The sequence below is a fragment of the Glossina fuscipes genome, unplaced genomic scaffold (genome assembly GCF_014805625.2).
Source record: "Glossina fuscipes isolate IAEA_lab_2018 unplaced genomic scaffold, Yale_Gfus_2 0, whole genome shotgun sequence".
Classification (NCBI taxonomy): domain Eukaryota; kingdom Metazoa; phylum Arthropoda; class Insecta; order Diptera; family Glossinidae; genus Glossina; species Glossina fuscipes.
The window spans coordinates 28,744,562-28,816,650 of record NW_023998414.1 but is presented as its reverse complement, the minus strand read 5'-3'; the positions used below and the strand labels follow the sequence as shown (position 1 = coordinate 28,816,650).

Genomic DNA, 72,089 nt, shown 5'->3' with positions numbered 1-72,089 from the left:
TAATATGACGATATAGAAATTAGATATAGAATAATTTGTGAAAAGGCTTACCAAGACATGCCAGAATTAAAACGATATGATTCGTAATCGGCAGCGATTTGCTTATTATCCATGAAAACGATTCTCTAAGGTTTATATCTAAACTCAAGAGATGAGTGGCACATTCAATTCGTTTGCGTTTACCCAGAAGAAAGCTTTAGGAATCCATAAGCCATGTATTCAATTTATTCGATCAGCATCGAATTCAAGCCCGTCCATCTGTCCGTCTGTGTAATTTCTATTGTAAACATTCTACTGGCCGCAAGACGAGAGATATCGACTTCAAAATTGGCAGAAATATTGGAAGTACTTTCATGCAAGTCGATATTGAAATTGGGCCAAATTTTAGTTGAAACATACGCCTGTAGTACCACATAAACTGCGAATACTTCTGCTTTCTGGAGGGGGGGGGGGGATTGCTTTTTTTCTCGTCATTCACAAACTACGGCCGATAAACTTATAAAAGTTTGATCGTATATTTTATGGGCAATGCTGATCCTATAGGTACCTATATAAAAGTCTATCAAATTTTAGTTTTCTTATCAAAACTGGCCAGAGACAAGTTTCAAAAACCTGAAAAGTAACCGCAACTTGATCAGTGTCAGATCCAGAATGCACATAAGCATTTCCTATGATACCTCTGTCCATCTCCTCATCTGCCCAACTGTGTGGCATTACGCAGTTCGCAAAAGGGAAAAAATTTAAAAATGAGTCAAAGCAGTGAAGGGACACGCCCGCAATGCAACAAAGGCTGGGAGCACCTTTGCTTGCTTCCGTGCCACAAGCTACAATGAGTCCTCATTGTCAAGTCATAACACTTACCCATCGGGCATACACTCATTAGGTTACGACCACCACTACCCTATTTCTTTCTTTCTTTCTGCCGCGTTACGCGATCGATGCGAGTCCCCCGATTGATTGGCCATATTAAAAAATCAAGTTCGCTTACTTAAACGAAGTTTAATCGTATACTCAATGAGCAAAAAAAAAAAAAATGCATACACTTTGGACTCATTTCCGGGTTTCGTTTCCAAAAGAATGTAAGTGCGTTACATGCTATATTTAGTGCATAGGGAATTGATGGAAAGCTCTAGAGTTTCGCAAAATTTCATTCCTCGCTCTTTTTGGCAGCTCTGCGGAGAATTTCTCCTTCACTTTACATATTTTACGATATCTATGGAGCTTTAAACAAACACTGAACCTTTAAATACCTTACGTACTGATCAAGAAAGTGAACTTGCGAAGATCTCACTGCCCAATCATGTTGAGATGGATAACTATCGGTGGAAAAGTTTACAACTGTCTTAGGATATCATAGTTGAACATTGCAAATGCTGTTCAGATATGTGGAGTAAGGGTCACAGTTTCACTAACTTGGAGAAAACAAACAAACTAACTATAAGAAGGCGGCGGAGACAATACTTAAACATACGTTTCTATGACGATCCAGCAGGAGCTATTTGCTATTTGTTGTGAGATGAATGATCTTTCTTTGTTTAATTGTACTGCGACTTCCAATGAAAAGAAGTAAGACTTTGAGTTTTTTTATTATCAGGTTTAAAGAGAGCATTGCCAACAGAAATAAATTTTAACAATGTTTTTTTTTTGCCTTGCATAAGCAATCGACTAAGTCAAGAAGTTAAGAGAACTATAAGCAGAAATACTGCTGAGATAAGAATGCATTGTTTAGAAAAAAACGTTTCAATATATTTTCAATCAGGAATCTCAATAGATTTTAAAAGTTTTTAAAATGTTCGAGAATGTTCATTTAAAAATTTCATCCAACGATGATACTAACTGAAAAAAAAAAATTAATTGCGGTTAATCGCTGAGGAAAGCACAATATCACAATTGCGCAACAACAAAATGACCGCAACTTTATTTGTAATATTGTAAAGCCAGAACGAGCCAAGAGAAAACTGTTCTAATACATACGTAGTCGTACGTAGTACGCATAGTCATGCGCATATTCATTTGCGGTTTCGTATAGCATATGGCGCATACATTAATCCAATCTTCGCAAGGCATATAACTAGAATTTCACTTTTTCCATAGATACAAATAAATGTAAAGAAATAAATGATGGAATAAATTGCGCTTAATTGAAATGAACGACTTTTTACTTTTTACTAAATAGTTTTCATAAAAATCGTATACACACATTACAAATTCAAATAATCTATGCGTAGATTTATTAAACTCTTTTTTTTTTTTTTTTTTTTTTTTTTTTTTTTTTTTTTATTTAAAAATTTTTTTTTTTTTTTCCAATTTTTATTTAAATTTGGGGGAAAAAAAAAAAAAAAAAAAAATGAATAGAAAAAATAAAACATTTTGCACAATAAGTAAAGCCAAATATGGTTAGAAATTCTTTCACGTTCTTTTCCATTGTTTCACTTAACACAATAGTAACAGAGACATTGTTTTTTTTTTTTTTTTTCTCTCCTTTTCTTAATTCGTTCAAATGACATTATACGCGAATTAGTCATATGTATATAGTTGCGTATAAGTAAACAGAGGGCAGTAATAGATTTTATTTTGCAATAATAACGTGCAGTAAAGTTTGCTTAGATGCAACTTTTTTGCGCTCACTGTTGTTGAAAATATTTTATTTTATTTTTTTTGCTTAATTTTGCAATTTTTTTCGCCAATTTTGTGTTAATGCTTTAATGTTTTTGCCTCGGTTTGTTTCGGTAATTGAGTAGATGCTTAAGTACATACAGGATATGTCAGAGGCAAAGCGAGGTTTATTTATTATTCAACTTTGCACCTAATATGCGATAAGTTTTTTCTGCCGACATATCGACTTCAAGGAAGGGCAAGCGTTCGGCATTTTATATACCTATGAATGGCAATTAGGGGTTTGTCATATGTTGCGTACGCCACGTATCCACCGATTATTCCATAAAATCATTCATCGATCAGCGTGACAGTCCGTCTGTCCGTTCGCAAAGACAAGACGTTGCTGTTAAATTTCTTCTCTGAATCTTTAATTGGGATTAAGTGCAAACCTCAATTACGTGGATTGAACATAAATTTTTTTAAAATTTGGAAAGCAATAAAAATAGCTTCTAGAAGAACTTTCCTCTTATGTGTCCACCATGCGATGTACTCTTGGAATATGCTACGATAACTATGTCATTCTTGCGACTATGTAAGATAGATTATTTATTCTTCATCTGTCATTTACTACGCATGCCACGCGTTAGGTCAAAATCTTGCTATCACATTATTAAGTCAGTTTTTAAGGCCGTCTGTCATGTTTTTCTTCGACTATTCTATGTCTCTTACTATTTGAGTAATTTGCAATAAGTATGCGTGTGTATGTAACATTTTTACTCGTCCAATCTGTATAGGTAGCAATTTTGCTATTACATTACATTATTATGTGTGATCTAAATTTATCTAGACATTAAAGATGAAATTTGTTCGCCTGCATTGCTTTCCACCCATGCCTACATCATATTTATGCCAGACACTCGTTACGCTTACTTGTCATCTCATTATTGCAGAAATTCAATATATTTCCTATAATTCCTATATTTCCCTTCGTTAGATTCTTGTTTAATTATTTAAAAGCGGTAAAAATAAATCAGCAGTGGGCGCGGGTATGCTATGTTGCGATATTTTTACAGAAGCAACATATTTTTCTTAAGAAGCAAATATTGTTTGAGTTTCGCACCTCACTGATTGCACAGCAAATAAATAATGAGTGGAAGATGGTAACTCAGTTAGATCAGGTAATGAAATTTAATATGCTGAGGTTTTTTGGACCAAGGCAAACCTCTTTTTTTTATATAACGGAAAGATCCAATTGTCGATATTTTGGGATGAAAATTTGTCTGTGATAATAATTTATCCGTCCTATGCAAGGTTTTCCAGAAGAACTCTTCATATAGTAAAAAAAAAAAAAAAAATTATGTAATTTCCAGTAGTGCCCGTATTAAGCTTCGTCTGTCTTTCGATTCCCTCCTCCTATATTCGTTTTTATAAAAACTAAGACCTTATGTGGGATAAGATCTTATTTTTGTTGAAATCTTTGGCAAGAAAATTAGGCCACTCCCTCTCCAATATAAAAAATCCTATGAATAATATGCCTTTACATGGACGTAAAGTAAAAATTTTTGATATTTCGTCATGAATTTTATTAGGCGAAATGGTGTCAAATATTTTATGATCGGCTTTGTCCAACTACAAGGTTTTTACTTATTTAAATAAAAATATAAATTTTAATTAGGCAAAAAAAGTTGTTTATGCGCAAAGTGCTCATGTATTCAAACATGGAAAATAGTTTTTATACCTTTTACATAAAAAGTTTTGTTGTCATAACATTCGCGGAAACCGAATCCCAGTAACACCAAATCTACCTCAAGTTCTCTCTACCTCTCATTATCAACAAGGAATAATTCCGTTGTTATTGCTTGACCTATAAATTTTTCTCGCTAATATCTCAAAATTATTGTCTATGCGTCCATGCGTTGATCTTATTTAAAAGTGTATTTCGTATCAAATATTAGGAAGTAATGGTCGCCTGGAGATGAACGAACCTTCAATAAATTGATAATTTACAAAAATAACATTTGGCCTTGGATCTTGATCTCTTGAGTTCCTCTCGCAACTATTTCATTCAATCTTATTAAAATATCCAATTGGAGAGCTTGAAAACACTTAACTTAACACTTGTAGGTTTCAAGAAGTGAGCAAAAGCAATTAATGTACCGCTTGCAGTGATTAGTTTAAAAATAACTGAACGATTTGACTGCATTTTCCAAAACTCTTCGCAGAGACAAAGGGAAAGACAATTAGATCAAATCAGATACTTTCGAGACAATGTGGGTTCGCCCCTCACGTGTAAAAGGAAGGAAAACACTTAAGCCTCGCTGCAAGACTCAAAGTTAAGAAATGATGGAAAATATCTTGATTCATGAACATTGAGCCAATGTTTCTCAAATAAAAAAATGTTCAGAATACATGCAAGCACCTATTAGATAATCTATATGGCCTCTTGCATGCACGACGCAATAAAAACTTATATCATATGTCTTCCTATGATTATCATTATGAGAATGGGGAACAAAGCCATCAAATTAATTGAGTTTTCATTTTCTTTTCCCTTATTATCATCATTCCCAAAGCGGATGGAAAATTGGCAACTTTTTCAACTAAAACATGAAAAATACTTAAAAAACGTTAAATCTGGTTAAAAAAAAGAAAAAAAAAAGAAAAGAAATTAAAAATCATATCTTTCCTCCTAACAACTCCTTGAGATGTCGGCATTTCTTCGAATTTTATGAAAATTTCTTTGGAAAATGATTTCGCGGTCAGCGCATCGTTTTTCTGATGCGTTACCTAAAAGAAAGAAATCTTTTTTTTTTTTTTTTTTTTTTTTTTAAATTTTCTGGACACCACGCCCTATTTTGGAATACAAAACTTTTATACTTTGCGTTTTTTTTTTGTTTTTTTTGCTTTATGCATTCATTTAGCGTTCATAGATCGTTAAAAGCGGCACTGAAGCATGAATAACTGAATGCAAACACGTGTGTATTACTTAGTACACATGTTGTCATGACAATAAATTGCATTTGAAGTTTTTTTCTTTTTGTTTTCTTTTAACTTTTCACTTATTCGATATTATCAAAATAAAAGCAATTTAATGAAATAGCAAAGCTGATGACTAAGCATTAAACTATGACGGCCAGCATAAAGCTGAGAAAATAAAAGAAGCAAGCGAGTGTTAGTAGGGGGAATAGAAGGCAATTGATGTCCTTTCGACTCTAAAATGAATTCGCTGATAGAAAACGGATTTGATTATCATTCAGTCGAAATGTGCGATAGGTTTTTATATAACATTTTTTGCGGTTATTTTTTTTTTTTAGAATTACAAACAACGTTGCTAAGCAATATCGTTACAAAACAAAACAAAACAAAACAAAACAAAACAAAATTCTATTTGTATTTCTGTTTTTTTTGTTTTTTTTATTATTGAATTTTCAATATTTTCTTTCTCGCATAGTTTAGGTGGTTGTTGACAATCTATTTTCTCTCTCTTTCTTTCTGCTGTAATTGATAATATATTGTTGTTTTGTTTTTTTTGTTTTTTTATTATTTTTTTTTTTTTTTTGAATATGGTTAAAAAACGAGTAGACAGATGTATTGTAGTTTTGGTAAATATGAGTAATTACTGTGCCTGTCAAAGCATAATTCCTGTTGCAATATTTCTGCCATCATCACTGGCATGCTAAATTGAACATATCGTTTGCAATATTTATTTAAAATGCATAAATCAAGCAATGTCCGTCCGTCCATTTGCGTAATATTTATTTTCAAAGTCCTCGTTCACTGACAAAAGTTGAGATAACAACGTGTAGTACCCTCGCTGAATCCTACATAACAGATCGGATGCAATCTTCTCTTCCCCTATGTAGGTAATAATATTTGAACACATTATTGCTAATTATTTACGCCGTATAGTAAACATCGATTTAAAATGTGAATTTTTTACCATTACTTGATACAGATGTGATATAACGATAATTTCGCGTATTTGTTAACACTAACGCAGGGCGTAGATAGCAACCACACGAAACTCTGCAAAAGCATTTTCTGAATTGATTTAAGTTGTCGTTGCGTAAGTCTATCCGTCTGTAGGCCTGACATATGTCTGCGTTTGTTTTGTTATGCTTCACATACAAGTCGATACTTTGACGAAATTTTATCTCTCAGCCCACGGTTCGGTAATAAATTGGATTGGACTCCCCATGTACTGTGGTTTTTTGAAAGAAAAAAGTCCTCCTCAGCAAACGTGATTGTTCGTGTTTATAACAGCAGTTTTCCACAAACATCAACTGAACCAACCTTGGATTATGTAGGCTTATTTTTCTCAACCTATCAGCTTATAGAGTCTCATAAGATTTCTAATAAAATCTTGAACCTTTTTCCATGAAATAGCAGTATAGGTCCAATCTTTTACCGGTAGCATGTAAAGGAAAGTCTTCCTATGGCAATAAGGTATGAATTTTAAAATATTTTGACGAGGTTAAGTGAATAATAACAACCCCTTTCGAAAAATTTAGGCGATATCCATCGTTTAGGTCGTCTTCGACATAAGTGCTCTGTTCGGAAAAAAGGTGTAATGGTAGGTACACTATCGCCAAAAATGAATGAAAAATTGTGATAGACAAAGTGCTGTAGGGTATCTAATGATCGATCTTGCCCGACTATAATGCGTTAACTTAAGCATTATGTTATGTTAAGTTTGAGAACAAAATCAAACCCGCTTTAAACTAAGCTCTTTATAGATAGAAAGTATCTCTATGCTGGTGAGAATCGTTACAGGTAGTAGGTTGGTTCAGGTGACAACTTCCCCGTGATGCTTAGATGAATTTATTTAATTTCCTAAAAAATTGTTCTAAAACTCCTCCTCCAAACGGGAGGTCAAACACTTGCCAAAGGCATTTAATCGCTTTCTACTACGTGTACATAGGTACGCGATCGCATTTGGTTGTTGGCTGCTTGTTGATAAGTGTGAGAAAGACTCTAATTAGCAAACGAAGTGTACAAGTTTGATCAATTCATTTCTCACGCCTCACAATAGATTCTGAAAACCTCCTCTCTATTCAACGCCGTGGTTTCGATATAAACCACAAAAAAAAAATCCTTGGTCTACAAACAAATCGTTGCTTTGCACAGTTGTTGTTTTTGTATCCAAAATAAGTGGTTGCCAGGCAACTAATAAGCACCAAGGGTCGTTAATAAATTTGCATAAGCAATTTACTGGAAAAAAAGGCGCATTTGTTCTGATCACAAATTTTGAAAATTGAATTGCGGTAAATCAATTCCATGTTTTAAAACAATCAACACTTCTTTCTTACTCAACACTTGAAAGTGGACTCTTAAAATTATGGGACTGCAATGAAACTAAGAAATTCTAGTATAGTCCCTACTAATATGAGGCTAACGAAACAATCTCGACTTAAGCATATTCTTATTGAATTAAAATATTTCGTATTAAGCGTCGAAGGATGAGTTGCGGCATCCAGAAGATAGCTTCAGATATCCCATGAAGTATATATAATTCTAATCATTTTCGAATTCTGAATCAATTCAAGCGTCCCTCCGATCGGTCCCTTTATCCGCGTTGTCGTGTAAAAATTGAAGTCTCATCTTCAAGTTTGGGAAATTCTTGCAAACAGTTTTGTTGAAAAGGGTTGAATCCATCTAAGAGCACATCCTACACACATCTACCGTACGGCACAATAAGTTGAGAATATTTCTGTTTTCTGACTTTTCGACCTTTTTCGACGCCGTGTGCTATAACGAAGACGACGATAAAGTTTTGCACCTGTGGTCTGCGTACAATTCTACCGTACTTGTGCGAAAGTGAAACAAATCGGCCACGCACACGCACACGCACACGCACACACAATATACTATAATTTATTATTCTTCTTACTTGTCATGTTTCGCTTTGTTTTGTTAGTTCGTGAATGAACTCAAATGGTACACATATATCTACCTATCATATGTATACCGTCGTTATCGATTGCCAAACTTTTGCATGTTTGCGATAGTTTATTGCTATACTCTTAGCTTGGATTCGCATCCCTTATGAGTGGCACTCTGTACTTGCTTTTTTTTTTTCCTTTATTTTAATCGATTCGAAACTTCAAATCGTAATATTTCGAATCGAATTTAGTTTTAAGAGTCAATCGATACTAAACTCGGCAGTTGCTTTATGGTGGCTGAATTCCATGAGCCAAATCAAAATGTAAATAATATTTATTAACCTATGTCTACAACGGATTCTGATTCCGAAAAGCAATCTGCCTAAGAGGAACATGTTCGCAATCGCTGATAGGATAGTAAAACAGTCTCGAGAGAAAGTTGAAAAATTCAAAATAGTATACGTGCGTACCCATACATTATATTATAATGTACAGAATTAGATTAAGAATGTGGAAGTCCAGATAGGCTCACCTGTCGATTCATTTAAAAGTATCTGTCTATGGATTTTTCTGCTCAACCGATCTATCAATTGCAGTTTTTAGGATATTTTCACAGGAAATCGAACACGCTATCGCCTAGTATTAATCAAAAATTTGGATAGGTCGATGCTTGTTTTAAATCCCCTCCCGTATAAGATTTTCGTGAGAAGTAAACCTTTGTTTGGCAAAATGTCTGAAATTAATCCATGATAGTTGTGGTAAATTTGGACCTCATCTAATGCAAAATTGCACCCCTTGATATGGTAACATAGGCTAATTGCGGAGGCTTTGTGACGAAAATAAGGGAAAACAAAAAGACTCGCAAGAACAACGTAACCCTTTCCGTCCAACTTGAATATTTTAACCTTTCGAACCGGGCCATATTCAATTGTCTTCATTCATATCGCCTTGCAAAACAAGGTTCAAACATTTCTATGCTTACTCTCGCTATTATTCCGTTCATAGCAACCACTGACATGCATATCATAGGAATCTCATTGTAAAGTAACTCATCTGAAAGAGAATAAGATTTAGCTTAAGGAACTGTGAAATGGATGAACAAATGTTTGCGATCGGTCAGCCGGTGAGCGCTTAGTTAACAGCAGACGAAGCTAAGAAATAAATTGGCTTAATATGGGGAATTATCGCAGACTTGCCTCCCGATATATGTAACTTTCTTATCTGTTTTCCTGTTTGCTGCTTATTTGATTTAGTTGTTTTTTTTTTTTTTTTTTTTTTTTTTTTTTTTTTTTTTTTTTTTTTTTGCTTTTATCAGCTACCGAATTAATTACCGGATTATAATATAATTTTAAATATTAATATTAAGAGCATGTGCAATATATTTGAGATTTTTTCTCGAAATTAAGTTACGAAATTAAGTCAAGCTTGGCAGAATGGATGGAGGAATACGTAAGTTAAACACAAAATACATTTAAAATATATTTCAAATAATCACGTCTCCGTTATAAAGTCAACGTTTCGTAAATTTCGCAAAGGACAGTCAACTATAAATGATAACATTATTATAAGAATTTATGACGAAACATGACGCAATGGCGTAATATTAAACACGTCTGAGTTGTAAAAATTTTTTTTTCCCCTAACTACAAATGAGTTAAACTTTTATTTATTTGAATTGAAGCGACGATCTATGAAAGAGAGAAATAAAAATAAATCAAGCTTTTCCTTCTGCTAATAAAATAACATTTTTGCGATGAAAGCATAATGAAAAGAAATAAGAAAAGAACAAATGATGTAAAGCTTAGAACAATTCATTTAATATGCAATATTTTTACTTGCTCGCAGATGTGTTTGGTCAGCAGGTTTGCAAGTCTCAGAAGGGAGTTTAAGAGACCCTATCCCGTTCTTGATTTTCTTCTTTCGTTCTTGACATTCTTGATTACCATCAAAATCTTGAGTGAGTCCATCGGTCCGTCTAGGTAATGCCTGCGGTAAACGTTTCTCTGCCTCTTTAAGTGAAGATATAGACTTGAAATTTGATAAATTTGTTGCGCATACATTGGCCTTGAAAATGGTCCAAATTGGTCAAAAGATACGCCGACAAAGGAACGAGCTATTCTGCTAGGATACTAATTCTAAGATAAAGACGATGGATATAGAAGAACCGTCAAAAGGTGAATGTAACTTTTTTATTGGTTATATATATGTTTTTAAAATTTGAATATTTCGTTAAAAATATTCATACTACTGGACATAAAATGCTCTTTAAGCATGGATATATATCAATATATATGTCAGCACTCGCTCACGGAATTGTAGGCTGCAAGATGTAAACATTATTCTCGCAAACATGCATATCAGCGAATTTTTTACGATCACATGCAGCAACTTATTAAGCTATCGGTATAAAAATTGTGAACATAACATGCTTAGTAAGCATCATTTTCCATAACTGTAATTTAATAAATATCTGCTGTTCTGATACTTCTGATACTGGCATATGTCCATCATTGACTTAGTCGAAGATACTCGAAGCGTGACACACTCGCGGATTCAAAATATGGTACAATATGTTTACATGTGTTTGGTTAAAGGATAACAAACTGTGCAAACTATATATGAAAAATGTACCATAAATGCTATTTAAGAAGATCAAGAAACTCTGAGCGTAAGATTCCCAGTCTTACGATTGATATGAAATGGAAAACTACAAGAAGAGATTGCACTATTAAGGATAGAGTTATCAAGACGTAATTATGCCTTCAATTTAAAAAAGGTGAGCCGAAATGATTGAATCGGTTGCCGTATTTATTGTATATAATAGTATATATATACATATGCAATCTATGCTTGTAAAAATTATGAAATCTACGAATACGTATTTCTCGAGAGACTTAATATAGTTCCGGTGGTGAGCATGTTATTGTTAATTATGGTTAATGTAAAGCATCATTGCATCTTTTTCTCTCTCCCACCCTCACTCCCTCACCATTTCTCTCTCTGTCTCTCTCTCTCTCTCTGCATAATAATAATATAGAAGTGTCAGGGAAGATTCGTTGGCGGGTTTTCAATAAAACATTCCCTATCTACAACACGAACTTTTTCTTTGTTGTTGTTGTTCCCTACCTACAACTCGAACTTCTCCTTTGTTATATAAAGTACGTTTTAAAGAAATTAAAAAAAGTTATTTTTAAATTAATTTATTGTTTACTTATTAGATTCATTAGTAAATTCTAATACGACGAGGAGCGGATGATTTAACGGAGGGGGGGTATAGTGCGTTCATGTTTATGTTTTTATGCAAGTTTTGTTAGTTTACAATAGAACCACCGGAAGGGAAGTAAATGAAATATTTTCCATTTTTTTCATCGCTATCTTAGTGCATCAACTTGTTCTTTTGAGCAAGTAAGATATGTAATATGATTTAATTTGAAGAGGAGTCGTCGACATTTATTTATCCACTTGAAGTCAGTGCATAAGAATTTCAATTTATGTATATTACATTATTTAAGATGATCTGTCAGTTACATGTGTTGAAAGAACGTTTTCATGGCCCTAATGCGTAGATCTAACAAATCTTTATACCTTCCTATATAGGGTTGCTATTGTATGAGAGAAGGGGAAATTATTGCGACAAATGTATTGAAATTTTTATTTTCTTGTCGATTGTTTTGCTAAGTTTGTGAATGAATGAAATTTGTTTTCAAATGCGATGAACTTAAGTGAACTTTAAGTTTTTATTCCAGTTGAAGAATGAAAACCGAACTGATTGCGGCATATAAGCGAATTGATTGAAAATCTTTAACTTAAGTGACAAGGGGTGGGAACAAGAGGGGGATGGGCAGAAGCGTAGATAGATTTACATTCTAGAATGTTGCAAAAGAAATAAAAAAACAGGCATATCCTCATGCTTCGGTGATGAACACAATAACATCGTATTTGTATATAAATATTTTTCCTTACACTATTTACAAAATAATAATTAAATTATTTAATTTCACAACGTGTTAAATTAGCAAACTGGCAACGTAATGTTAAATAATTAGCATAAAAGTATATTGTACATATATATATATATATATACATATATATACATATAGTACAATATATAATATACATATAGTAATACCCGCGTAGCCCAGATAGCTTACCATATAATTTTTCTTTTCAATATTATTATTTTCTTTTCTTCTTTTTTTTCTTATTTCCCTTTTCTTCTCTATAATTGTTTCGTGCGTTTACATTCTCTATTAAATGATTTATATATATATTACAATTACATGAATGCGAAATCTTTACACATCTACAAATTTTTATACTCGATTTTACACATCTACAAATTTTTATACTCGATTTATAAAATGTTTGCAAAACATTACAACACTCCGCCGATATCTGGAGATGAAGTCTACATTATTCTTCATCATTCACGAATAGCGGTATACACTTACACGGGTCTGTGTTGTATCTATTATCCGTTTATCCGTTGAAGTCACACAAAATCACAAGACTTTCGCTAAAAAAAGCTTACTCTGCGGAATTTTTCCTTATGACTCACCTCTTCGAATGTCCGAATGACCATCTGGCCGCACGGTTTAAACAAAGCAATAGCCTCTGTGTACGTCTTGAAAGCAACGATGCGTTCTATTGCGCGTTTATTTTGCTTGAATTTTCAAGTTGAACTTTGAAAGTAATTTGACCCATAATATCAAAAGCATTATAACACTTAAGTACCGTACACCAGTTCTTCTAATACGAATTTTCAAAATAATGCATTATATGGGAAACGGTCGAAGAAGAGACCCGATCCGAAACATTTTCAATAGCGTTCGTGCTTGGGCGAAAATACGTCAGTGCGTATCTCATCAAAATATTTCAAAAATTTGCAATAAAAAACGGAGCGACGGACGGATAAATAGACAAGCAGAAAGTGATTCGGAGCCGAGTGGTATAGTAAAAGTTGAGTCTAGTTTTCTACGTCATATAAAAATTCTAGGTAAGCTTCACTTCGGTGCCGTTGATGCACACAAAATTGTTTAGACGATACATCATTTGAAAATAGCGACAGCAAGAGCAAGCATGCATCAGTTAGGATAAGTTATCGCTAAGGCGTATATGTTCAAACTGATTCGATTCCACCTTGTATTAATGTGTCACGAGTATTTTAAAAATAACCAAATGAAACAAAGTGAAAAGGGCAGGGAGGATAAGGTTGACAACGGCCATAAATCAATAAGGAATCGATTTAATTGCTATTTGAACTTAAGTTAAAGAATTTTACTTCAAATCAAACTTGTTTTCGTAAACATGTCATGGTATTGAGGTCACAATAACTTTTTCAATCGACAAATAGACAAACATAAAATTGAAGAATTCTTCATTTTATCAATTACAAAGAAACGGATATAAAAATACGAAATACGAAGCGTTTTAATGAACTTCAACTTTCTTATCAATTCGCATGTATAACAAACACATATACTTGACGTTCTAATATCAAAGATAATAAGTTACCTGCATAGTTAGATAATTCCTTTATGTGTGTGTGTCTATCGCCGGCAGACAATAATAGTCGCGATAATCAATCGGTTTTTTACACCGGTACAAGCTATTTAAAAAAGCGTAAATAAAAATAAAGATACGGATAGACGTAGAGGAATGCGATCAGCAAAGCTAAAAACATCCTAAATACTCGAACGTAAAAAGTTTTAACTTATCTAACGGCAGAAGCTTTATCTTGCTTATCATACTTTTTGATGACATTTTTTATATAAACTTTACTGCGAACTCTTCCTAGCAAACGCAAATAAACTGATGACACAATTGAATTCAAACCTATCTTTTGATCAATCTCTCATCAACGTCCGGGCGACTTTTCATCGAAAATAGGGAACGGAAGCGACTAATGAGAGCGGCACGTCCCCCCAAGTCCACCGACCTCTTGGTATCCTTTATTTGCTTAGCTCTTTTTACTACAAATCCAGAATAATCGAAAACGAGCCTTTCAAGGCATACTAATACACTAATGCGATTAATAGTGAAGGAATTTAGACTTTGATTTTTCCAATTCCTATCTGGACACCGTGAAAAACATTGATCTTAAAATTAGTTGCTTTCTCGGTTAAGGGTTGTCGGCTCCTTTATAGGAAAGGAAAATCCGTTCGTCCAATACCTCACAGAGTCGTATTCTTCCTATACAAAATCTTACCAATGGATTTCTTTCCTAATTTTAAACGTGGCCTCCACAATAATTATAGAAAATCTTCTTTCCTATAGAGAAATACTATCTCTATCGGTATATCCCATGACTAAAGTTTAGGGTGATATTGATTTTGTCAAAATGTTTGTAATGCCCACAATGCCTATAAGATATATATGTATGTATGTTATGTAAAAACATCGTAAATTCTTGCACTTGGCCTCGTGTTGAAAATGAACAAAATCGTAAACACTACTAACACCATTGTTTTCGAAAGTAAAAAAATTGGCATTTTTACTTATTCGTTTCGAAACTACAAACCATACAAAAATGAAAATTTTCACACACATTCGTACAGAATCTGTGCAGATATAGAAAAACTTGCCACACTTATCCAATATCATAGCATATGAAAATCGCATTCTTTTAAAGGTTTTCTAAGACAAAGTTTTGTGTGTGTGTGTGTGTGTGTGTGTGTGTGTGTGTGTGTGTGTGTGGTGGATGGGAAAAAAAAGACTCGACCACCACAATCGAATGCAATTTACTTACTCATTTGCTTTTATTTAGTTATTTCACCCCAACTTTTTCCAAGGTCTGCCGATTTATTCCTTGCTTGCGCGAAAGGTTGACTGCACGAAACATACGGAAAATCGAAGAACTAAACAAAATGAGAAAACAAGTACACAAAAAAGAGAATTTCTTCAAAATTAAACATGATAAGCGATTGAAACAAATCACTTTTCCTTGCAGGAAGTAAATCTCAAAAAGGAAAGAAAGTGCCCATGGTGGTGCCAGCCCGGGTACTTCAATGTTAAAGTTACTGAAACATAACAACAAATCTACGAGATGCAAAAGGGATTTTATTAATTGATTTGCAAAGGAGGACAATATTTATTCACATCTGTAGAATAACTTTGTTCTAAAATTTGTTTTAGACAAGAAACATATATTACATATATATATATATATATATATATATATATATATATACAAATATTTTTGTTTTTCGAGACATTGTATAGGCGCATGATGCATTCATTGTAATCACTTGGTTAGAGCCTTTTTAGTTCCCATCTTTTTCTAAATCTGCAAAGTTTTAGTATTTGAAGCACTTTTCGCCAGATAAACAAATTCTTCACAATGGATGAGTTCAAAAATCGATGGGAAAGACAGACCTATTAAACGTACGAGAGCCTATATTGAAAAATAAATGCATTTTGACTTATTCACCTGAAAGCCTAATAACATGCTCGTATATGCAGCAGAGGGGTCACGCAAGCCTTTGTTCAAGGAAAGTTGATAGTTGATATCAACTTTTCCAATACAATTATGCTGCATAAATAAATAAAATTTTTGCTCTGATTTTTTCAAGTTTTTCCTTATTTTCTTCATTTTAATCTTTTCCTTTTTTTTTTTTTTTGTTATTATTTATAAGATGCTTGACATCGGGTTGCGCATGCGCACATAACATAAATTTATAAACACGTATCTTATGCCGATGTTCAGTAAATATGTGCAACGTCAGATATTTTATTTATGCACATTTTCACGAAAATTATAAAATGAACTGCGTATAAAGAAAAAAAAAAAAAAAAAAAAAAAGATTCAGAGAAAGACAAAAAGAAATAAAAGTTACGTATGAGAGTTGAAGTGAAAAACAAAATCTCGTACTTTTTTTAAATAAATAAATACATACATATGTACACATCTGTATATATAATTACGTACATGCATATGTATGTATGTATGTGTGTGTGTGTGTGTGTGTGTGTGTGTGTGTATGAAGCAAGTGAATGTATGTTATTTAACTACCGCTTCTCTTGAAATGTGTGTCAAAAGTAATTTCATTTTTGTCATAATATAGGAAAAGGTTGTTAATCTGATTAAAGAGATAAATAATGACAAAAAAACAAAAAACAAAACATGTTTTACTTTGTGAACTAGTTTTTATACTTAATTTAAGACGATTTCGAAATGTTCTAATATGTTAAGTGAAACTATTCAAATTCTTACTGTTGCGGTTTTTAACCTTTTTCTCATTGTGCAACGACATTTATAGCATACTTTGCGCAATGAAATGAAAAAAGAATTCTTTTTAGAAAATTCAAAATTCATTCTATTGACTAAATCTTACGTTCTAGCATATATATATATATATATGTATATATTTTTGATATTTGAAAATCTAAACTTGAATTTTACATATGAAAAAAAATAAATAAATAAAACAAAAATTTTCGATAAAACCGTACAATCCGCAAAACTTGAACGTATGCGCTTTTAATGACATTATTATTGTGCACAGTTTAATGTTTTCCATTTGCTTTAGAAATTTTTTTTGCTGATTTGTTATTTTCCCACGTATTGTAAAATGCATTTTTTATTGCATATGCGAAAATTCGAGCACAACATTGGATTTTTACTATTAATCAAAAAAGATAAATAGAAATCGACTTGAAGTGAATCATATCAAATATACATTATGTCATGTAATATATTTTATATATGAAATCGATTTAAATATCATTTATATAATTTTAATAAATATCTATGCTGAACGGCCGGCGTTTATATGGTAAAGATCATAAAACACTTCGAAGATATGATATACATTTACATTTTTCTCTCATGCGATTATATCAAGTATATTTACAATTTTGATTAATTACCATAGTTGCATTTGCAGATATCCGGTAAAGCGGTAAAGATATTTTAAAAAACGCTCAAAACTTGTTCCAAACTTTTTCGTTCTTTTTTTTTAAATGAAAAAATACTAAAATATATCATTAACGCTAGCTAGATATGATTACTTTGGACATATACGCATTGATTGATACGCATTGAAAAACATAAAATAGCTTTACTGAATCGATATGTATAAACAATATTTTCGAACAGAAGAAATACGTAACGTCCACTTGTTCGTTCGAAGCAATTTCAAATTTTTGCCATTCTCTTTGATGTCTTGGATGGTGGATAAATCAGGCGTATTGCTCAAGCCAGAGCTATTAAATCGTTTTCGCTTTTTATCTAAATTTGTTCCCGCTTCTGTATGTTCCAATGATCGACTAAAGAATAGAGTTACATTATCAAAATAAGGCCGATCGAGAGAATACTTGTACATGTGTATAGGTGATAAAGTCTGTCCTACTGACTATCTGACTGTTACGAACTTTAGAATCAAATTACTATACCTCAATGAAATTGAATAATGTCTATGTATATAGAAGCTAATGTATTCTACTTAGTTAGAACTTCATAGAGATGGGAGATAGTTATGTGAAATTTAAATAAAAAACCATTTCTCGCTAATTAATCTTTATTGATTTAGAGTATTCTAAAATTTCCTTTACGCCTTTATATAGATCTTTTTCGAAGCATTTTATTGGTTACCTACCATAGAGTTGTTTTCATTGCTGAAATTCTGTTTGTTAATTAAGTTTGTTTATTAGTAAACCTGTTTAATTGATTACAAGCTACCTTGCCATACAATGTAAACTTTGTAGGTTTGTTTTAAATAGACGAACTTGTTCTTCAACCATTCTCCTTCCCTACTAAGTGCCTAATACGTTATATTTGATTATAACATCGTTATGGTGTTACTGGAGGTGTGCCAAGTATAACTACATATTTATTTATTGAATAACAATTTCTACTGTTTAGTATTTTTGTGCATTTTTTATTTTATTTTTATATATATATATATTTTTTTTTTTTTTTTTTTTGATTATATCATCGTTTTGTCTCCACTTATTTTATGAGCTAAATTTACATACAAAAAAAAGAGAAAAAATTTACCTCGTAATCGAACAATCATACTTAAAAGTAAGCTTGTGTGCATGGAACATCAAATGTGTGTGTGTGTGTGTGTGTGTGTGTGGAATGCATTGCATGAACTAATCAAATATCTATAAGCTGCGGAATGCATACGACCCTATCCATGATAATTTCTCTGTTAGTTGCACGAATTTGAAATTTTATTATTTCTGTTGACACTGATTAGGAGGCATTTGTGCTGTAGATCTTTAGATTCCTAATCTTTGTTTGACTGAGTGCATCGAAATGTATTTAATTGTTCTGCTTTTTAAGAAATGTCATAACAGGTACAAAATCTTTTGCTTTTTTTTTTTCTATTTGAATAACAACTCAAAATGGGTCCTCCTTACATACGTGCAGGTGTGGTAGTGATGAAGAAAGATTATCGATAGCGGTAAAGGGGAAATGGGGAAAATTTTCGACTTGAAAGCGGGAACATCTTGAACAGTAAGACTTTTTTATACTGTGACAATATTGCGAATTTTGCTGGACATCGTAGTATATATGATATCGTCGGCATATAACGAAAGAGCCTCTTTTCTGCTTTGGACACAATCAAGTTATTTGCCCAAGTCAGATCATTTTATGTAACAAAAAACGGAAAAAAAAATCATAGCAGAGACTCGGAAGACTGATGGCATCAGCTTGGTTTAGTAAAAGATTTGGAAGACTGCGACGGCGGCAGCTTGAGAGTCAACTGACACTTGTTATACCACTTATCGACCGAGTACTCACTATAACAATGAACACAAAGCAGTCGCAATCACTGTATGGTCTACTGCACTGAGGATTGAAGACGAAGCTGTCGACTTGATAGTAGTATTTCTCAGCTACTTGGCTATGGGCCATATGCCAAATCCACCAAACAAAAAAAAAGAGAACATATTAAAGAAGCGCCAACACATTCAACTCGAAACTCTGATATACGATATTAACGTTGCGCCCATAATTACCGAAAAATGTGTATAGTTATGGGGTCCTTTGTACACACATTTTTAGTTTGTACAATTACCCGGGAAATCTTGTCAAGTTGTAGAAGGCTTGATATATGCACGGCATATGTTATAACCGATATAAGATAAAATGTATACCGGGCGAAAGAGTCTTTGCTCTTTCTTGAGATCAAATATCGCACGAAAGATACGATCACTTCAAAGCGGAATATATGTTATTTCTTGCTTTAAAATTATAGGAAAAAAAAAATGGATTGAAATCGAATATAACTTTGCAATAAATTATTTTTCCCCTATAGTTTAAAAGCCTTATTGATTAGCATAAGAGCATAAATCTTATTGATTAGCATAAGATCGTTTTAGTCATGTTTGTCGATCAGCGTATATTTTTCGCTATGTCCGTTGTTAATACGTTTAAATTCATAAAAAGCTCGGAAAGTATATTTTTACTTTGATTGCGCTTGCGCAAAAGTCTCTACTTGCAAAGAGGGAAAACTAAAAAACAAACTTGAAGAAATTTTTTAACATATTATTGGAACTTCCAAGAAATATCGGTACCATTAAAATGATTCGTGCATGAAAAGATCGGATCATGTGCCTGGGGAAGCCGGCTTATAAATAAATAGACTATGTATCCGTAGGTAAATGCCTTGTTACAAGCTTTTTGAAGATTTAAAAGCCCGACACACGAGTTGTCTTTAAAGTTGTAGTGATTTCGTCAATCGTCGAGCAATTATGCTAATAAAAATTTCAATTTATTCGAGCAGACAGAATCGAATCTATTTCAATGACTTAAGCATTCTAAAAAGATTTTAATTTAAGTCTTCAAAATTTATTGATTCATACAATTTAATTGCGATGGAATATATAAAATCATCGTTTTTGATTATAGAGGACAAGATGCATATTACTGATAATTAGAAAAAGAAATTCATTTATTTCTTTTTGTCTTCTTTTTAAGCAATTATCTTATCTAGGAAACATCGGGTATCATAACAGGAAGGGATTAAAAGTGCGTCTTTCATTGTATAACATTTGAGAATTTGATTAATGGCAAGCGTATAAGACCGATTTGAAAATGTAGCAACTTGCAATACTCTTAGAATCATATTTTTATAACCATCACCCAAGTATGAGCGGTATATTCATTTTGTCAAAACGTTTGTCACGCCCGAAAAGAAATTCCAGAGAACCTCACAAAATGTATATATTCTTGATCAGCATCAAATTCTGAATTGATTTAACCATGTCCGTCTGTCCGTCTGTATCCTGGCCGCCAAAATGCAACTATCGACTTCAAAGTTGGCAGAAACCTTGAAAGTTCTTGCATGTTGATTGCTATTGAAAATGGCCCAAATTGGACGAAGAACACGCCTACAGTACCACGTAGGCTGAGAACACTTCATTTTTCAAATTGTAGTGGGAAGGCGGAAGGGGGAGGGGGTTGATTAGGTTTTTTGCTTATTACCCATAAAATACAGCAAATAAATCTACAAAAATGTGGACATATGTGCTATGGGCTATGCCCGCATAAATATACGAAACAATACCATAGGATATAAAGGTATAATTTTTTTTTTCCAACACCTTTATAACGCGTAGAGGTAGGCTTTAAAATACCCATAAAGCACATAAAATTTTGGCAGATTTCATATTTAAAATGCATTTAAGCATGTCCGTCTGTTAGTCTGTCCAGTATGCCGAACTGCCGAACTATGCAGTATCTGTAGTAAATATTCTCCTGTTCGCAAAAATGAAGATATCGCACACAAATATGCGTAAGATTATGAAAACTACCTAAATCGATTAAAAGAGCCGCCTACAGCACTCACACGCCTACACAACAGAAACTGTGAAAACCTTTGCTTTCCGTGTTTTCATTCACTCACTCACTCACTCAATACTATAGAGTATGAAAATTTAGTTCTTTTCCTTTTTTTTTTTAGCCTTTTTTAGCACAACAACGGTGCTGGGTGTAAGAGATTCGATCACGACCGCATATAATTTTCTAACTTCTTTAACTTCATCTTATCCGATCGAAGAATTGAAATGCTTAAAATGATGTATATGCGTATAGCGATTGTTCAAATGCTTTCTTTTCATTCCGTGAATTTTATCTATGTATTCATCTATGTACATACGGCTTATGATTTTCCTCTCATACACATATGTGTGTGGGTAAGCACTATTCCCTTAATTACTTTCGTGTAAACTTTCACAAACCTATGATCAACTTATCATTGATTTATGACTTGCTTTTTTATTCTTATCCCACAAAAAAATAAGCAAAAAAACAACAACTTCTTATTAAGTACCCTTGCACCACACCTTATAACCAAAAAAAAAAAAAAGTTAAAATATCATGATGGATTATAGGCAACGGATGTTATCGCTTTTGTTGTTATATCTGTCACAAGTTTTTCTTCTTGGTTTTGTTTTTCATTATTTGACTTTAAAAAGACATTAATCGAGTTGAAGTTTACGTCCCAAAGCTGTTTATATTACGTTATTTAGCTTAAGATAAAATAAGAAAAAGATTCTATTCGGCTTTTAATACAAGACAACACTTAATAAACTCGTAGGATTGCATACAGTAATGGGTTGACTATGGCAAAGTCCATATGATTTATGCGAAATGTGTCTAAACTCAATGACATTCCGACTATTGGTTTACAATTTACAACTGTTTTGCTTACGCTCTTTCCATTACTTTGAAGTGGGGTAACCAGAAAAAAAAAAAAAAAGTCCAACTGGTAAACGAATTTTTCCTATTATCTAATAACGGCGATATCTATATCTTATCCTACGCACTTATGCAGTCCTATATTATTTTCAATGCTCGGCTCGTGAAATACATATCGACTTCGAAGGAAATAAGAAAGTTCATTTTACTTTAGGGCGACTTTACAGCACCTACCTACTTATCAAAACTGTAAACCTACATATAAAAAATGTGCTTTTTCAGCCCATACTTTCATGTTTGTTGCATAGTAGTCTTGTTTTTCCATTACGCCCTATAATATCGGCATATCGATATAGTACCGATCACAAACCACATTGATACTTTATAATATATATACGCTTTATCATTGGAATATTCTGAACCGATTTATCCATGCCGTTCTATGCGTTCGGCCGTTCATCTGCTTTACGCGTGCTTTTAGAACAATCAGTTGATAGGCTAAAATTGGGTTTGAAAATAATCCGTCATCCACTTAGAACGATACTCGCCGTAGCCAAAGAAGTATGACTTCTTTTCAAAGCCTCAGCGAAATGTGCGTTCACGTTTTAGTACAAAGACAAGACACAGATATCATCCGTCATTTTTTGCCGAAAATTAACAACGATACCGATCAGCTGAGCCCAATTACAAAATTTATCCAAACGTACCATCATTTGCCTTTAACCGAGCGTGACTATTCTGCTTACTTCAATTATGCTCGTTTCAGTTGGCCCACCATTTGACAATCTATTCACGTATCGCTGTAGTAAATATTTTTACAAGACTTTGTATAGTTTGTAGGATGTTGCTTAATGTGGAATTCTTTGTGAGCGAATCATGCCCATTGTCATATGTTGCCAGTTAGTAGGCTTTCTATTACTACACTGAAGATAGACGTACGGATGGACGTAGGCAAATCGTCTCAAAGTCTTATTTCGGTTAAGAATATACAACTGTATGTACACATAGAGAGAGGAAAATCTAGGAAGATAAAATGTACGCTTAGCTTGGATCACGTCTTTTGCCATTCTCCAGTAGCTCTGTGACATACATTATATATAATCATTTTGTTGAAATTTGGTTGTACTACTGAAAGGTAGAGAACAATTGTCTATATGGAACCGATTTTATGTAGACCCTTTTATTCTTGTGTAGTTTCTTTTATGAGATGAGCCCGCGATCAAGCAGACTTGACTAAATCGATTCCGCTGCTCACGATAGTTAAGAAAATCATATGGAAACTCCAATGTGTATTCTTCTACCTTCCTTGTTATAGCATCTGTGCTGGGTCTAAACAAATTTTAAATCTTTGACTAATTGCACGTGAACCTATGAACAGATTTAGTTACTTTTCAAACTTGATCCGTAAGAACACATTTAAGGTTAAACTTGTATAGTTCAGTTCTGCTTACAGTTTACATCGGTGTTTCGTTAAGGGTGATAAGAAAAAATTATAGACCAAGTTTGTTCTTTTAGACACAGGTTTTGAGATCACAATCGTGGTTTTCACAAGTGAACAGATCGACACATACATGCCTTAATTGAATTTGTTATTCGTCCTGATCAAGAATATGTACTTTACAGTATTGTCGAAATCTATATATCTATGTAAACAATGCAAACGCATAGGTTTAATAAATCTGATATACTGCCCATGGTTAGCATAGCAATAAGATAAAACTAATCGAGATAAATGAAATTGCATATGTAGTTGAATTTATATATTTCAATCGGGAGAATAAATTAACTTACCTTTCCAGCTGCTTTCTTATAACGTCTGGTGGCCTCGTTTATCAAATCCTTTACCAATAAATTGCCATTACCGCAAGGCACCACAATTCGTGTTTCACCAAAACAAACGGTTACTTTCATATTGATAACTGAACATAGAAAAATAACAATTTATACAAAAACCTTTTTTATTCGTTAATTTCCCAAAATCATATAGAAAAGCACTTTATATCGTAGCACTTGTTTAATCAAATTATGGTTTTTTTTTTCCTTCTCTCAAAAACAAATATGCCGTATATAAGAACAAAAATACTAGTTTTTACTGAAAATTTAACTTAACACACGCACACATCGCATTGCATTAAAAAAGAAAGAAAAAACATTAAATGACATTAACATTGGTGGCGTCAGAAACACGTTACAAAAATTAAACAAAATCAACACAAGCACACTGCATGCTCACATAGTAATACCACGCACTAAATTTTCTGTTTTCAAAATACGAGGTTATTACTATTATTATCGTCGTTACTGTTATTGTAGTTGTTGTCGCTGTTAATATTGTAATTACTGCTTGCTTCGTCGTCGCTGTTGTTATTATTATTAGTGGCGGTAACAGAAATACTAGTAGCGTTAATATTAAAAAATATTAACAGCAGCTGCATTTTGTTAGAAGACTATTACGCATATGTAATACATATAAAGCGTTGTTATAATTCGATTAGAACAAAATGAGTGCAGTGAGAGAAAAAGTATTCAGCTATATGCAAGAGAGACAGAAAACACATTTTAGTATAAGATTAAAGGACACTTGTATGATCAATGCACATGTATATATATTATAGTATATATAAGTATAAATAAATTTTCCCCATAAAAAGCACTTGTTAAAAAGAGATGGCCATATAACTTATTATTACATTCGCATTTATAATGTTTGTACATTTTTTAATAGCCATAATATATTTCATTGTTAAAACTTTGTGTTATTGCTCTTGGAATTTTTGCGCAAAATCCTATGAATCACTTAGCGTTTGATGATTTCCTTACTTTAGCTTAACGTTTTCAATAATTTTTATATAGCTTTTGCAAGCTATGTAGAATAATTTTTCCAATTTATGTTTATATCATCTTTTCTTTTTTTTGTATATTTTTCTCTACACTTTTCTTTTTATTTTACCTTTTAACTAAATGCTCAGCAGTTTGATTTAAGACCTGTTTTCGTTGCGCATAAGCTTATTACTTTTTATGTGGTGTAAAGAGAGTCGTTTAAAGTTGTTGCTGTTGTAAATTCTTCAAGATCGTTGCTAAAATATTAGTTATCGTTGTCTTTTTATTTATAATAATTTGTTTAAACGATTTCTGCTCCTATTTTTTTTTTTTTTTTGTTAAAGAATTTTTTTATTTCCCATTTTTACTAATATGTTTATTTCACAAAGCTTTATATTCCTCTACACGCGACGCTCCAACTTAAAAACAAGCGGAGCTCAATCTCCTCCAATACGTTTATGTCAACAATCGCAACTCGTTTGCCATACGTAACGTATTTTTCCAACTATATTGCTTTGTACTTATGCTTAATTATTCTATGGATTTGCATTTTTTTAGGGTTGCGTTATTTAGGGTTGCCATACTATTTTGATATGTACATTTTTTATTAAGTTGATCTTCGATTGAATTTATTGAATTAGCTGACGGTTTAAAACAGTAGATTGAAAGTTTACAATTTTTTAAAGGCTTTAACACTTCAAATTTTGTAAAAATATAAAACAATACAAAGGCAAATTCAAAGCGCATACAAGGGAAAATAAATTGTTGTAATACAACAGCTTACAATATATAATTTTGTTTAAATGCTTCCACTATTTGCTCTATACTCTTAAAGGTACCGAGTCCAATACCAAAGGAAGCGATTATCAATATTATCACATTTTTTACATAAATGTACCATTTAAGCTCTTCGGGAGTTTGAGCTTTTACCGCAAAATCTATAAAAACAGGTATAACAAACGCCAATGTAGTCGAACAAAAGGCACCAATTAATGAAATGAAAAGCTCCAAATTGGGTACCAGCAGGGCGACGCAAACTATTTAAAATTTAAAAATACATGGAATGAGCAAAATTTCAAATATTTTGTATAAAACCGATCTTATCTAACAGGTTAGGACTATAAAGATAAAACGCAAGGACACTTCCACTATTAAACGATAACCTTGAACAAATTTCCATCTTTGTAACATCGGTAGCCATATAATATTAAACATTATAAAAAATTGTATTGGATATCCAAAAAAGACACCCAAGGCGGCTACTAACTTGACAGCCTGATTGAAACTAATAGGAATATTTTATATTAAGCGTAATACATATTTTTCTATTTGACTTACTTACGGGATTGTTTCATCTAAATTTAGCGTAATGCTACCTTCTACTTCCTCACCCCACTTTATATAGGTGATGACACCGGTAAATATGAATACAAAAGTTATGAGAGCAGTAATAATATTTAGAATACCGAGAGGCCGGTTGAAATCATTTGGATCTTTCATGGCATTGCGTAGCGGCAAAACCAAAGCTATTCCTTCATACGAAAATAATGCTGTACCAAAGCTTAAAGCCATATTGGGAAGATTAGTGATTAAGCTTCGGTCTTCCGTTGAAGGCATTCCTTCCGTAAAAGCCACTGTCAGAGTGGCTGCTACGCCAAAAATAAGGCAAAGATTACCAATATTTGATACTGGGGCAATATGGTGCAAACCGGTGAATAAAGACGGTACCATAACAAAAGGCATACAGAATAACATGGTTAAAGATTGACCGTAATCTATATCATACGTTTGTAAAACCTAATAAAAGTTAATTATAGCTGGATCCACTCAGAATTGCATCAATTTCTTACCTGATATAAATTCTTTGTAATAAATAGAATATATATCGAACAAAATCCGAATTGAGTTATGAATAAAAAACTTTCAGTTATTCTTCTCATAACTGTAGCTATGGGCTTAAAATAGCCGGGTGCGTATTGAAAACACTTTTCTGTCGTGTCAGGGTATTCAAAACTTTCGGCGCCCTCTGTTTTACTCACTGCATCTAATGAACCATAAATCAACATTAGTTCACAATGAACGCACAGAACCGCTATTATGGGCATTTGTATTGAAGCGTACACCAAGCCACCGTTCTTATAACAATCACCCATTGCATATAGTCCCGCTCCGACACAGCCTTTAAACAAATGAGTTGCTGTCACAAAATTACTAAAAATTTAAATTTTATTCGAGGCTCTTTTAACCCTTAAAATTCATCTTTGCAAAGTATGTCTTAGCATATTTTTATCATTTACAGATCTTTAAAACATACCGGTTGAAGCACCTTAAGCACTCCATTATTTTTATGACTTTTACTATTTCTTATAATATGTTGAAAATTTTCCTTCTTTTTCCAATAACAAATTGTATTTGTTGATCCCTCTATTTCAGACATTGACAAATAACAGAAAAATAATTATTTCAACAATTTTAATTGAACACCGATTTTAGTGTTCGTAACCATAAAAAAAATCAACAAAAAAAAACTAAAAGTTTAAAAAAGTTATCATTGTTAGCATATCAAATAAATATGTTTATAAAGTCAGTACATTATATCATTATTATTTATATATAATTATTAGTGGTAAAGAAGAAGACCGTAATGACTGAAATAATTTAGAATAGGATATACATTGACTTCCCTATTTTTGCTCCACAAACGCGGTACAGTAGTTCGGGTGTTTAAAATTTCTCTCCTAATAAGCCTGAACTAATCACGTATCTTTTAGTTAACATTCGTCCCCGACGAAAGCAAAAGTTGATACGTGGTTTCCATTGCGTAAGAGTTTCGTCATCGCTTCTGATGTTATCATTCATGTCGAATGAAAAAACTGAAAAAAAGAATTAACATGTTTACATTTTGCTGTGATTGTCAAAACAACAAACTGCTGGTTCTTCTCTCCGATAAAAGAAACAACATATCCAAAAAGGCGCAAGTGCATAAAAATTTAAAAATTAATTATTTTATTACATAAATTATTTTTTAAATTTTCTATCTATACAAGTTTGCAAATGACATATTGACGCTATGCTTTATTTTCGTCGTTATCTCACAAACCTTCTTGAATATGTAAACTTTTATCATCAGAAAATATTTGCATATGATAAATGTTACTATCTTTCTCATCCTCCAGTTAATCTTGAATTACGTATGCTATCGTTGCCCACTATTTGTCATTAACGCTCGTTTTTTTTTTAATGAACGCACAACGACTGCGAAATACACTCTCTCCTATCTATCAAATAAGACGAACGCAAAATGAGCACGTAACTCGTTTTTACGGTAGTATTAGTTTTTTAGGGCTAGTATTGGTGGTTTAGAGTTGTATTTATAAGAGGAAACCACTGCAAATGAAAAAAAATACTACAAATAGAATTGTTTACTTATAAATAGCTGAAACAAACAAAAAAAATTTTAAATATGTGAGAACTAAATAATATATATAGATAACATATACATCCAATAAAATGCTAATGATGATCATATGTATATATTGCTTATCAAGTCATTAACAATTTTAAAAGCTCATCATTTTATTGGATGTATTGGTCTCATCGTGAACAGATGTAACATGTTTTCTTAGTAGGCAAGAAGTAGGTGTTAGATTTTACGTAATATTAACAAATAATCAAGTAATGTGCATCTTATAAATACATTTTTGTGCAGACTTATCCGTGTGCTCATGCTATGGTATTTCGCTTAACACGAGGCTCGAGATTCGCGGAAGCGGCAAAGGGATTTGCGAGATGCTTGCAATCTTTTTGCAGTGCCTAAAAAGGTGTAGGTACATGTTTTTTTATATTCGTGATTATACACCGGTGACTGTCAAAAACAGATGAGGAAGGAGAAACAAAGATAGAAATGGGGAGGTGGTGGCCGCAACCTAGTAGATGTGTGTTTAATCCTTAAATATTATGCATTTACCGACTGACTACTCACTATACTTATAAATAAAGTAAGCTCTACTGCACTGGGACTTGAACCCGCGAACACTCGCTTGCCAACCGCGATTCTTAATTACTCGGCTACTCATGTAGATTTCAGCAGTGCTACACAGTGAACATTTTTAATTAGTATATCAGAAATGTCAAAAGAAAGGGAAGTAAAACTTTGCGTGGAATATTTTCAGTGGAGCGTTAATTCCAAGACAACGTTGTTTTGTCAAAAATGCGGTATTCAAGGTGGTAAGTAAGTTTTGTTGTGCTTATGTTTTTGTAGCGTTTTGTCATAATATACACGATGATTGAAATGTCCCTAATATGTATTGAAGTGATTGAATGCGTAGATGGAACTCATATTTAATTTCAAAGCCTGCACAAATTGAAGGAGTTTTCGTTAAGAGAAAAAGAAAGCATAGTATAGAGAAAGGTTTCATGATTTTATTTTCGATATATGATTATCTTAATACAAATCGTGTTTCGCATTTCGCGGCCTGACGCAACGAGGTGCCATTTTCTTTTTCTCCCAAACTCCCAAATGGTAAACGCACTGGGTAGCCGCGCTACCATATTGTTTTGTGGATAAATTTAAATAAAAACATACGGTTTTCGATCCGAAAATTAAGAAATCACCGTAAACGCAAACAACAAATTTACAAAAAAATAACAATTTTGTTACTCTTTAAAACCTGCTTAAATTTTATAACACCATCGAGAGTCTTTTTTTGTGTTAATTTATCCATAATTTGGAGATTACCATTTATGATTCTCTAATAGAAATTCATTCAAAAATATACGATAAAAAAATAGAAATTCTCGCGCCTGACTCTAATTGGCGATTTTATTTACATTTCAACAAACGTGTCTTTATATTCGAAATGGAATTTTTTAATTCATGTTTTACGTGAGGAAAATTTCGCTGCTAATCTGGCAACACTAATCTTTTTCATGAGCAAGATTCGCTGCTTATCTGGCAACATTAATTTTTTTGATCAACAAGATTGAATTTGTGTTGAAAAACAATGCAGTTAACCCAACAGCGAAAAATGAATGTAAAATCAGGAAAGGTGAAGAATTTTACAAATTCTTCAACACCTCCAGAACAAGAGTGTTTGTTAAAAGCGGTTTCAGATCCCGCTGTGGAGAAGAAAGTCCAGCGTTCCCAGGAGAATTCGAAGTTGGTTGCAGACAATGAATCGAAATTGGATGTTAATGGTGGGTTAGCTAGGGGAAACAGTGAGCACGAAACAACTTCAGATGATTTGCCATCTTCTAAAAATAGAAAGAAACGCAAAAAGGGGATCATCTATGTTTCGAATCTGCCCAAACACATGAATGTAACACGCATAAAAGAGATTCTGGGTGCATATGGCAAAATTGGTCGTGTATATTTACAACCGGAGAAATTACCAAAAAGTAAGTAAGAAAACATTGTCCTTTTAAACAGTGTTTTGCTTGCAAAGTGAGAATAGTTTAAAATTTTATTTATTTGCTTAGGTTCTGACAAAAAGGCTAAGAAACGCAAACCATTTGCTCGTCACTTTACTGAGGGTTGGATAGAATTCGAATCCAAACGCGTAGCCAAACAAATTGTTCCTCTCCTTAATAATAAGCAAATATCTACACGCAAGAGATCGCAATTCTATGACTGCTTATGGAGTATGAAGTATCTGCCCAGATTTAAATGGTATCATCTAACTGAACGAATGAATTACGAACAAGCTGTTTACAAACAAAGGCTTATGAATGAAGTATCTCAAGCTCGGAAGGAAACAACATTTTTCCAAAATAATTTGGATAAGAGCGAGTTAATAAAAAGGCGTGAAAAGAAATTGAAAAAAATGGCGAAGGCGAACGCAAGCAATAACGTTGACTGACCGCAACATCTAAAGAGAGAAAATTAATTTGTTGGCAATTAGGATTAATAAAGCACTTAAATTGCGCTTAAATTGATAACAATTTTTAATAAAGCTTAAGACTTAAAAGATCGAAAGAGATCATATATAAATTTATTTCAATTACTTATTTTTTCGATTTTTTTTTTTTCTTTTTTCCTCTTAAAAAATGTTACACAAATCTTTAACGTAGGATCACAACACTAGAAGATATAAAATATGTATATATATAAAAAATTGATAAAATTAAAATTACATACATTATTACTTAAAGTGCTATAAAGAAAAGTTGAATATATAAAAAATAGTTGTACGCCAAACGATAAATTAATGAAAAACAAAAAAAAAAAAAAACAATGAAAATTATGCATAAAATGCTTTTACTATCTCAACTATACTTTCATAGGTCCCAGTTACAATGCCCAAAACGGCCACTAGCAAGATCGCCATATTCTTGAAGTAAATCCACAATGTAAGCGATTTGGGGATTTGAGCTTTTACTACGAAATCTATAAAAACAGGTATAACAAATGCCAAAGCAGTTGAGCAGAACGCACCAATTAACGAAATGAAGAGATGTAGTTTCGGCACCAACAAAGCAACGCCAACTAATTACATGAAATAAAATTGGTAGAGATATAGTATTTGAAATTTTCTTAAAAAGTTTAAGACTTACAAGTCATTAGTATCAGAATAAAGCGTAAAGCTACTTGCGTTTGTATGGGATGACTTTGAGCGTAATTTAAATTTTGCTTTAACGGCGGCCATAAGATCTTAATCATTACGAAAAATTGTATGGGATAACCAAAAAAGACTCCAAGGGCAGCCACAATTTTAATAGCTTGAGAGAAGCTAATTATTATTATTATTATTTTTTTTTTTTACTTTTGTTCAAAAAGAATTGCTTTTTTCAATTAGTTTGTTAATGATACTCACATTTCTTCCACGTTCAAATTTAGAGTAATACTGCCTTGCACTTCTTCACCCCATTTCACGTAGCTGGTGAATCCCGTAAACATGAATATAATAGTTATGATGACCATTGTGATATTTAATACACCAAAACGACTGCTAAATTTTTCCGGTTCTTTCATCGAGTTGCGCAAAGGCAAAATTAAAGCTATACCTTCATAGGAAAATAATGCCGTACCGAAAAATAATGACATCTGAGTGCCCGATGTAAATAGATGTCTTTCGCTAAGCGAAGGCATAGGCCCACTTGTAAAGGCTATTGTCAAAGTCGCGACTAAGCCAAATATTAGGGCAACATTCGCAAACGCAGAGACAGGCGATATATATTTCAAATTGGTCATCAATGATGGTATCATAGCCGGAAGCAAAGCAATTAACATGGTCAAAGTAGGACTAATATCTAGACCATGAATTTCTAAAACCTATTGAAAAAATTATTATTTAATTCGGATATCGTCTTTCATAATTCCGAATAACTTACTTGATGTAAATTTTCGGTAATAAACACAAAATATATTGAACAAAAACCGAATTGAGTTACACACAGGAACATTTCCACAATAAGTCTCATTAGTTTTGATAAGCGTCTTAGCGGAGCCGGACCGTATTCGAAACATTTCTCCACCGTTTCGGGATAATCGTAAAATGTAGCGCCTGGTGTTTTTTCGACCGCTAATATCGAGCCATCAATCAACATTTGCTCACAATGGACACAAATCACTGCCAAAACCGGTAACAATAGTGTCGCGCCCGCCAACCCACCATTTTTAAAGCAATCACCCATCGCAAAAAGTCCAGCTCCTACGCTGCCCTTAAATAAATGAGTCGCGGCTTCTAAATTGCTAAAAATTATAAAAACACAATTTTCAATATAATAAAAATATTAAAACTATTTTGCCTTTCTGAACTTTTAGGAAATATATCGAAACTAGATGTTAAGTTAAAATTCCGAGTTGATTTAGTCAGTCAGGCTCGTCGGTCCTTTATTAGCAATATGAAGACAATATCTTGAATTGAAATTTAACATCTACAGTCTTGGCTGGATTCCTTAGAGGTATATATGAAAGTGGGCATGAATAGTAAGTTAGTTAATTCACAGAATCTGAAAAATTGAAAAATATTTTTTACAACGCATTTTTGTGTACACTTATTAGTACCCCGAGACCAGCATTAGATATCGGTCCTAAATATAACTATCGTCTATATATATATTAAGTGGCCTTGCCTTAAAAATCTGAGATTCACTGTCAAATGCTTTCAAATTAATTTCAAAGTTTTTCTTATACAAACCTTGTTTTATGGCTTTTTTTTGCAACGGCTTCTATGTCTTCTGTTTTGCCATTTCCATTTTCGATTTTATTACCAGGTTTTTCTATATCTTTAGTATTTTCCAAAGGTATACCCATTGTTGAGATATTTTCGTGAGACTTGCTGCGTTTGTTGTTCTTTTTTTTCCGCTTCTGAATTCACTTGCAATTATCACAGATTAATAAAAATTGTTCTTTTTTTCTTATTTTTTATATATATTTATGAAGAAAAAAATAAAAAAATATTTTATTATTATTTGTAAATTAATTTTCTAGTACTTTCCGCTTCTTTCTGAAAATTGTAATTAAAATTTTGAAAAAAAAATTTTTGTAATAATACTTAGGCGGCATTTGCAAGCGAAGATCTTAATATAAATTCGCCGATTAACCGTTAGCTATGGCAATAATCAGGTGTAGGAAACAAGCTTATAACCCATCAAAAATGAAATCGATCGATAATAACGAATATTGCTTGCTTTCTACTCACCATAAAAGAAGATAGATTGACTTATTTGCATACTCATCGGAGACGCACTTAAGATGTACACATCCTTGATCAGCGCAATATAGTGATATTGTTAATTTGATTATTTTCGTCAATACAATAAAAGATTTGAATATAAAAGTAAAGATGGTTTCAAAGCCTTTCATTGTATATATTGAAATTACAAGTGAATGGCGTAAGTGTTCTACATTAGGCATTGCGCGAAATTCGAAACTCAACTAAATTAATTTATAGCTTCAAGCAATTCAGGCATAGCGCACTAGCAAATGATTGTTGTGCCAGCAATTTTAGATGCGATAAAGCAGTCGCGTCATGTAATCATAAGCATTAAGTAAATCTGAGCATCGATATACGTGATAGACCTTATTATGCCTACTCTATGCCAATCGAAATGTACACCAATTGAAAATTTACTTATCAATCGCAAATAAGTATCGAATTAGATTCGCATTCGAAACTACTGCGAAACGCAAAGAACATTGTTGAAGTTTTTAGAGATTTGCCAGAGATTGTGGACGGAAGCATTTCAAAGTACATAATGAATTAACGCATGGAATCGCGTAATGTCTCCGAAGGTGTAAAAGACTGAGTTTGTTTTTAATTTGAGCAATTACTCAGGGGATTATCCCCCGAAGGGTGTAAGGCAAAAGAAACAAATAGGGAGGTGGTGGTGGTGAGAGCCTAGTGGTAAGGTACCCAAACGATAATTGTTATTCTGTATATATAGCTTCTATCAAAGAAAATTCTTCGTGCCTTGAGATATAAACCCGCGAACATTAACTTGGTAGTCGTGGTTCTTGCGTAATCGGCAACGGAGGTGAATCTGACTTGGCTATGAAGATCTGCGTTATAAGTACTAAATTATGCGCATAAGCCATCGGTCATGTTGGCATAAATTAAGAATTAAAAATCTATCTGAGGCCAATGGCTACTGAGTAAGTCAAAGTTGTTTAATTTAATGGAGAAATGTCCGCTGAAGATCAAAACATTAATCAGAGAAAAATGGTAGATGCTTGTGTGGTACTAAGTTACGAAGTTTCCTAAATTGATTACTATTTTCGAAAGTATGACGTAACGAGCGATATGTCACGCCGTCCGATTTCTTTCACTTAGCAGAAGCTTCTTTGAAGCCTACAGGTTTAGGAACAAATGTGTAGCCCTGGATTGTTGGTGTAGGTAGGGTGGGCGGGGAGCTTAGTTTTATATTCCATCAATATTTTTCTTCTTCGAACGAAGACATGGCGACCACATGATCACCTAAGATAAGGTCTAGTTCAGCGAGAGATTAATAAAAGATCCCATAAAACTGTAACTGACCGACTCTATAACAATCGCGATGATCAATAACATAGCAATATCATGCATAACATAATTAAGAGAATTTAATTTGGTCATACAGTTGTTTTCTACCGTTACTCCGAATTGCGTTCGTAGCAGCCGAAAATAGGGATTTTATCGAGTGATTGCCCAGTTTAGCAGTTAATCGCAGTGCCGTAGATTTTCAATTAATTACACAAAAAATCAAAATAAATTAATTTTAATGTAAATTTTTTCTCAAATAGCATACGCATTTTTTTGCACAACATTCGTAGCTATATAAACCATATAAACCATTTAGAGTATATCGGTCGTAAGACAGTGTTCGTGAAACATGTCACTTTAGCAAATATAAAACCCTAGAAAGAAAGTATTTCTGCCTTTGTTGCCGTAAATATGGCGAAGTCCCCTGTCCAGCTTAGCGGAATTGGATAAAATTAAGAAAAAAAAAACATTTAGTTAATTAATTATGAGCTAACAATTTAAGACAATGGAAAAAGTTCTTAATTTATGATTAACTAAGAACGGAGTCATAGATCGAGTTAACTGATTTTTGAACTTGGTCTAGCGACCTTATCAAAAACACAAATTCATTTTTCGACTACTGATAGGGGACGGGAGACACAGAAAACATGATTCAAGCAGTTTTGCTATTCATGCTTATCAAGAAGAAGAAGAAGAAGAAGAAGAAATATGCGTTAAATATGCTTTAGATGCGTTCTTATATCAATTCCATGGCATAAAATTTGAGAACACAACTTAACAAGCATTCAATGTAGGATATGATTGTCTAAGATTAGAATGCGAAAGATTCTAAGTCAAGGGCTACATCTTAGCTATTTAGCTAAAGACCGAGTTGTCTATTTGTAAGCCTGCACTACACCTTGCAACGTATGGTATAAACGACAATAACAAAGAAATCTTTTAATATATGAAAAAAAAAAAAGAAAACATGTTTAATGTAATGAATGCATTGCACACTATTTGTATTATCCAAGAACCGGTTTTTCATAAATAATTAAAACATATTCTCCAATCGATAAATAATTGTTGTTTCATTTTGAAACCACTAATGCACAATTCACTATTTGCAGTTATACAAAGAACAGATGTATTAACTGCTCAAATTGTTCTTAACTACGATATATGTAGATAGGTGTAAGTGCATAAAAATCGAATGAAACAAAACAAAACGCGGGCAAGGGTATATATGAGAGTACGAGAAAAACAAAACCAATATCATTGTACTACAGTATGAACTTTGTTTACATCTTTTTTTTTTTATTTTTTTTCCAAATCTATTGCACTCTTATAAAGTAATTGTAACTTGTATGTATTAGATTATATAAATTGTTAATTAATTTAAAAACGTTCACGGAAACACAAATAATTCAAATCATAATAATTCATTTTCATTATACCCCCTAATGTAATGCGCGAATATATTCAAGTTTTTCTTCTATTTGTCATAGATAAAAATTATGAAAATTATGAAAAGCTGATTAGAGTATTTGAATCGATCTGACCGATCCTATCCAAGAATTTTTTAAAATGTTCATCATCAAGCTTGAAGATAGACAGGCTCCATAGCTCTATGTATTTGTACAAGAGAGAAAAGAAATTGAAAATCACTTGAAGTTTGAACGCATACCTTGGAAACTTCCGATCCGTTTAGGTTGCATAGGCTGGCAGTAGAGTGAAAAATTTAAATTTCGTTTTTTAACGCGAATACAATGCAATCTCAATTGTTAGAGATGTATTAATTTTGTCCGTCCGTTTGTAACAGGCGGAAATAGATATTAAAGATTCGTTCAAATTTCATTTCATAAAATAATTCCGATTAATTGATATAATGATGTTGCAATGAAAAAAAAAAAAATAAATAAATACATATATATTTTTGTTAATTACTTTACGAAGAAAAAAAAAAAAAGGGAGAAGAATTTTAATTAAAAATTTTTTTTTTTTTTTTTTTTTTTTTTGCAAACCGATTGTTTTTCTAAAATATATAAATCATATTGAATGAGTTTTTAATGTCAACTTGAACTTAAAGTTAGATGTGCGCTGTAGACGCTTTCCATTAAATGCACGTGAGATGACGATTACCGAAAAGTTCTGCCTAAGGTGAATATATTTGTTTTAAAAAATTTTTATAAAAATAATGAAAACTAGTTGAAGTGTAGATCGTGATACAAGCTTACAACAATCTTACAATCAATAATAATAATAATAGTAATAATAATATATAATTAATTTAAATGTATTTCTAATTAAATTATTTCAAGATTGTTTTATTAAAGCTTTATTATCGCATTAGTTATTCTCTCGTCATTTATCGCATCATAATTTACAAAAAAAAAAAATATATATATATATATTTACTTCTTCTTTAAACGGTTACAATTTCGATCAAATTTATTTCTTAGTATCAGGGGATTTATATTAGATTCGTATGACTACTACGCTGCCTTAGTTATGAATAACTAACTGTAGAGGTATATCGTGCGGTTTTGATTTATAATTATATATACACATATATATATATATATATATGAACTAATAATAAAAATGCATTCAATAGCTTATGAATAATTGCACTTTTTTTTTCCCCGGGAAATATTAAAAAGAAAAAGTTATCTCGCCATTTATTATAAGATAAACTCAGATGGGAAGGGGATATATCAAGTTTTTCTTACGGAAGTTTATAAACTGATTACCAAAAGATTCATAATGTATTGTTTAATCATTAAAAAAAAAAAAAAAAAAAAAAAAAAAAAAAAAAAAAAAAAAAAAAAATTCAATGATAATTTGAACAAGAGAAAGAGTGCGAGCAAGAGAGCTTCGGTCAAAAAGTATTAAAGTTTTATCATTCATCTTGAGAAGAACTCAGTTATACGGCACACGTGTCAGAATGTGATTAATCGAAATCAATTAATCAGTGGACGTCTGTTTTGTCGGTTGAAAACATGAAAGCAAAAAGCTAATGCTTGACAAAAATACTCTTAGTTTTGATTCCTTCTACCTTAGCGAAAATTAAGAACGCTTTGAAAAGTAATCGGCAAATGTCAATGGGTTTTTAAGAATAATCGGGTCCATAAAATAAATATCAATTTAGTATTTAAAATATTTACTTATTTATGGTCCATGATTCACTATAAGGTGAGATCGGTCATCGATCGGTTGTATATGATACATTTATTCCAGACCAAAGTAATACGGCCTTCTGGCGATTCTCACCGTTCCTAGGAATTGATTCATGATTAAAGAGATGATGAAGAGATGTTTCTCTGACTCTTAAGGTCACGCTGTCTTAGGGCCAACATAATCTTTTCAGTTACTCTTTCATGGCTACATATTGATCAGAGGTTTTATATGCGAAAAATTTTTTTACCCCCCCAACGAAGAATAAGAATGTAATAATGTTCTTAGTCGACTTGTAATAATATTGCAAAGTATTAGAGGAGACTACATATATACAGTGAGTCAGGGCTTGATTTAGAATTAATTAGTTGATCTATTAATTCGGTGATTTGTTATTTTTTAAATCTGACGACCTAATTGACCATCATTTTTTTATCAGCTTCTGTGCGCCTCTTCTCTTTGCCCTTCTGCCCGGCCGCCGTTACGATTGGTCAGAAAAAATTTTTGTTAATGGAGTTTGCACTCTACATTCAAGATAAGAAAATTATTAACGCGTTCGATACGTAATTGCATTGCGTGCGAATATCTGATGCATAGAACATTTTTGCGATAATATAGAATGACACTTGGCTCATTTTGTGTACTTCAGGCACAGTGGGATTCAATTTTTGCAATAAGACCCGGAATCAAAAAGTATTTTTTCCCATTCTCTGTCTTTAGCATTTTTCAACATTTAAACAAGATTTAATTAATGCATAACGTATTCGCTTGAAAAACAATGAATGATGAGGGTTTTTTAGGAGAGATAATTCCGAATATTATTATATCACTCGATTTACTGATAACTACTTATGCAATGCGTATGTTTGCTTATTAATAAAAATTTTCTATTTTCAATAATTATCTACATCAACTGATAGATAAATCAAATCATTTTCCTAATTTTACTCGTATTTTTATTGGGCTGTAATTCGTTGGTTACGGAAGGAAGCACTTTGACATTTGACGCTTTCAAAGATATTTCTTATTTAGAGACGATATCACTTGTGGTACAAAAGTATAGTAAGTTTATGAGGATGTATACAGGACCAAAGAGGACTTGAGATAGACATACCCATATTTATTATATCGATCCATTTAAAATCATTCTTTGAATCGATCTAAGCTTATCTGTCCAGGTGTCCATCGTGTATTCTTGTGTTGAGATATTTTGATGAAATTTTGCACACCGACGGGTTTTGGTAGGACGGTGGAAGACATTTAATGGTGGCCTGTGGTTCACTAAAGTCTTTTCACTTGTGTCTATCTATTATCGAAATATGTGTGTATGCGTTTACCTTATTTACACAAACCAGAAATATGAAAATTTATTTATTTCAATTTCGCGATTAAAGAGATTTTCGTAGGCGAAATCATCGAATATGGCTAAATAGTTTAAAAACCCGTTATGGAAAATGAGTAAATCTTCTACAAAAGCTCAGTGGTATTTAGATTTTATCAACGTTTGCAATCACTGATTCAATGCGCGAACGATGTGCGAACAGAGACGTCTGTGGAAAGCAGTCTCAGAGCTTGACTCACACTCTTCTCAATTTACGAAACTTTCAACTTATCCTAATGTGACTTAAAATGGTAACGGGACATCAATTTTCTCATCTTTTATTCTGTAGAAAGACCCGATTTGATATATCTAGGATTCGCAAAAACCTATCTGTGTTTTGCTGCCTGTGTGGTTGCCTTAATTTTCATTATCAAAAATTAATAAATAAAAACATACACCTCTAACCAAAGGTTCGCCATTTTTGCGTGCAAATTTTGAGGTTATGTTCTAATATTTCTTTCAGTTTTTTCAAAGTTTTTCGATTTTTAAAATTCTCTCATTCGCTAAATATGATTTCAAAATTATTCAAATTAGGACCTATTGTTTCAATGGTCTTCATAGGCGCAAATTAAAACTTAGAAAAAAATATGTATGGGTGTAAGCGTACATTTTACAATGCTTCTCCGATGCGCTGAAGAACTGAGTATCGTTGTGATCAATCCTTTTTTGTGGTGGCTACAACAACCAAAACGTGAAAACAGAAGCGAATTCCTGAAAGCGATTTTTTTGCAAGGGCCACAAAGGATACGAAATTAAGGTGAAGATTTTAATTAGTGCTATTATATCTGGCAAGAATAGTTTCCGAAACTTTCACATTATAAAAGTCTTTGCTTTCAAACATTAGAAGATTCGTATAATCAGTGCGGGCATACGACAATGAATATACAATATATTTTAAGTGCATTGACTAATTTATACGAGAAACTGTCGGCTACACGCATAAAATTTTGATTTATAAACCTCTACCGCATTGAATAATAATTCAAGTTGCTTTGAAATTCTAAGGCAGCTTGAGACAAGTCTTGTCAGCCTGTATCCATAAGTTTTTTTAATAAACACAAAACTTAATATCCGGAAATTGCTCTCGTTGGCTTACTTAAAAAGAATTTCTTAAAAACTTTTTTAAACTCCAAAAAAAAAAAAGAAAAGAAAAACAAAGTAACTTAAATGAAACTTAAATTCAATATCGTAAGATATCGAAATGTAAGTAACAAGGACATGGAAAATATTTGCAAGAAAAATTTAATGATCGCCACAACTGACTGATATATAGAATTTTCCGCAAAATAAGTTCACTATATTCTCTTTAGTTTTTCTTAAAGAGAAAACGCATTAAGGACTCGGTAAAGATCTTAAAAAAGAAATGATCGCTTATAACGATCGCTTTTGTAAAATAATAATAATATTAAAAAAAAATAAAGAAACTGAATAAATGGAAACACTGTAGTAGGACATGGCTCATCATTAAATACCCTAAACCATATTACATTTATTCATATGACGACTTTTCGAAATAACGTTTCATATAGGTAGTGGCCGAAAGGATAGTTCGATTCGAACGATATTCCTATAGCATTTGTGTTTGGGCCAAAACACGTCGATTAAAATTTATTAAAATATATGTTAAAAATTGCGATCTGTAGGTTGAAGACAAGAAACCAAGATGGACGGACGGTTGAGCTGATGGACAAGCATAAGTCTATCCCTCTATCAGTAAGTGATTCTGATACCGATGGGTACCGATAACAGTTACCTCTATATCCCAATTCTTGTGAGTGTTGCATACATACGCAAAAAGCTTAATATAAGCTTGTACCGGGAGTGGTGTAGGGTACAAAGAAGGATATTTTATCACAAAAGTTTCAAATGCCATTATTGTTATTATTATTATTATTATTATACATTTTAGCCACAGAAATAAATTCTAAGACTAAAGTCTCAAAGCACTAGCATCTAAGGCTTTCGGCTTTATTAAACTCTTGCCTGCTGGGCCACCGTGGCGGATCCAATTGCCATTATAGTTTGGCGCGCTCTCTACAAATGAGACGCAGAGATTTTTTTTTTACTGCTTTCAGTTCTTTGAACGGATGTATCCCCAATACCCTCTTATCATTTCGTTTCTGTTTTATCGTTTATAGGAGTTTCGATTACTGATCGATCGAGAGGAATAAGCAAAATGTTTATAGGGCAAATCGCAATGATTTATCTCAGTTTTTTTTTTTTTTTTTAAAAGGATGAGCAGCTAAACGAACGAAATTAATTGAACTAAATTCCATTGTGATCATGCATTTGAGTTATTTTAGTAATCCTTGCGAGTCCTAGACTGTGTTCGCGCCTGTTGCAAGAGTTAGATAAAAGACTCATATGTGCGTCAATCTTTTGCGTAGCGTGTTAATGCTAAGGGAAGTTCGTCCTTGTTTTTGGCATTTTGCATTTGTCTTCTTTTTGCAATTTTTATAATTCGATCGATAACATTTCCGAAATTAACAATTGCCGGGAAGAAGAACGTGCTTGCTATTCGCCTTTTTTCACGCATAGACATACAAACACCCACACACACACACACATATATACACACACACATACACAAACATATACAATATATATATATATATATATATATATATACATTTATATATTTAGAAATAATCCATTGAATAACACGTAAATGCGCACCGAATTAAATGATAAATTAAATCAAATGACACGTTTTATTTAAATGATTTGTTTATTGAAGTGTTTATAAATTTTATAAAAAATCTCTTGGTTTGTTTTTTTTTTTTTTTTTCAAACGTTCCGAACACGTTCAGAACCCAGAACAGACTCTCAATGCTTTTCCATAAACTTGGCTTAAAAAAACAATTCACAGCTACTGCAATATGTTTAACAAAAACAAAAAAAAAAAAAAAAAAAAGAAACGAGACAAATAAAAAAATTTAATAAAATGCACACAAATACACAATTTGTATAAATATTAAAGTTGAAGTGAAAAATAACAATAACAATAACAAAAACAAACAGTGTACAGATCGATATTTGAAGAATAAAAAAAAAAAATTCAAAATATTTAAAATTATAAAAATTTCAAATTTAATGTTTTTTTAATTAATATTTCTAAAAAAATTTTTTTACTTAAATTTTTTTTTTTTTTTTTTTTTTTTTTTTTTTTTTTTTTTTTTTTTTTGTTCTTTACTCTCTATTTTTATAATTAATTTGCATGTATGTGTATATGCTTAGGCGAGTATGCTCAAGTACAGCTGCCCCTTGCAAAGTTGATAGGTACTTAGGAAAAAAAAAAAAAAAAAAAAGCACCGTAAAATTAACAAATTTTCAAGGCATATAAAAAAGCAATAAAAAAAAAAAAAAAAGAAAAAAATGAATGAAATACTATATAACATATCGCTGATCTAAACTATAAAAAAAAAAGTAATAACAATAAGCCGAATATTTATTTCCCACGGTTCATTCATCGAACTTTTGCTCTGCTAGTAAGTTTTTTTTTTTTTTTCATTTTTATATTCAATAAAACTTTTCTTTTTTTAAATTCGCTTATTAACTATAAAATGACAACATTGTCAATAATGAGTTTAAATACATTACAAATTCCTCAACATAATCTCCTTTCAATTTAATACATATTTTAAAGCAAAAATTTTTTTTCTTTTTTTTTTCTATACATTTCTGGGGTAAGTTTTCGTACAACCTTGACGGTATACATTTATTTTTGCTATTAAATGGAGAAAATTTGTAAATTTGCAAAAAAAAAAAGAAAAGAAAAATAAAAACGGTTCTGACTGAATCTTTTGCACCTAACAATTTTGCGAATGAGATAGCGACACTCTACTGTACATATACAGGAAATTTGAATCATTGTATACGTTGCAGTTTATATATATAATAAGCCAAAAAATCACAATTTTTTCCTCTTTCAAAAGCAGACGTGTCCTTAATTTATGATGTACTCTAGGGCCTGTCGTATGACTCGCTCACCTTCAATATCAACCTGCTTGCAAGAGCTTTCTGAAATCGATATTTGCGGCCAGAAAAAGGCTTATCATAGACATTATACAAAGAGACAGGCGGACCGATGGCCAGACAAACAGACTGACGTGTTTAAATCGGTTCGGAGTGTAAGGAAGATCGAGAATATATACGTGCTTTATGAGGTCTGCGAAGCGTCCTTCCGGAACATCTTTCCACAGCTTTCGTTGATGAGTATAAAAATTATATCCTTTATAAATCCCAAACACATTTTATTCCACCATTTATAGCTTAGTGTGGGCATGACCGATTTTTTCCTTATTTGCATATAAATAGTAGTGCTTTCCGCTAAGCAAATATGGAACATTTCAGCCTACTATCTTTCATAATTTTTTGAGTAATGAGTAGTCTACAAATCCATAAAGTTTTCCTTACAAAAAACGAGTTGCGTTCAGTTTACGCTTCATTACGGGTGTACAACTTTGATCAATTTGACCGATTTTCAATATCGACCTGCGCGAAGGAACTTCGAATGTTTCTATCAAAATTTCAAGTCGATATGTTCACTTTTGCGACCAGGAGAGCAGCAATAACATACATCACACAGACGGACACACATGATTTAACCAATTTAGAATTTCACGCTTATATATATATATATATATATATATATATATATATATATGTATATGCATATGTATATTGTTTATACAGTTTCTGTACAGCTTTCTGTTGGGCGTTGCAAACGTTATAACGAAATGCGTATACCTCTATAATGGGTGTAAAAGAACCACGTCAATCGAAATTGTTTCGCAAAAAAGGTATTTTAAATTCAAGCAGCTAATCTTCAAGAGGTGTCACTGTATGCTACAAAAATTGTAGTAAATTAAGAAATTGGGAAAATTTCTAATATGTTCACTGTCCGATATCAATATCGGTTACGTTTTAAGAGGGCTAAAAAAGCGGGCACAAACACAGTCGTTGTTAAGTTGATCTCATTTATATTATTGATCCTTTGACCGGCAGTTCGACAGATAGTTCGTAAATAAATTTAAAACAATATGAATAACATTTTTTGTAAAATTTTTTATAATATTTTTTCAAATATGATAATTGTATAATAAAATTAAAAGGTAACTAACTACATTGCGTATTCAAAGGCAAAACGTTTTTTTTTTTTTTTTTTTATAAAACGCACAAATTTTTTTTTTTAAAGCGTATATAATTAAAGCGCAAAGTTTAAAATTAAAAATTCGTACAAACAATACTATTAAATACCTTTTTTTTTTTTTTTTTTTTTTTTTTTTTTTTTTGAAATAAATTTTAGACTAATATGGATGACTTGCCTTGAATTACCTTTTATTTCGATGGTTATCAGCCAAGTTGGAGGTTAAATGTTAAATATGTACTTCTGTCTATATATGCGTACGCGAGTACTTATCTTCGGGGGGGGGGGGATGTCTTCTCTTTCCTTTCACCGCAATAATGATGGTAGATGAAATTTTTTTCTTTTAAATTATAATTAAAATTTAAAACGTAAATTTTCATTTATTTCAATATTTAACTGACATTAGATTCCGTTCCGGTCTCTTATATTAAACTAGAAATGTGAAAAATTGTTAAAAATTACGATCGCATTGTTGTTACGTAGTTAAATAAATTTATTTGGTGCGATTTTGATAATCAAAATGTTCGCCTATACACATGTATGTATGTACATATATAGATTTATTTGTATGTACGTAAAGAAGCATTAGATATATTGTTTTTGTTTATTTTATAAAAAAATTTTCAACGGTTATAATTATTTTTTGATTATAAATACAAACATATATACATACAGTCGTATCTATATTATCAAATGCCACCATTTACCTTGACTTACTGTTAACGATTGATTAAAAACAATTTAAAAAAATCTAAAATATATTAGCCCAAAGACGAAGCTAAAATAACCATTAACCATATCGAAGAAAAAAGCAATCAATTTTTTTTTACTTTGACAGCTGTAGTAATAGATCGTGTAAGCGCACCGACGGACCGAAAATGATCAGAACATATTTATAATGCTTAACAAAATTTCCGCTATTCATATTATTGAATTTACAAACGCAATGAGAAAATTAGTAAAATCAAGTCTAATCGATTGGCGGGTTGGGTATAAAAATACTAAACTAAATTTTGTAAACTTTAATCAAAATACAAACAAAAAATAATTGAGTAAATAATTGGTCGGTTTTTATACCATATCCACAAACGAAGAATGTATTCATTTGGTCAAAACTTTCGCAGCATCCGAAATGAAAGGTCAGAGATCCTGTAAAGTACATATATTTGTCTGTCCGTCCTTTGTCCCATGTAGAAGCCAGCGTCTATGCATATGACATTCTCTCGTAGCTACATTGGCTTTTATGCTATCCTGGGAGCTTCAATACATTTTCTTGTTATCCTGAACTATACTTTCAATCGGTGAGTTCATTTTCTTCGGACCACCCTGTAGGCTAAGCAGCTACCCATTTTATTGCTTTCGAGACCGAATTGGGCTGAGATACATATTAAGCACACTTCGTTGCGCTTTTCTCTATCATTCGGAATATCAAGCCACTCCGAAACAAGATTTGACATTGTTGTGTGCCCCTTTTGGGGCAGATGTACTATGTAATTGAATTCTTTAGGTCATGTACAGCTGTTTTAGGATAAATCACTTGTTGTGCATATAAAAATTGAGAATATAAGCAAGAAATGCCTTCTGGAAGACTCACCGACAATAGGTCAATACTATTAAAATCAAAAGCCTTGAGGAGATTCCGAGATCGAGCTGCGCAAACAGTTGCTGTAAACGAGCTACAAAGTCGAAGCGATAATGTAGATTTTCTCTTCTTTCATTCTCGCCAGTTTGGGTTTTAAAATGCGAGGAAGTCAGCCAAAGGTTTGCCGCAAAAATTGTTGGCGTCACTTTGACAACCTTTCGCCTTTAATGCGTTTCCGCATCACATTTCTATTGTATTATTGCATTTTTTGTAATAATGTTTTCTAGTCTTGTTATATTATTATAAAAAAATACTTCCTAAGCTTTTGTTCAGTGTTATATTTGCTGCATTGTAAACTTTTCTTGAAAAGAATTTTTTAATAATCCTCGTCCTGCTTAGGAGAAAACGGGGGAAAACATCAATTAATCCTATGACAACTTTATGTACTTGAATCCACGTATTAATAACTGAACTATATATAATAACTCATATAGTTACGTGTAAACGGTGTGCGCTTACAACATGGAGATAACATCTCTTAATATAGGACCATGTACGTTATGTACTACAAATGTCCAATATTTGAATACCATTGAATAAACAATTGCTCTTTCTTCTTCTACTTATCTGATATATGTTCAATCTTTTTTTATACTCTATACTATCGGTTAGGGACCACCACGGGCATAGACCATACGTTCAAATGTTTGTAAATTGCTGCAGTTATGAGTAATGAGCAAAACCAAATTTTTTCTCTCCTTTAAATGATAGAAGCATTTTCAGTTTACGTGGTACTATAGGCATCTTCTTCGAAAAATTTGGTCTATTTTCACTACCGACCAGCGTGCAAGAACTTTTGCTTTCCTGCAATATTTGCAGCCAATATCTTTAGTTTGCAGCCAGGACATGTACGGACGTACGGACATGCTTAAATCGATTCAGAATTCGATGCTGATCAAGAAAATATATATTCATTGTGGGATCTCTGAAGTTTCGTCTCGGGCGATGCAAACGTTTTGACAAAATGAACATACATCTCATCTTTCGGTTATGGGTATAAAAAGGCAAATCAACGAATGCCTAAGAAGTCTTCAGTCTTATTCAGTCGATTCGAAGGTAAACAACTTTTTAGGTGAGCTCGTCTTTTAGAACTTTTATAAAAACTTTTATAAAATATATCAGAAAACATTTATACACATTTTTAGACTGAAAAAGCGAAAATTATTCAAGCATATTTTTAGGCAACGTTTATATTTCAACTATATATGGAGTTAGTTAAGTATGTGGAATTTAGAAGGACTATATTTGAATGAGTGAGAAAAGTCTTTATAATATGAATGGAGTAGCAGTGGACATTAAACGAAACTTTTTCCCTGCTTTTGATATTTGTTGAGTTTTATTAGAAACATATAAGAAAATCTTCGTGCACAAATTCTGCATACGTTCATAGGCAATGCACATATATTTTGTTTTCCTTTATATCAATTTATGGGTATGTTGACGAGGTAACTGATGTGTTTCGTTTTGTTTATATATATTCTATATTGAAATCTGCTAAGCTTGACATATGCCTGGAGGCATTTATTATTAAATTTGTCTTTATATATATTTGAATTTGTCTTCATTATGTTTGTAGTATTTAGTTTATCATTATTAACCAAATTGGGAGCATCTGGCAACGCCAGAGAAATGAGCCCAAAAGATAAATAAGCAACAGGGTTTTTTTTTTTACGCAGACCACGTTTAGTTTGTTTTCAACGAAAATAAATGCAGATATTAGTGATAATTTCAGTAGATTTCAATAAACGAAAACATGACTATAGAATTAAATATAACAACAACTACGCAGCCTACACGCTGTCGGCCCGAGGTAAGTATTAGTGTTTTGATTTTATGATTTGCTCATCAATTTGAAGCGTTTCTGAACAAAAACTTCTAGCCAGCCGTAACACCGTTAAAAGAAAAGAAAATATTATCGAAAGGCATTGCACCAAATGGTTTTAGATTTGAATTCGGGGAAGGTAAACAAAAAATCAAGGCATTGGTGGCGAGAAGAATTGTAAAAAAGAACGGATCCCAAGCAAGTACTGATAGCAGCAATAGAATTAAACCGATCACCACAAACCCGTTCGGCTTATTGTCGAAATCAAAATCCAAGATTAGAGACGCAGATGATGGTGAGACTTCTGTAAAAAATCGTTTCAAATCTCCATCAAAATCAAAAAATGTAAAAAGCAAAGTGCGTTGTAATGCCACAGAAAGTCCGACCACTGCTGCTACTACTTCAACAGACAGCTTTACCGAAAAGCATGCTAGTAAAGAACCTTCGGAAGATCTACTGCTAAATGTTTGCACAACTCCGGTTCCACAACATTTAAATCAACGAACTGCGAACCAAATTGAAAAAAATTCGGAAAGTCGCAAAGGAAAAGGATGGAAACGTGTTTTAACGGACCAAGAAATTAAAGATGGTCTTAGCAAATTTTCTAGAAATTCCGCTGCAAATATACATCCTGCTGATAAGTTTTATCAGCGAGAAGATGAACAGAAAAGCAAAGCGGAAGGACAAAGTAAAGAGCTAATCAGATCAAAGAAACCTAAATCTAACGATTCAAAGGTACGAAAAGTTGGTCTGTTTAAAGATGATTTCGTTAAGGTTGAATTAGGACAACGCTTGGTAAAACCGATAACTGAAAAAATCTTCAGTGACTGCGCGGTGGAGTCTTTGGGTTTACATCCTCATGCTGTTAAAAATTTAGCAGATCTGTTAAGCATAACCAAATTAACTGCAGTGCAGAATAAAACTATACCCCAAGCTTTGCAAGGTACATACACCTTCCAATCGTATTTATGACATTGTTTTAAAAGTGTTTTCCTTTCACAGGCAAAGATCTTTTAGTTCGTTCTCAGACTGGTTCGGGAAAAACGTTGGCGTACGCCTTGCCTGTAGTAGAGAAACTTCAAGCTATTCGTCCTAAATTGACACGTGAATGCGGTATACAGGCTGTGATTATTGTGCCGACTCGTGAATTGGCCATACAAACGCATGAATTGTTCCAAAAGCTAATAAAACCTTACACTTGGTTGGTGCCTGGCGTTTTAATGGGCGGTGAGAGACGAAAAGTAGAGAAGGCTCGATTACGAAAGGGCATTAATATATTGGTGGGTACACCGGGACGTTTGGTAGATCATCTTTTGCACACTGCCACTTTTAAAATGGAAAAGGCAAAGTTTTTAATACTCGACGAAGCCGATCGCCTATTGGAAATGGGTTATGAACGAGATGTAGGACAAATTGTGGAAGCAATCAATAAACAACGTGAAGAAAAAGCTAATGAAGCTCCCAATTCATTAGAGCCGTTGCAAAAAATGCTGCTTTCTGCGACACTGACAGCAGCGGTGAAAAAGTTGGCCGGTCTGACCCTACAAGAAGCTATATTCATCGATAATTGTGATGAAGACTCTGTCAACTGTGGCTCCACAATCGGTGGGGGCTATAGCAAAGAAGTCATAGAAGCTGCTGCCAATGATGTAGTAGATGACGGAGATGATTCCACTGGAATTTTAACAATACCGGAAAATCTGAAACTGCAATATGTGCAAGTGCCCGTGAAATTACGTTTGGTTATTTTATCTGGTTTATTGCTGCACGAATATAAAGGCAAAGACAAATTTAAAGCATTAATTTTTATGAGCACCATGGAAATGGTGAACTTTCATCACGATCTACTAAACGAAGAACTTACCCAAAAAATTTTGGATGAAGATGATGACGAAGTCACAGAAAACGAATTAAGTAATGAACGGGAAGTACGGGAACCCTTATTAAAGGGTCTGAGATTTTTTAAGTAAGTTGAACATTCCCGAAATTTCATACCAACAATAGGTAATTAATTAGGCCGAATTCTGATTTACCTTAAACCAATGCAAAAAGGCAAGTTTTTTCTTGAAACTATTAAAAGGACTTAGTTTTATCTATATCTCTATTAAAAGTTTTCAGAGAAATTGAGAACCATTGCTCAAACGTCTAACTAAACTTGCCCTTTATCTCTTGCATAACATCAGTTTAACCTTAATCAGAGCTTGGCAACTTGTCGATAACCGATATAACTTATGATCTTATTTAAATTTTTGAAGATTACATGGTTCAATGTCTCAAACGGAAAGACAAGGGGTTTTCAAAGGTTTTCGTCTATGCAAAAATGGTGTTCTACTAGCTACGGTATGCGATATTCAAGTATAAAAAACAGACTTTTGTAGTAATACGCACTTTGTTATGTCTTTATTCTCAGGATGTTGTCGGTCGTGGAATCGATGTTCCTGAAATAGATTTGGTTGTCCAATATTCGCCACCACAAAAAACTGCCGATTTTGTGCATCGCGTCGGCCGTACGGCTCGTGCAGGGTGTAGTGGTCGTGCTGTACTCTTCTTAGCGCCTAGTGAAGTTCAGTTTGTAAGATACTTGGAAAATAAACGAATTAGGTAGAAAATTACAAATATAATCCCGGTTTCCCTCTAATGTGTAAATATCATTTTTAGAATTTCTCAGCTCGAAATGGATACATACTTAAAAGTTTTGAATGAAGCCGATCGTATGGCCAATACTGTCCAAGAAGCAGCTTCTAATTTGCAACACCATTTTGAAGAGCTGTTAACCGAGGACAGAGAAATGCATGAGAAAGCATGTAAAGGTATGTGTTAAGACAGAAAGTATTTAAGCTTATTATTATTAAGCTTAATCAAGATAATAAAGGAATGTGACGATGTATTTACGTATTCAGAAGAATATTCTTTTTGTAGGGCACTTTTTTAAGCGATTAGGTGAAAAAGATAAAGTTGAAATTGATAGAATAAATTGATAGATTAAAAAAAAGTAGTTAATCGCTGCGGACAGGATTCGAACCTGTGCGGGCAGAACCCAATGGATTTCAAGTCCATCTCCTTAACCACTCGGACACCGCAGCTCGATGCAAGTTCCTGCTTAAAATTCGTTTTGTCGATGGCTTCGTTTATTATTTGTTGTTTAGTAAACATCCAAAGTATAAATTGAAAAAAAAATGTGGGAAAATATTAGATTTCTTTAATAGAATACTTTTTATGTCAGATAAAATATATTTTTTATAACTCATTTTTAAAAAGAAATGGAAAATTTACTAATAAGCTTTTTTGTGATAAAATTTTAATAATAGCTTTTTAAAAAAAAAAATATATTTTTTGTTTCATCTTCATAAATATATTCTCCCACAGAAGGCGTCCAAAGCGTATGATATAATAGAGCATTGCACCTGTAATTCCTATTCTTAACATTTAATTTGCAGGATTAATTCTCTGGTAAATGGTACGCCATGATCCGAATATGAAATTTGCCCGTTATTTGATTTTGTTCGATCTTTTAACTTGCTTTTGTTCACTTAAGGTAGTTTTTCCTTAAAGAAGAGTTATATTATGGGATGAAGCTTCATATTTTGCAGTATGCTTACTTTTAGGGTCGTAAGGGCATTTATTGCTCGAGTCTTCTTTTTTTTGCAAAGAAATTTTCTACCAAAAATATGGAATTAAGGTGATTTGCTTAAGAAAAGTAGTTTTGGCTCCGTTGGATGACTCCTATCAGTCATAACATTTTTTTAAAGACCTTATGGAGCTTTTTAAAATCTTATTGATCTCATGGCAAAAGCGACGGAGCATAAGGTAGAAACATTCGGCTTCGTAGCGGCTACGACATAAACACCTTGATAGTCATCGAAAGCAGTCTGATTGAAAAATATAAACCTCATATATCTCCGGACTCTCGTCTGATTTTTAGATCATAGCTATATCGAAAACGCGGAATTAAACACATTTTGTGCTATTAACTAATTGCGTAATTTTGCCTTTTTTGTCGGTGTTGGGATCCAAGTATTGTTTTTTTTTTTCTAGGAGATTTGTAATGTAATATACCCACGAAAGAGGCCTGATAGCATAATTTTTTGGGCAACAAAAAACAGTCCGAAGGTGTTTATATGGCAGTAAAGATATTTTAAGCGTTGAGTTGAAGGTTTTGAAATTCTAAACTTGAGAATATATTTGTGCTTTTACTTATATAAAAATTATTATTATTAAATACGAATGTTAAACTTTTGCTTACCCATATTTTGCGATTGTTTAAAGTTATATTGCTGATATTTTTGCCCGAATTGTTGGTAAATTTATTAATCGTAAGCACCCCTTCTGAAGGGCTTTTTGCATGCGGAAAAGCTCAATCTCAATCATTTTGTCGCTTTTGTGTATGGAATTAGTAAGTGGAACATCATGAATGATATCGAAATGGCGGTGATGCGTAACATTATTTAGGTTTAATGGTTGTGCCATAATCCTTCGTTAGATTTCCTTTTATTACTTTTCACATCGAGTATATGTTCACGGTCTTTGCTTGTTCAGTTATAACATTGATGGACTGTACAACTGTTTTTTTTTTCTTTTTTGTTTTAATTTTTTCGCTTCATATGTGAGACAAACATTTTATCATCATTATTCAAAAATGTCACGATCGGCTTGCTTAATTGCAGTACAATATATATATATATACATTTACTTCCTATTTGTGTCCAACCGATTCATTCCAATTGGCTGTAGAGCTTGGTAGAAACTAAGGTAACAAGAGAAAAGGAAACGCCTCCCGAAAATATAAATTCAAGGCGGAAAATTAAAAAAAATTGCTAATCTAATAAACACGTTTGTCTAGTCATGTTTATCTAGTATGTCATGCATTCGCCAAACGTATGCCTCATAGCAATGGTTGCATGCAGAAAATACAAACCATTTTCGTTAAATTACATTGTTTTGATTACACAAATTCCATCTAAAAATGTAAGAGGCGATAGGATACTAAAATCATTTAATAAACGTAATAGGAGGTATATACATAACTTAGCTCCTCAAGTATCAGTTGTAAGCGGGTTAGTTAGCCGTTTGGGTCAGATTTCCGGCCATTTATAGCCTTATTTCGCAGCGCCCGATTAGACTCTAGTTAATTGGATAAGCTGTAGCTGACACCCGCCAAGGACTAGTACAATCCGTATTGCAGGGGATCCTACTATACTCCTGAGGTACCAAAATATGAAATAGGTGTGAGCCATCCTCTCGCTTTCTCGTAGGCGTTGTGATTTACCTAACATCTTCATACTAGTTCCCCACGAAACCATACCCAGCACGATACACCCCGTTGGTCCGTACCTAGCAGTCAGAGAAGATGGCATTCATTCTAGTAGTTTGACGGGTAATGCATCGTCATACGAGGAGCAATCCTAGTTTTGGGCAACCTGACCCTCGACGACATCCACGATTTCGTGAGTTGCCGTCCCATTCTGTACTGATTTAGATTTGTTACTTGCTCTGGAAGGGCATTCAGTCAATTATCTTTCCTCGAGGAAATTATGCCTCCAAGCACGTCATCATACAGCACACACCCAGTTGTGTCCTAGCCCTCTAAAATTTTGTAGTACCACTGGAAATTGAATCAATTAGATGGCCTTCATATTAGAGGACCGAATGGGATCAGAAAATGTCGTCTTTTCTTAAGAAAAAACAGAACTCTTCCGACATTCCTCTTAGCCTAACAAAACGGAAACCTGTTGCCAGGTTATAGATAGTAAACCTTAAACTCTTGTTTGCCGTCGCCTAAGCAGCTCCAATCAGTGAGCGATTATAGGGAGCAGCACGGAAAGGTGAGCGTTTCGGTAAGCCTACAATTCTCCGAAAATTCAGATGGTTTCGTTCCGCAAAGCTAGGTCCAGTTCGAAAAAGATAGTTTCAAGGAAGAAGCGAATGCAGTTTTAAATAGTTTTGATCTAAACAAAAGAGATTTGATTCGCCATAAAATATTGTAGATATGATCCTTTAGAATATTTCAATATACGATTGTTGTTGAAGGACGATAAAAAGTAAAGGTTAAAAGAAATTTGATAAGATAGTTGCGCCGATCCCTTATTATGTTATCTAAGATAAATTGCTTATGTGAACAGGTATAGATCAAAATCTCTAAAAACACAAATTCTTTGCTTTGTTTTATATCCATAAAAAAGATTAATTCCAATTTCGATAATTTATAAACTTTTCGATATTTAAAAAAAAAAAAAAAAAAAAAAAAAAAAAAAAAAAAAAAAAAAAAAAACTCATAAAATGTTTTTTACATTTCAATAAATTAAGACAATTGCACTATTGTGTATATAAGTGTATGTATGTATGTATATATATATGTATATGTGTATGCATGTATATATACGCAGTCATGAAGTGGCCAGCAAGACCGGCAATATAGAGAGAAAAGCACTTACAAAACTAATGCAAACCAGTGTCGTTATCAAAGATGTTAGAGCAGAATACGAACGGAATATCGGCGAGGAGGAGGAAAGAGAACGAAAAACGGGAAAAAGAAAAAGATAGAAAGAAAAAGGATTTTACACACAGAGTTTTTATTGTGTAGATTTCAAGTTGAAAACTGATTCAATTATTGTGCATTTTTAGTATTTCCTTAGGGATATTTTTGCAAAGTTTATTCGCTTGAACATTTTTGTTGTTGTTATTTGCCTTTGGTTGCTGCTTATGCTATAGTTACTGTTATGGCCATTGTACGTATATAGCTTGTATGCCTGTATATATATATATATATATATATGCACGTATGTATGTATGTGTGTGCATTCATTTGAACGGATACTATTTTACAACATTTCACAGGATGTTTTTCTCTTACTCTAACGATTTTATTGTTCCAATAAACATATGTATGTGTGCCTTTTTATACGAATCTTTTCTTCGCATTGTATAGCGTATAGCTATCAAGCGTAACATTTGTAATGGATTTTTGATTGGACGCACTTTTCTGCTTAAAAAGAAAATGAAAGCAACAAAAACAAAAAAAAAAGGCATCGAAAGTTTTATTTCTTTATTTAATGCAAGTAAGAGACGAGAAATCTGAAATGGACAACAAAAAAACCAATACCACGTCATCGACCTCAATGATGGTGCATATGGAGTTAAACTTAAGTCATTGATTTCTTTTTAATAATTTCTCTGTTTCATTTGCTTCTTCTCTTGTTTTTCGATGCGTTCTTATAATTTTATTATGTTTGTTTATAAAGCTCACGCGCTTACACACATTCTCATTGCCATAAAATATTTCAGCTTTTTGCTTGAACTTCGATATACTTTAGCTTTTAAGTACTGTTTATTATGACTCGTACGGCATATCCTTTAACTGTTGCTATTATTGACTTATCTTTTATTTATTAAACAATTTTTTCAAATTACATTTAACTGCTTCCTGTTTCCGCTTCCTTACCATTTGGTAGTTGAGGTTACTTTAATTTTACTTTTCTTATAAGAAATACTTGAAAATATCTATAGCAAAATCAAGTCCTATATATGCATTCCTATATATATATATATATATATATATATATATATATATATATATATATATATGTGCTGATTTAGTCATCTGCCTACTTCGCTTGCACTTGGCAACAATAAAACGCATCTCATATATATTTTATGCTAACTGCATCGGTGGAGGATCTTAAACAATATAATAATCATCGGGCAGAAGAGCAGACTTGTTGTTAGAAATCTTTTGTTCACAAAATTTAGCATAGATTAGTTATTACATTGACATGAGCATGATCATCAAAGGGGAATTGTACCTTTACAGGCACATACGAAAAGTGTCCTAAAAATTAGAAAAAGAGTTAAAAAAAAAAAATTGAATTTCGAGAATTTAGTTTCAGTAGCTTACCATCTATGGCGAACGAAAACATTTACACCATAAGTATATACAAGATATAAGCGATATGTTAATAAAGAGAAACGGTAGTTTTATTTATTATTTTTTTTTTTTTGACGGGAAAATAGTGTCCGCCTTCAACTTGTAGCTTTCTCTCATCTTCCTGAAAGCGCACGAATTTTATGCCGGAAAAACAACTCCTCTGTTCAGGCAGTCCGTAGAACGGTCACTCTTGAACACTCTATTTACGAGTTCGGATTTCTACTGTTGCTCAAGCAAATTTATCATAATATGACTGAGAGAGAGAGAGAGAGAGAGAGAGTTGGAAATTCATTTTATAACGTCTCTCAGAGCCGTGAATAATCGGCTTTGCCATCAATATTAATAGCTTACCTGGTCTGCACTATAATTTTTTTTTTCCGATTATCGTAGTGCAATCATTTTTCATCATCCGTTGCGATTCAGCCGCACTTTCCTTCGAAATAAAGAGGGAAAATAACGCTTCCCATGCTTGGCATTTTGTTGGCACATAACTCTCCAAAAAGCGTTGTTTACACATCGAAGAGATCGCAAGTGCTGCAATGATTTAGTATCTACAAGTTACAGCTACAACAAGCTATAACACGATTTATGTTTTCTTTGCCATCGCATGTATGAACTGCCTTTGGTCTTAATGCACCAGTGACTCTCTCGTCACCGGCAGATTTCGTCTTTAGTCTTCGCATATATTAGTTAGTTAAATATAATATTCACAAGTCTGTTTCTATTTTTTCATGTCATCCAAAAATTGCAGTGAAGTTTTTGCATTTTGAAGTTTTTTTTTGTCTTGGTGCCTTGTGCTTTGTACGTTCTTTGTGACTTCTATTCGCTTCATTTTAATTTTCTTGGCCTTGGGTCTTGCACATATCGCACAATATTTATCATATAATCTATGTCGGTTAGGTGCTCTCTTTAGTCCGTTTTTGCCACTTCCCAAATAAATTGATTCCGAAGCTATTTTGTTAACACATTTGCTGTGATTTTCATTCCAGTTGTTTTCATAACAGCTGTGACAAGATATTATACTATCATAAGATTTATTATTTTTTACTATATATCTACGCCGTCATTATCACGTGGTTTCTTTTATTTTGCAACTTGGCGAATGAATTAATTATAATTCGAGTCCCTTTGAACTGGTATACGTAGTATTAATTTGAAACTTAATCCTCCTTAACGGTAATTAATTTTCGATTAATGTCAAGGCCAAGCGATGCCTTCTTCTGCTCTGATTACTAGCCCCTGCAAAATTGTTCCTAATTTTTTAATCACTGATTGTACACTGACTAAGCTTCTGTCTCATGATCAGGTTTGGTGGTGAGTCCCTCTTCACAAGATACGATTCTCTTAATATCTATGTGAATTTGATTTACATTTTAGGGTATTAACGGGCCAGAAAAATTAAATTTTACGTTGCGTTCTTAATTTGTTTTCCTCCCTCTTCCTACTTCCCTAAGTTGCTACCAATTTTTGTTTTCATTTCTCTCCTCTCTCTAAGAAACATATTAAATCTCAAATGCTTTCCGTAGCCAGATTTTAACAAACTCGAAGGCGCGCCTCCCGAAATCTAATTGAGGAAAAAACTTAAATACTGGAAAGTCGAGGTTGGCATCTACTACATGCAGACGGCCTTAAATATGACGGTCTGCCATTTACCTATGCCCTGGCAAAAGTTTCAGGCCAAGTTCTGTTTTATCAAATACTTCACGAAAGTGCTTCAATCCTCATGACCGAAGCCAGGGCTATCCGTTAAACTAGGAAACTTGCTCATAAGAACAAGCTCAAAACTTTTATTGTCTGTCTGTGCTAAGTGATAGTTGGAATCCTTCCGAAAAACTTGGAGCTCGAGCAACACTAACAAATTAAGGAATACCATTACAACATGCGATGAGTGCCGAGTCGTATGGGTTTAATGAGTAATCAGCAAACTCTGCCACTTCTGTACTTCTAATTATGGACAAAATCATGAAAAAGTTGCTCCTTCAAAGATATATTAGAGAGAGAGAGAGAGAAAGAAAGAGCTAAAGAGAAAATTATGGAAACAAATCTACAATGCTATCATCAGCACTACTCTTCTGTTAGTTTCCATCTAGTTTGACCATTATATTCAACAAATATTGACAAAATCGAGATCGAAACGTCTGCTTGGCCAAACAATTGTGAAAAGCCAATGGATCCTAAAGAAATCTCTTTCACTCCAATCTGCAAAACTGGAGCAAGTCTTTGTGACTGTCTTAACTTTGCCTCTATTAGAAGAATGGCATTCGGAACCTTAGGCGCATGCCGAAATCAACTGCAGAACGCAATATCAACTTAATAGATTTCTTTGTTAAAACTATTTTACAGTCGATATCTAATTTTCGTTTCCAAAACGACGACGATAGCGACGATAGCCTTATTGCTGAGCTAGTGCTCAATTTGTTTTCATTTTCATCTGAATATTTATTCTCTTAATCTAAATAAGCAAAGCGAAATTCACATATGGCTCTAAGAGCAGCAATTACCAGGTTCTCTAATGTCAAAGATATCGCTATTGGATATTGTTAACGTACAGGAAACATTCATCGAAAATAGATGCTAAAAATCGTTTTTCTTACTCTATATTCACTCGCCTTGTTGTAGGCTGCGATTTCATTGAAGAAAAAAAAAAAGAAGAAAGATTGACTTTTAATTGACCAATCAAGTGAAATATTTATGAAATGTTAGCCTAAGCAATTCCTGGAGGAAAAGAGAAGAAAAACAAGCCTATAAACGTGTGAAAATTTATAATTTATTCGGTATTTATATACATTCTTGAGGGTATGTTAAGCTCGTCAAAAATGTATGTCTCGTCTAGATAGATGCACGCATCAGAGATGTTGTCAACTGCGATTTCTGACGAGAGACTGACTTTTATGCGTTTTTCATTGGAGTTAAGGTGAGGTTCTCAAATTGTCTTTTGAGCAGATCGAAATCTTCGTTCGAAAGGAGAGTTTCCTTCTTTCTTACTCCCCTAAAGCTATGGCCTCAACAAGTCTGCTGCATCTGCTGCCTTTGTATCGTAATTTTTTCTTCAAATTTTTAATATATTTTTAACATAAGCTATGTCAAGTAATACACATACATTCATGTAGCCTTATCGTGCGGTCGCTTCTCCATCAATATATTGGTGGTATACTTTTACATTGCAGTATGCATGTAAGTATGGGAACACAAAAAAGTTAAACAAATGATTGATGCAAAAAGGTTCGTTCTAGGCAATCCGTGGACCTGGTTTTTCTCTGTGAAATCTTGGAAACATTAAGTCATCGAATACTAATTAAAGTGCGTAAAAGTCCTGTACCGATTTGCAACAACAATAACAACAACAACAACAAAAGCGAATTAGAAAAAGAGGCTATTGACAGATTTATTCGAAAGTTGAGAGACGGGAGAAAAAAGAAGAAGAAGAAAAAAAATATATTTGATAATTAAACATATTACCCAAGTCTTGTGGAAATTCCCATAAAACAGTTGATTGCAGTTTGACGACTCGTTTACTATTATTATATTATTCTTTTTTTTTTTTTCTTTTTTTTGGACGTATCTTTTGTAAGTGGAAATGCATTGAGATTCCTATTACATTCGCGACACTTACATATGTGCTTAAGAGATTATGTGTTTCTCGTATATCATTCGCTGTCCGCTTTCTAAAGCCTCAATACCTTATCATAAAATAAGTTCAGCTAAGGACAATTGCGTGTTGGACAATAAGAAATTGCTTGACAATAAAGAAATTGGGAAAAATGTGACGCTCGCTCACTGCTCTTCGGTCTGCTATAAGACAATTCGTAGAAATGTAGAGAAGCGAAAATTTGTTCATCTCAATACGCGATTTTATCTTTCTACTTTCTTTCCTGCTGAAGACACATCAAATTTATTTTGACGTCATTTTAAGTTGGATAAACAAACTGGCGACCTGAACAATTTGTTTTGTCCTTCTGTCAGCCACTTTCTCCACTTACTATCGTCGATTTTAAAGGCGCAAAATTTGAAATTGTAGCCTCATATTGCGCATATTTGGTTTATCTGATTCGCTACTAATTAAATCTTAAAACTGGTACGACGCCCGCTGATATTTGCCGCCCATACAGTTAAAAGAGACTAAGACTGTCTCGAAGGAAAAATTTGTTGTTAAGCTGTTTGGCAGATAACAATCTGAGAATTGTTATAAATATTTTGTATATGTAGGTGTGTATATGTCTGCTCATTCAAGCATAAATATAATTAATAGAAAATTTTCAAATATCTAGCTTAGGGTATCTAAATTTCCTCCAAGGCTATTATAGTTCTCTTATAATTTTTTTTGTATTTTTTTTTCCTTTAATTTTAATTAAAACTTTATTTCCCTTTGCCGGCCTTTTTTTGTGTTGTATTCACACTCTCTTGTGTGCTTATATTGCGTTTGTGTTATTAACTGTGTGTCCATATTTCATGCACTCTGCTGTATATATATATATATATATATATGTATGTGTCAGTAATCCTTAGTAACATCTAATTAAGTTTTTTTTTTTTTTTTGCCTCTGCCTCACTTTTTACCACAACACATGTATAACAGCCCTATAGACCGGACCGTCAGAGTTATTCATTTAAAAACGTCCACATTGCAATATTGTAATTACACGCAATCAAAATTAACTTTACCTCGGTATGAAATGTGAAAGAAAAAAAAAAAAAACAAAAAAACAAAAAAAAAAAAAAAAGAGGAAAAATATCGCGTTTTTATACATTATTTAGATTTACGGGGGGAAAAAAAAACAAATTTCTCCAGGGGGCGGCTTTGAAGTGTTTATGGTGTAAGTGTAAAAAACAAAAAATGAAATGAAACCCTTTGCTTGTTTATCAATTTTTTTATTTTTATTTTTTACGTTATGATTAATATGACGACAACTTTTAATTGGAAAAATATTGGTTTTTCGCCTTCTCTCGCAAAACATTTCAATAACAACTTAAATTTAATTTTTATATAATACATTATACGATTTTATATCGTCTAATGATGGCGATGCTGTGGATCATCATTACCTATGCGTATTAAAAAAATTCTCAATTTAAAGACTATTGCAATTAATTTTTTCCTTTCCTTACGTCCTTCCATCGGTAGGTAATATTTATATTTTCCCAACGAACCGTTCTCAAAGTGTGTTTTTTTAATACGTACAAAATAATACACATACATATACACAACAACAAAGAGTTTAAAATTCATATAATTGCATTATATACAAAAGCAAGTAATCAAGTTATGTTTATATCACGGCGTTGCTTTGATATCTGTGCGTATCAAATTCAAAACAATGCATAAAAATTTTGTTTTTCGCCGATCGAAATCAGTCTCACGCTGACCGTTTAGGTGCTTTCCGTTTAGGTCCATTAAAAATTCTGTGGGGCAGATTGTAGGCAGTGTCCTCTATTAAATAAATTAAAAAATTTATGGAGTTTTTTCATCAAACATCTGTCTTATGTTTTAACTGGCATTTGGATCGAGAAGTGTTTCCGGAGCTCATGGGACTTCTGGGCGAAAAATCGAAACGCGAGATTGGCATGGGCTTTTTACAAGTTAGCTTCACATCCGTTAAGAGAGTTTGGCAGACAATGAAATAAATAGCGGCCGAATAAAGCAGTTCCGGTTCATGCAGTCGATGCATTAGAAATTTTCATTCGTTATATTATTAAAGGGGATGGGTGGCTGATTTTTTCTATTTTGTAGCTTATCACGATAAGCAAAGATGTTCATTGTTTTTCTTTCTCTATAGATGTGTGGGTGTTGCAGACGCGTTCTTTGAAAAATTTGGATCATTTTCAAACTCTTTAGTAAATTTGTAGGCGATATCTTCATTTTTGCGAACGGGAGAATTTTTACCACAGTTTTCAACATAGTTAGACAGCCTATTGGACGGACATGCTTAGGTGTATTCCGAATCTGTGAGTGGCCAAAAATGGGGTTGATGGACTTTGCTTCTGTGCGTTATAAAAGATCAGAAAAAAAAAAAAAAATTTAATTATGGTACACCATAAAATAAAAAAGGCGTTGCCGATTTTTTTTTAATTTTTGTAGAGTGTCGCCTATAGAATATGCGCTGAAATTATGGCAGGTTTATCGGTCGTAGTTTATGAGTAATGAGGAAAACATCAGCGTTTTACTCCTGTCCTCAGGTCTCCTCAGTTTACAGTACAAACTTGCAATGTGCCCACAGCAACATTGCGTAGTATATGAAAGGGACGTAACACGACTTTCAAAGATCTGAAAGAGATATGTGAAGTTATATCCTTGTATTAAGAAGAGAAGTTTCAATAATGCATAAGGAACCCGATGATAGGCTTCATTTAGGTTTTTATAGGGGGACCAAAATGTAATAAAAAAAAAAAAAGAAGCTCGCAATTGAGTTTGCATTGACTAAGCTCTATAAATATAAGACTCCTTGACGGACGGATAGGAATATTGAAGTTTATAACATTTAAGCAAGCCATCAAGGAAATGCTTAGGATACGCCTAAGCCTGCTAAGTGAAAATAAGCGTAAGTTTCGCGGAAAGCACTATTTTACGTAGCGTGATCTGGACTTTGCCATCGTTTGCGCAGCTTCGTCCATGATCGTCTCGCACATTATTGTCATGTGTGACAATTCTTTCACCGCCCGTCATCAGGTACTCGTTAATGATTCACGGATAGAAATCTGATCCATTAAATTATTCGCCATTGATTCATGTGGGCCTTGGATATCAGCCATGTTTTTCTATTCAATCTCATACAGATGGCTCAAAACCGTTTGTTTATTCAGTATTTATTTCCGGAGAGTAGCGCATCTCCCATAGTTTTTAGAACGGATACGAGCGAACCGTTTCGATGTTATTGATATTGGGAAAGCATCTTCACCGTCAACACTACGAGTTATTTCAGAACCATGCGAAGCAAGGAAAAATGTTTGGAGTAAATAATGCGGTCATTGCAGAAACTCAAGTGTATTTTCACCGCTTCGCAATGTTGAACCGATTGTATCATTATCGGAAGAAGTTATGCTGACGATTAAAGTTAAATTTTCCATGTATTTACAATTACAGTTTACTTAGTATTGACAATCGGCCGATCTACCATATAATTAACATGACGTACATAACAGTATTGTTGAAGTGCGGTGTTAATCTAATCAAATCAATGACATATTTTTCATATGTAATGGATCTCTTCTTCAATTTGTGTCTTCGTATTATTCTTATAAAAGCTCAAGTTAGTCGCCAAGCGTGATGCAATAGCTATCATAATGGTCTTGTCTTCTCTTGCCTTGCAAAGAATGGCTCTCATGTCAGTTTCCCTTTGTGCCTGTATATTAATCATATCAAATTTATTAGCTTTATTTCATGCTGACGCTTCGATGAGCTTGTGCGATTTTACAATGATTGATCCAAGACTCGGCATTTGCGAGCATTTACTAGGAGGTAAGCAATTTTTAAGGCGACTCTATTGAATTTCTAAAGCATGAGTTTTGATCAATTCAACTACGTTCATTGCCCTGATCAATCAATCGTCAAGTTATTCAACATGCAGAAGTCTCGACAACTTCTTTCCTCCCGCTACGTTCAGGCATTGAATGTACGCTGGCCATATTTTTTAAATGATTAGTGTGAGTGCATTTTTTAGTTGCTTTTAATATATTTGGGCAATTTCTACAAGTAGCATATTTAAGCCTCAGCTTAACAATTAGTTATTACTTTGTACTTTTCCCTATCTTTCTTGAAATGACTTTACAAAAAAAAATAAAATAATAAATAAATAAATAAATAAACGTGAGACCTAAGCAAACAATAAAAAAAGAGAAAGAACTCTATTTTGCATTAAGGTTTGATAAATTATGCAAATGTATGATAACAACCAACACATGTTACTGAGAGGTATTATTGATGCAAAACACAATTAGTTTATGGTAAAAAGTATGTTAACAATAGGGATTCAGTAGAAGAAGAATATCAAATTACCAAAGAAATAAAAATAACCAACAAAAAAACAAACGATAATTTGATACAAACAACAAATAGGTGGGTACAGGCGCTGTTGTTTGTGTGTACCAATAAGGGTATGAAAATGTATTGAAATATTTTGCATAGAACTGATAGAAATCCAAAGAGCAACGAATAGATAACAACAACAGCATGAAAAATAATTGATAGCTTTATGCAGAGTTTCTTAATCTTCTTTAAATGATGGCTTCATTTGGCTTAAGCTATTTGCTTATATTTCGTTGTAAAACCTTACTCAAGTTACTGTGAGAACCTCTGGCTTAGTAAAAGAATAATACGTATACGTCTGGTAGTGCGGTTAAAATTTACATACACATCAGCGAAAATTAAAAAAAAATACCAAGTAACTCTGATAAGTATTGTTCGGTGTTGTTTCAGATTATTTCTTGGAAGTGTGTGTGTGCGAGAAAGAGAAGACACATAGTGAAAAAAAGAGTATCTTAGCGAAAAATACACAAAATATATGCAGATGTATTTTTTTATTTTATTTCTTTTTATTTTTTTTTTTTCAGTTATTAGAGAGAACTCCCCTTGAAACTATTTCTAATTGACATTCATGTGGGAGTTATCTACGGAGCGAACGTCAGTTTCCTTGTAATTGTGGTTTATGCGGTTTTGCTTCTCTGTTTTACAATTTTCTTTCTTTACCATCAATTTTTTCATTTACAACGACATGATGCTACTTAATTGCTTCTAATATAATTAGAGTCAAATTAAAGACATTAGACAGTAAATGAAATAAGTAGACCGACAAACAAATGGATGCAAAAAAAAAAAAGTAACAAATGTTTTCCTATTGCCATTAAATGAGTTTGTCGTGACAAAAACAACAACGCATCCAAAAATAGAATATAAGAAATGAGATGAAACATTTACCACAATGAATACACATTTTATAGTATTAAAATAATAATAATTGTGTGGGTGGCGGCGATACATCAACCAACCAAGCAACGAACTACCCGCCCCCGTGCATATGCACTGCAAAATTGGATAGATGTCTATGCGTTAAAATTAATGGTGGTTTTACGTATTCCTGGGCGGGCTTGTCGTATACGTGTGTGTATACATTTTCTTAACAGGATAATGGATGCTTAAGTGGTTAAGGCTTTTGTTTTTGTTAAATATCTTTCTTTCCATTTAAGATTCAAAAGTTGACATTATGCCACACGGGAAATGAAAGCAAATTAATTTTAACGTATGCCGCCTTTAAAGAATAGCGAAATATTAATTTTTGTGGGTTTCAATAATAATGTAAATTATGAAAGATTTTCGCACACACAAACTAAATGTCTGATGTTACGTGTGAGAGGGGTTCATCGATCTCAGAGTAGAGGAAATTTTTGTACAAGTCTACTACTTTATCATGGAATTGTTTCGATTTCCACTATTTCTAGCTTTTGTTTCCTGGACTAAATTTTATACGACGTTTCCCAAGGAGCTGAAGCCTATATTTAATGTGAAAAACGCTCATATGGGGCATTTTGCCAAAAGCTTTGCTCTCAAGGAACAGCCGACAGCATTTGCGAGAAAGCATAATGCACCGAAACCGCAACCTCCTACCAATCGATTAACCTATACGGAAAGGTAAATAAATTAAATAAAAATTTTAATTTTGCTTTCGACTAAATTCGTATAAATAATTGTAGAGACGCTGAAAAAATCAAACAGGAAAAGAGAAAAAGAAAGCATCGTTTCGCTAGTACAGTAACCGGAGATGTGCGTAACAGCAACATGCATCATTCAAATTTCCCAAATAAATTAGCAAAAATGATACCAAGTTCAAGATCTTTAACGATATCGGAATTTGATAGTGGAATGCCGGCACCTAAAAAACGTAAACATTAAATAGTGAAATTTTGTTGTTGTTTAAATTCAACTTAAGCTTATCCAACTAGTAAACGATTTGTGTATGAATTTTGCTTTAAATAAAATCGTTAAAAAGCTTTTACAACTAATTCAAGCGTTTAATCGAAAAAAAAAGGAGAAGAAGAAAATATGTTAGAAAAATTGTCTTTCATGTCAACATGGCTGATGGATTCAACCTACGCTTACGAAAGTCTCCATAAAACTCATCCATAATTTGTGTCTATGTGCGCGCGTTTGATGTGCTGAAACTCATAAAAGTTTAACATTTTGTTCTATATATATTTTTTCTTTTTACATTTTTCTCATATATAACTTTTAAGCCGGACATCCTATGGTTTAGTTTCTACAGTGGGATAAAGAAGAGAAAAGTTGTTAAAATGCGTTAAAATACATATTCGATTTTTTTTCTTTTCTCCCTTACTTCCTTTCTCCCTTTACCTCTTGATAGTAATATCTGCGCCAGTTTTTTACTTTTAGCACTTAACGGCGAAGATATATTAATTTTCTCATTCCGTTTGTACACTATGCAAATTTGCAATAGAAATTTTCCAAGATGTACGCTATCTTCATCAAGATCAATAAAATATACCGGCCCAATTTAATCTGACACATCAATCTAGCGTACGTTTACATCGCCTACTTAGATTGCAGCGGCTACAAAAGTTGAAAGAGGAATTTAGAAAATTGCATATAGTCTCTAAACGAAATTCTATAAATTAATTATCAAAATCTGCCGGCGATAATTGAAAAGATGAATAATGAAGAAATTTCAGCAAGAAGATGAACTTTTTAATAATAAATGATTTTTGCTTTAAAAAGTTTAAAATATAAAACTTGAAACTCTGATATTTATTTGTTCTATTCATTCAGTCAGATTTGTATGCACTGGGGTTTTGAACCAACTGGATCTGCCTATATTATTCACCTCAAACTTTATTAACTGATTTTTAATATTTTAAGCAAAAAAACAAAGAAAAACAAAATTAAAAAGTTTCTATTTGCCCGCCCACTGGCACGTTTACAATTAAGAGAAGAACACAAATTTTCATAAATTTACATAAGTTGGCGGGTATCGAGCATTCGCTCTAAAGCGTACATAGCTGTGATTTTGTTTATTTGTTTTTTTTTTTTTTTTTTTTTTTATTCGTGCTTACAATATTATTTTTTTCTTTGCATATAAAATATTAAAAATCCATTTTCCGCTAGATGAGCAGCCATTCAGTTTCGAAAATATGTTGACATTTCCGCAGTTAGTTATATATGCGTACGCATACAAGCGCATATACAAGGCAGACATAGTAAAAGCAAGGCGGACAAGCAATACAGAGAGAGTCTTCAGAGACTGTTTAGGCCATTTTGTAATATCACTTGGTGTGTGATTGTTTCAAGAGGAGGATGAGAAGGAGAAAAGGAAATTTTTTTTTTTTGTAAAAATATTTACGTATAAAGCTATTAAGAACTTTGTATATTTTCTTTGACACGTGTCCCGTTCAGATCAATTGTGCATTTCCTTCTTTAATTTTGCTATTTATTAGGGGTAAAGCGGTGACTTTCATTCCCTTCACATAATTTTTTTTGTTATTTTTGCGCATTTAATTTTCTCATTCATCAGGCAAAGCAAATGTTCCGGTTCTTATAATAAATGGCCTCTGGCCATAGATCTCTTTTAATGTCATCACAGTCATCGCACAGTAACACATCTTTAATGAAAAGAAAAAATCGCTTAATAATTTCTTCATTTATTTATCATAAATCAAATAATTTCTTAAAGGAGTAAATTTGATTTTTCATTTGATAATAAAATGCATTTTTTTTTGTGTATTAATCAAAATACCATATTTTGATTACCATATGTATGTTTAGTGTTGTTTACACTTACATATTAACTCTGTTGCTTTACGCTCTTATTCATCTCTCTATAATTGTCATTTCGTGAAATTATGTAACTCTTCTTTAATAATTTGCATAATTGATCGCAGCACTCTTAGCATTCAGTTCTTGCTAAACTTACGTTGTAGCCGGTTGTGATTTCTATGCATTGTTATAATAAATGTTTGCATTTGACTTTATGCATATTCGTTGAAATCGAAAGCACATAAGAAGTAAAGAAACAGTTAACATCATAAATATTGAATGAAAATAAAATTTTTCGGTTTCTTTTTTTTTTTCTAAACAAAAGATTTCTCTTTGCGCCCTTGCGTGCATGCTTGTGTTATATGATAAATGTTTGCTTACATGCATGTCCATATATATAGCAACGCGGATTTCTTAAAAGAAGAGCGGTGAGCGAATTTTTATTACTCTATTAATATCTGTCTGTTGCTATCGCATGGCATGTATTTAACAGAATCGATTACCTTTGGTCTCTTATTTAACAGAATCGATTATGTTTGATCTGTTATTAACGGGATCGATTATGTTTGATCTGTTATTTAACAGAATCGATTATCTTTGATCTGTTATTTAACAGAATCGATTATCTTTGATCTGTTAAGTTGGGCCTTTAACATTAGCTGCTTGGCGTTAACATTTTTGTTAAGTTGGGCATTTAACCATTTATTTATTATAGGCGACTCTATGCTTTGCCTTTCACCAGGGAATTTAGCGTACGCGCGTATATAATTTTATATTTATAAAGAAACTATTAGCATAAACTGACTCTAATCTCTCTAATCTCTCAAGTCTATATGAATTCCTCCGTTGCTTTTGCAGTTTTATAATAAAGTTAAAAATAATCATCATCGCACACTTATAACAAATAATTTCATGTGTAAACACAGTTTTTATTTATTCCGTTCAAAAATCGATGATAAATTCTTTTTGGGTTTACAATATATTTCTATGTATTTACACACACACTCTCTCTCTCTCTCTCAACTGTGCTCACACTTTTACTGCTAGTTGAAAATGCCACGGGGACTCGGACTTTCGGGGGGTGGGGGAGACCGGGAAAATTGAAGGAATAAAAATTAACGCACTTGCGGTACCGCAATACAGTCGCCTAATTATCTAAAAAAACCCTGATATTTATGATTGCACTTAAGCGCAGTGGATGCATTCCAATCGTAGATCAGAGGACCAAGCGGCATATACGCCTTTTAGCGGCTAATAAAAAGATGAACTAGGCCTGAATGTAACGAGACAACGTGTGCAGGAACTTCTGAAGGACAATATAGGTCGTAGATAAAAATGCCGGTATAATATATGCGAAGACGAATATTGGAGAAATGTCCGATATCCTTGACTAAGGTTCAACAAGTGCACCCATAGTGGTGGATCGATCTCCCATGGCATCGGTTGCATTTAGAAGACGAAGAAAGTCAAAAATGAAAACCGAGACATATATTGACTTGTTATAGAACAATTTAATAGACTATGCTAGAGACTTATATGGTAATAATTGGACATTCCAACCAGGCAACACTCTCATCCATATTGCACGGTCTACAAGGGATTATTTTCAAACACGCAATATAACGTTAGGGAAGTGAGGAGGCAATGAATCGCAATCTCAAACCGATTGACGAGCTCTGGCGTATGCTTTCCGCTAAGATGTTAGATAAAAGTCTAAGTAGTGCTCTACACTTAAGGAATATAATTCTGAAATATTGTCGGAATGTGACAAGATTTATATGACTAATTTGACTACAACTACAACAAGTCCTTATTCACAAAGGCAACAGTATACGATATTAATTACATAATACTGTGTAGTTTAACGATAGGAATTAATATTAAATTTATTTTTTGTACATATAATTATTTTCAATGAGGTGCATATGGTATGTGTTTTTTTTTTTTTTTTTTTTTTTTTTTAAAAAAAAAATTAAAAAATTTCAAATTTTTTATATTTCTAAAGCGCACATAAATACAAATCAGAAAAAAAAAAAAAAAAATTATTCTTCAAGTTTATATTCAAAATAATGCATAGCATATATAAATATTTAAGAGGATTTTTTTTTTGTTTTCTTAGAAAACACAATTTTTCTTGTTAGAACATTTTTGTGCTTTTTATTTAGCGTCTTTTTTTTTTTATTTATTTTTTTTTATATGTATAATAGCTATGCATGCATCGATAAATCTTGTTGTTCTTAGATCGCTTATAACACTTTTATGTTGTTTGCACGCTAAAAAGCGTAAATTTCATCTTTGTGAAGTAAAGTAAAGCATGTTGCAAATCGAATGTCATAGAAATGTTAGTCGTTAGCGGTAGAAATCGCTTTGTTTTCAAAGTTATTGCGACACGTGTCTATGGAATGTGTTTGTTCCGGCTAAGTTGTGTTATATTTTTCACAACTAACACTAAAAGGTTACATAATTAATGGAATATTAACTTAGGAGATTGTTATTTTTACTGTTTGGATAATAAATATAAATAAGAGATTTGTTCTCTTGTCAAAGATCATCTTGCAAAGTTTTATTTGTTTGAAACTATTTTCCCATTAACGTTTGAATTGTTTATTACTTTTGAAATTAGTTTTGAATCGAAATATGATATATACATATATATATATATATATATATATATACATATATATATTTATGCATATAATTTACTAGAAAAGTTCAAATTGAAACAAAAAAAAAAAAATTGATTATAGGAAAAATGTAATGCATATGCATCTATGTACATATAGTTGTGACCATCAGTTAGTATGGTAGATATTTGCCACAAGTGGCTTGATAGCCTTAAGCCACCCAGTCAGTTAAGATCATTCGTCATTCTGGGCCACACTACATGCTAAACCGCATCACCGTCTTTCACTTACACAAATCTAAGTTTAACTCTGACTGACACTAAATACAGGAATATTAATATGTTGCCATTGCCAATGGATTGGTTGTATGCCGACTTGTTCTTATATTATATACAGAATTTTGTGGAGTTTTAATTGTTGGCAGTTTAAAGCAATTAAATGGGTTAACGCCTTAGTGGTTAAATCGTGTTTAAATTGCCAGTCAGACAATGAGTTATATTAATCTTTTCGTTTCTCTGCAAGGATCGATTTGCTTTTGCTCCTGCAGCTGCTTAGTGCAAGAGATGCGGAAGTGTCACTTCTCACTCTCCATCTTAGTCTAGTCTCCCATTTTTGCATGTTTAAGCCAAGCACGCCCCCCCCCCCCCCCTCTCCGATCCCGAACGTTTTATGCTGTAAAACGATTTGTTTAAATTTAACTTGAATAACTTGGGGCCAATATGTTGGCGGTCTTAGAGGTGGTACTGAGTTACTAACAAATTATCAACAAATTTGGCTTTTCGTCGAAGTTTAACGTTGTTGCGTGTTTTATCATCATCATCAGTTTTATGATGCCACATGATGATGTGGTCTGCCTGACTGTTTGTCTGCCTTCCTCACTGCTTGCCTGTTTTTATTTTACTAAGAATGACTTTAGCATACTATGGTAATTTGTATGCTGCATCATGTACTCAGTTGCCGAATGATCTTTTGCATTAGACGCCGCTGGTAAAGTGATTTCTTCAACGGTTTGTTAACGCTAACGATTAATGGGGTTGTCATTAACTATATATATACATATTTTTGGAGTCTTCTTATTTATATGATAAACATGGCTTATACTGATGTGGCGTTATATTTATTTGATTGTTCATGTTGTCTCTTGTTGACTAAACGTTAAAATGGGGTTAAATGTGTTTTTAACGTGGTTTTAATTGTACGATAACATTTCAAAACGCATTTGTTTACGTTTTGTATGCTCATTGGTTTAGAAGATCAGCTTTACGAATATACATACACATACGCGAATATAATTTTTTTTCATTTTTAAAACAAACACGCAAAGGATTAATTTTTAAAAAGGAAGAGATCAAAGAAAAAACTTATGCTTCGAACGATAAGCAATCGCAATAAAATGAAAAGATCAAAGCAGAAAATCTCATCGACAAAATTATAAAAAATAATTGTACACATTTTTTGGGAAAATTATCAAAATTAACGAATTAAGCGAGCGAACTAAGCGAACAAGTAAAGGCAACGAAAGCCTCACTCTCCTCAATGGCATATAAAAAAAATTTTTTTTTTTTTTCCGTTGATCTTTGTTCGGATACGATTTTTTCATAGAAAAATGGATTACATTTTCTATTCAAATGATATGGAAAAGGAAATTCATTTAATCTAAATTAAGGTTCTAAAGTAAGGTAAGGTCATTGTCTGTTTGATAATTCGATTCAATTGCGAAAGTGAA

At 32.7% G+C, this 72,089-nt stretch overlaps 4 protein-coding genes and 1 non-coding gene across 5 annotated transcripts; 2 read left to right on the top strand and 3 right to left on the bottom strand.

The window, feature by feature from the left end:
• Positions 1-24,395: 24,395 nt before the first annotated feature.
• Positions 24,396-27,291, bottom strand: LOC119639941 (proton-coupled amino acid transporter 4-like). The gene is made up of 6 exons (XM_038037724.1): positions 27,266-27,291; positions 26,802-27,162; positions 26,294-26,748; positions 26,061-26,236; positions 25,736-25,988; positions 24,396-24,525 (listed from the first exon to the last, which is right to left on the bottom strand). The coding sequence occupies exons 1-6, from the start codon at positions 27,289-27,291 to the stop codon at positions 24,396-24,398; spliced, it is 1,401 nt and encodes a 466-aa protein (XP_037893652.1).
• A 1,847-nt stretch (positions 27,292-29,138) lies between these two features.
• LOC119640924 (pre-rRNA-processing protein esf2-like) lies at positions 29,139-31,101 on the top strand. Its single transcript, XM_038039282.1, has 3 exons — positions 29,139-29,178; positions 29,890-30,348; positions 30,430-31,101. Exons 2-3 carry the CDS (start codon positions 29,955-29,957, stop codon positions 30,807-30,809), a joined length of 774 nt encoding a protein of 257 aa, XP_037895210.1. The 5' UTR covers positions 29,139-29,178; positions 29,890-29,954; the 3' UTR covers positions 30,810-31,101.
• A 49-nt stretch (positions 31,102-31,150) lies between these two features.
• LOC119632372 (proton-coupled amino acid transporter 4) lies at positions 31,151-42,142 on the bottom strand. Its single transcript, XM_038025254.1, has 6 exons — positions 42,127-42,142; positions 33,090-33,308; positions 32,281-32,641; positions 31,764-32,221; positions 31,504-31,679; positions 31,151-31,435 (listed from the first exon to the last, which is right to left on the bottom strand). The coding sequence occupies exons 2-6, from the start codon at positions 33,203-33,205 to the stop codon at positions 31,191-31,193; spliced, it is 1,356 nt and encodes a 451-aa protein (XP_037881182.1). The 5' UTR covers positions 33,206-33,308; positions 42,127-42,142; the 3' UTR covers positions 31,151-31,190.
• A 5,137-nt stretch (positions 42,143-47,279) lies between these two features.
• On the top strand, positions 47,280-65,974 carry LOC119632369 (probable ATP-dependent RNA helicase CG8611). Its single transcript, XM_038025238.1, has 9 exons — positions 47,280-47,297; positions 47,918-48,051; positions 48,121-49,006; positions 49,066-50,029; positions 50,319-50,403; positions 50,474-50,664; positions 50,722-50,873; positions 65,414-65,603; positions 65,666-65,974. Exons 2-9 carry the CDS (start codon positions 47,995-47,997, stop codon positions 65,862-65,864), a joined length of 2,724 nt encoding a protein of 907 aa, XP_037881166.1. The 5' UTR covers positions 47,280-47,297; positions 47,918-47,994; the 3' UTR covers positions 65,865-65,974.
• Trnas-uga lies at positions 51,065-51,146 on the bottom strand. Its single transcript has one exon. It is a non-coding gene; the product is annotated as a tRNA-Ser (tRNA).
• Positions 65,975-72,089: the final 6,115 nt, after the last annotated feature.

Bases quoted from the DNA above. Each gene is read 5' to 3' on its own strand.
- LOC119639941 (XM_038037724.1), bottom strand. From the start codon at position 27,291: ATGGAGTGCTTAAGGTGCTTCAACCG. The intron at 26,749-26,801 runs GTAAGAAATTGA...AACTTTTATTAG, and splicing joins TTACAAAGAATTTATATCAG to GTTTTACAAACGTATGATAT. The intron at 26,237-26,293 runs GTAAGTAAGTCA...TATTCCTATTAG, and splicing joins AATTTAGATGAAACAATCCC to TTTCAATCAGGCTGTCAAGT.
- LOC119640924 (XM_038039282.1), top strand. From the start codon at position 29,955: ATGCAGTTAACCCAACAGCGAAAAATGAATGTAAAATCAGGAAAGGTG. The intron at 30,349-30,429 runs GTAAGTAAGAAA...TTATTTGCTTAG, and splicing joins ACCGGAGAAATTACCAAAAA to GTTCTGACAAAAAGGCTAAG.
- LOC119632372 (XM_038025254.1), bottom strand. From the start codon at position 33,205: ATGGGTATACCTTTGGAAAATACTAAAGATATAGAAAAACCTGGTAAT. The intron at 32,642-33,089 runs GTTTGTATAAGA...TATAATTTTTAG, and splicing joins AAAAAAAGCCATAAAACAAG to CAATTTAGAAGCCGCGACTC. The intron at 32,222-32,280 runs GTAAGTTATTCG...TTTTTTCAATAG, and splicing joins TTACCGAAAATTTACATCAA to GTTTTAGAAATTCATGGTCT.
- LOC119632369 (XM_038025238.1), top strand. From the start codon at position 47,995: ATGACTATAGAATTAAATATAACAACAACTACGCAGCCTACACGCTGT. The intron at 49,007-49,065 runs GTACATACACCT...TTCCTTTCACAG, and splicing joins TATACCCCAAGCTTTGCAAG to GCAAAGATCTTTTAGTTCGT. The intron at 50,030-50,318 runs GTAAGTTGAACA...AAATTTTTGAAG, and splicing joins AAGGGTCTGAGATTTTTTAA to ATTACATGGTTCAATGTCTC.